This window comes from Cajanus cajan, chromosome 5 (assembly GCF_000230855.2).
Source record: "Cajanus cajan strain Asha chromosome 5, NIPB_CcT2T_4, whole genome shotgun sequence".
Classification (NCBI taxonomy): Eukaryota; Viridiplantae; Streptophyta; class Magnoliopsida; order Fabales; family Fabaceae; genus Cajanus; species Cajanus cajan.
The window spans coordinates 69,706,159-69,778,247 of NC_138521.1; the positions used below are offsets into that span (position 1 = coordinate 69,706,159).

Below are 72,089 nucleotides of genomic sequence, written 5' to 3' on the forward strand. Positions count from 1 at the left end.
TGAACATTAATTTGCTGAATTTCTAGGCAGTGTGGGCTTTGGGAAATGTTGCTGGCGATTCTCCTAGGTGTAGAGATCTAGTGCTCAGCAATGGTGCTCTCATCCCACTATTAGCCCAGTTGAATGAGCATGCAAAACTCTCAATGCTGAGAAATGCCACGTGGACATTATCTAACTTCTGTAGGGGTAAGCCACAACCTCCATTTGAGCAGGTAATATTTTTTCGGTATTTATCGGTTAATTGTTAAAATTTTGAGATAGTGTCTTTTGGCATATTTCTATTGCTAATGTTTTAATTGACAGGTGAGACCAGCACTTCCGGCTCTTGAGCGTTTGGTTTTTTCCAACGATGAAGAAGTTTTGACAGATGCTTGTTGGGCACTATCATATCTCTCTGATGGTACAAATGACAAAATCCAAGCAGTTATTGAGGCAGGCGTATGCGGCAGATTGGTGCAGCTCCTCATGTGAGTATTAGTTCTACTATACCTGTTAAAAATAGATTCTGTTGTAATTGTTGGTTGCCTTAACTTTGTGTGAATTCTTTTCAGGCACCCATCTCCCTCAGTGCTGATTCCGGCTCTTCGTACAGTGGGAAATATTGTGACTGGAGATGACATGCAGACTCAGGTAAAGACATGTCAATGGTTGGTAATAGTGTCTTGATACTATTGAAAGGAACACAAGCAATTTTCAGCCTTCGTTTTTTGTCCCAATTGTTCCAAATATTTTCTTATTCAACTCAAGTTTGTTGAAAAGTTAATATGGTAGTTCTTGACTCTACAAAAGGTGTTCAGATTGTCTGTTTCGTTGTGTTTTTTCTATCCTTCTATTTTGTGCATGTCTACCAGTACTTTAAGAATTTCCTAATTCTGGTGGATTTTTTTACCATCAGAGTATTATCAACCATGGTGCACTCCCTTGCCTTTTGAACCTGTTGACGCATAATCACAAAAAAAGCATCAAGAAAGAAGCTTGCTGGACTATATCAAACATTACTGCTGGAAATAAGGAACAAATACAGGTAAGCCAGTAAATCCCAAATATTTGTCACTCTGCTTTTATAATTTCTATTTTTGGTAATGTTGGTGTCTTGAACCTGCATACATGTTAAATTGAATTGATCTGTTGAGAACATTTGCTTATGACTTGTTTTATATTTGGTTATGCTTCTGTGATTTTGGACTATAAATAGTGAGGGTGAACTTATACCCAACTTTGATTTAGTTAATCCATGTCAAAGCAGACAATGATGATTGATTTAGACTCGATTTCACCTGCATCCCCCTTCCCTTTTCTAAGGGAAAAAGTGGATTTTATTAATTTCTGCATCACACGGCTCAGTTTGCAATTGGGTCAGAATGTGACCTGGTTCTGCAAGCCCCTTAAGTTGTGGGTTTTCTGGAAAAAAAAATTTGGAAGGGAAATAATTGATCTAAACCTGATAATGTGACCCACATGAAATAGTTTAGAAAGAAACTGTAATTCTCATTTCCCCATTGTCTGCCTCACCCTACACTGTACAGTGCTCGCCTATTTTGTTGCTGGTATTTTTATACTTGTCTCTACTCGTTGTTGCTGGTATTTTGTGCTATTTGGATTGTGGGTGAAAAATGAGTCTCAAAAGCAAAGAGACTGATATTACTTTTTAATCTGTTGATGTTTTTGTGTTTCTTAATGTTAAAATGCTCTCCGATTTATGTTTTAGTTATTGATCACGAATTTGTTCTGTTATATGACTGTGTTATCTATATGTTTAGTCTCAAATTGGAAGACTAATATTTGTGTTTCTAATGAAAGATGTTTTAGTCTATATATTATTGCGTAGTGCTAGATTCTCTTTTTCCTGTTGAAAAATCTTATGCACTCTATGTATGTAGGCTGTTATTGAAGCAGCTCTGATTGCCCCCCTTGTCAATCTTCTTCAAAATGCCGAGTTTGACATTAAAAAAGAAGCTGCTTGGGCAATCTCAAATGCTACATCGGGTGGAACACATGATCAGATCAAGTATGTGATTTTATGTGATTGGTTATTCTTTATAATTTTTAAATCTATGGTATTCACTTATCTTATGGGTTTTCAAGGTACTTGGTGAGCCAGGGTTGCATAAAGCCTCTCTGTGATCTGCTTGTTTGCCCGGACCCAAGGATTGTCACTGTCTGTTTAGAAGGTCTAGAGAATATTCTCAAGGTTGGAGAAGCTGAGAAGAGCCTAGGTAATACTGGAGATGCCAACTTGTATGCACAGATGATAGATGATGCCGAGGGATTGGAGAAGATTGAAAACCTGCAGAGTCATGACAACAACGAAATATACGAAAAGGCTGTTAAAATTCTTGAAACATACTGGTTGGAAGATGAGGATGAGACATTACCTTCAGGAGATGGTGCTCAAGCTGGTTTCAATTTTGGAAGCAATGAGCTTCCAGTCCCATCTGGTGGATTCAACTTTAGTTGAAGACCTTTTCCTGAGAAGGTAAATGTTTTACATGTCTCAGGTCATAAATCATACTTTTGGATCATTTTGTATAATAATAACCTCAGCATTATGATTGTAGGGAGTTGTTGGATGAAGTAGGAGTTTATGCCGGATGGCTGTTGGGATAGTCTGGAGGGTCAATCATTGCACCTTGTGTCTGCTTATAGTCTGGTCTGGTATGGTCTGGTGTAGTGTCGTCCTTCGTGGTTAATGAGTTGCTGGGGTTAGTTTACGCTACCAAGTCCAAGTAATAAAGGACTGGTGGATTCAACAGCAGCATAATGACCTTTTTTTCAGCTGTTTTGTTGTATAAAATATATATATAATATATATTGCTGGTGAGTGGTGAGAAATATCTGGAAGGTCGTATGTTGCAGTGACACAGACACGGGCTATATGGCGAGGGGTTTTTCTACAATGCGGCTTTCAGTGCTGTTTTTATCGAGTCCTAGTTGTACTGACAATTTATTTGGTCAGTCTTTATTTGATTTGGGTAAATATATTATTCCGAAACAATTTTTAAGATCTATTTCAAATTCCAATTGAAGAATTAGTGCTATTTTTTCGCGTGGTTGTGAATATTTTGCAACATGATTATTTCACTCGCAAGACATGAGCTGAAGAGCCCCTTGCATTCAACTGCTGCACGTGATTTAAATTTCGAAATTAAATTTGATTGGTATTTATTCTGCCTTTTGCATTTGATATGTCATGCAGAATTATTTTTTCCTTTATAACTTCCCTTTCTTTTCGGTTTTTTTAGTAGTTTTGTTTACATTTTTTTGACACCGTTTATATTTATTTGTTATTTTAAAGATTCAAGACAACGTTAATTATATTGACAATTATATCCTTGTGTTTTTAATGAATGAATTGTATCATTGAGTAAAATAATAAAGGTATAATAGGAGATATCAAAATATTACATTTCTTGATGTGTATAAAATTAAATGATCGTTAAAATTTCAAGCCAGTAAAATCAATTTACTCAACTGTTTTTTTTTTTTCCTATTAAAATTGCACGTTTAGTTTTTAACTAAACAATTTACTTCTCTCGTTATGTGTATGTATTTCTTTGGTCTTTTATATTCCTTGGCAAACAGAGTGTGGAAGGTGGTCAAGTACAACCACGGAAGATATAAGAAGGAACGACCATTACCAGCGACAAAGGTGTTGTAGTGAAGCTTGAATAGGAGCATCGTATCACATGACTCTTCTCTTTTGATTGTTGAATGCTTCGGAGAGCATGTGGACGAATCTGGTCCCTCGCCGGAGTCTTTGGTCTATAGACATTCATCAAGTACAAGGGGTAATTATGTCAAAGGCAAATGTTATATCAAACAATTTTTATTTTTAATTATTAGTTTAGAAAATTATAAAAAAAGCATCTGAAAAGTGTGATATCGTCGGTTTCTATAACTATTAATAATATATAAATGTGATACAATATTTTGGTGTAAACATTTTTAAGACATTTCTATTCTTTATTTATTTTGGTAATCATATACCCTTTTTTTTAAGTATAGAACAATTCTGTAATTTTATTTTATTAATTTTAAAAATTATTATTTATTTAAAATAATTTTTTTTCAATAAACTATAATTCCACTATAGATTTTAACTTAAACACATACAATATTCACGAGACAATTTTCATTTGGTATCCATTTTTTCTTTTTTTATTTTATCTTTAATAACTATACATAATCTCTAATAATTCTACAAATTATCAGGATAAATTTATTTTTTTATAATTCCTAATTTATGCATGCAATGTCTTTTTTTGACTGATAAATAATAAATTAATGATTATATTTTACTTCTCCACTATGCATCATATACAAGTCTAACTTTTACTCAGAAAATTTAGTCTATATATTAAATATGAATAGTTATTTTTTTAGAATTTTTTATTTAATTAAATTTTTTTTTAAATTCTAACTTCTTACCAAATTTATTTTTTATTTTTAATATTTATTTAATAAGTATTTTTAATATTTATAAAATAAAATTTAATATTTTATTTATTATTATTATTTACATATGATAAATATTTAATCCGAACATTACACGAATTAAAATAATAATGACGATATATAAATAGAAACAACTTTTTTTTTTACACCAATAGGAACAACCTGTTAAAAATCGAATAATTAAATATGAATGAAGAAGTAATTGCTAATGATTACCAATTACCACTATGAAGTTAGCCTACTGAGTGAAGGCCCCCAAATGACCATAAGTTAATTTATAAAATAAAAATTTCTTAGGGCGATTAGTAAAGGTGGTTAGAATCACATGATAAAAATTAGGATAAATTTTTAAATGATTTTTGAGATTATATCGTTTGATTATTTTATTATGTTTTGAACATTTAAAATTGTGAGATTTCAAAGTTTTCTTTAAAGGTTTCCAAGTTTATGTAAAAACAAAATTATTTTTTTATAATCTTATTTTTAACAACGATATATGACTAAAAAGTGTAAAATTAATGTTTTACCGAATAATGTGTCTATTTATTTTCTAATGTACCTATTTATTCTCCAATTATCTAAAAAGTATAACAGGTAAATATGTAATAAATACTTTGAAAAACTAAAATATTAATCATTATCTTAATTCTTATGCATAATCTTAAAGACAATAAAAAAAATGGAAAGAGTATATTAGTTTATAAACAACCCTACTGTTGATGTTCTTTTATCAAAATATTCAGTTTACAATAATTATTACTTTTACTGTAGTTAATGTTAATAATGATTACTGAAATGAAATGTCGATCTTAATTAGAAAAAAAAAAACATTAATATTCATGCTAATCTGCCATCTTATCATGATCTAAGTTTTGTCCATAGCATGGCAAAACGGGTCTGGGTCTGGCTCCACAGCCCGGATTGGACATTCTTGTTCGCCGGATTGGTGGGTCGGCATTGGTTGACTGTTGACATGTCTTATGTTTTTATTATTATTTTATTTTTAATCATAAACTTAAATAAATTATAAAATTTATTATGAGAGTAATTTATAATTTATAATATAATAAATATATTATAAGTTTGATTTATTTTATTTTATTATAAGTTGTGAGATTATTATTATTATTATATATTTATTTTATTATATATCAAATTTGATATTCGTTATATAATAAATCAAATTAAATTTTTTATAATTTAATATTTATTTTATTATTTACATACACTGATATAAGTAGATATTTTATATATTAATAAAAAAATATGTTCAAAGAGATATTTAAAATAAATGAAAAAGAAATTTCTTTTTTATTTTTTTGGTAGAATAGCAGGTTCATTAGCTTGCCAACCTATCCTTAGATGACGTAAATTATGATGTCTATCTCATTTTTACTTTGCGAGTTAACAATAAGAGAGTCTAAACAAATTTGATTAATTTATTTTATCACTCCTAACATCGTACATTAGTTCATTTAGTAGTTTTTTTTTACAAGCTTATTTAGTAGTTTAGGTATTTTTGGACTTATTGACCATCTTAAATTAAAAGAAATACAAAAATTAATTTTAAATCTATTTACCTTAATAAATTGTTTTTGCCATGTTAGCATTACTGCTAAGAAAATGTTATATATTTCGGGCACCATCAATTTAAAACAAAAAATAACATAAAACACTCGAAGCTTTTAATGTTCTTCTTTTAGTTGTGTTAAAGTGACAAAAACAATTCATTCAAGTAAGTAGTTTTTAAAATAATTTATTTTCACGGTTTTTTAAAATTTAAGATAGTCCAAAAACCGTATTTTTGCGTGTGGTGTTAAAATATTAGTGACGGGAAGAAGACCCTTATTTGAAGTTTGAATTTCCCATCCCCATTTTCATTGGAGTCTTGGACATAAAATTGTGAAACTCTGTTTTTTTCCCATCCCCGTCTCCTTCTCTTTTATTTTGTTTTAATTTGTCTTTTTCTCAGAAAAAAAAATTGAACCAATACTTTCTATATATATATATATATATATATATATATATATATATATATATATATATATATATATATATATATATTGTTCTTACCGGAAATCTGCCGTAGAGCTAATCCGTCAGGTAAGATCGGTGAGCCTCTTTCACTGGTACGCTTGTGCTCCAAGATAAGGGTGGTATCTGCAAAAAAGACTCTTATGCTAAAGTTAGTTTTTGTATGAGTATAAATCTCGTATATGTAATGCACGTAACTTGATGTGATTTAGGGTTGCTTTGGGCCTTGAGCCTGAGATAAGATATGATAAGATTAGATAGTGGATCTCGTCCGAAGCGAGATCCCTCGAGATCAGTTATGATCTGCTTAAATGCCGAGTTGACGTCGCGTAGCGCGTGCCCGACCTCATCTTGTGCTGTGATGCCGAGCTCGGAACTCGGCTTCGCAGTACGGACAGTACATATATATATATATATATATATATATATATATATATATATATATATATATATATATATATATATATATATATATATATATATATATATATATTACTTTAATCTAATCAGGTTAGACTAATTAAAATTTCTTATGTATCAAATCTAAACCGACCAAATTCAATCATATTCAATTTAATTTACATAAAAATAAAATTTATTATTTAAATGATAGAAATTAAAGAATAATAAATTGTTAGATAACTTGTGAAACTCATTGCCATGCCAGATAGTCCAATGAGTAAAGAATTCAATATTATAAATTAAAAATTGCTTGTTAGTAAAAATTCGTGTCGTACGAATACTAAAAGATTATCAATTACATGTGATTTCATTTGTTATTTTTTATATATACATCTTTAATGTGCACATGAGCCAATTGTTTTAAAACATCTATTTCGTAAAAAGTTCCATATCAAAGATTCTTGTGCCATTTGGCATTGCTCTTGCAAACTTGCTCGTAAATATTATAAACTAACCTAATTAAAACACATTTGAATGGGTCTATCTTATACTAAAAGTCCAAGTTCCACTTCCCAAAACAAACTTAATAATAAAAATAAATAGAATTTTTTTATTTAAATATATTGATAGGGTTTAGTTGAACTCTAATAAATAAATTTTCGATATTCTAACTAATAAATTGATTGGATTGTAAATTTATAATCCAAATAAAATTGATAACTCAAATTAATTGAGATTTTTTTTATTTTGGTTCAAACTCATTATATTGGTTTAAATTATAATCATCATAATCAAAATGATATTTAATAATTGCTCATAATTATATTATTAAAATAGGGAATCGTTATTTAAAAAATGGATATAATATAAGTATGTGAATCTTGTAAACAGAAGTATAAGTTAGTTGGCTAATTAATGTCATATCGGGATTGAAAGACTTAAAAATGACTTAAAGAGAGTATCACAAAAAGACATAAGTATTGGTCCCTATTATATGGGAAGTATGGGAAGTTGACCTTGCAAGTTGACATAAAAAGGTCGGTCAAAGGAAATCAACTTAGAAAGATTGACATAAAATCTTTTAAAATGTACACTCTTTTGACCTAAAGCCTTATAGATAAAGTAACTCTGACATTGATTATTGTTATATAACTTCAGGTCAATCAATGACGTAGGATGATGTAAAAAAGATAAATAAATATAAACATCTATTATGTGAATAATAACATTTTTATTAACAAAAAATGTACATGACAAATATGCAAGCAAGGAATGGAAATACATAAATATATAAAAAGCTTAAACATGTTTTCAATTTTCCAAATTTGGAGCACACATATATTATGGTCTTTAAAAATGAAGGATTTAGGGTTTAAGATTTATGATTTAGACTTTAATAATAAAAATAAATAGAATTTTTTTATTTAAATATATTGATAGGGTTTAGTTGAACTCTAATAAATAAATTTTCGATATTCTAACTAATAAATTGATTGGATTGTAAATTTATAATCCAAATAAAATTGATAACTCAAATTAATTGGGAATTTTTTTTTATTTTGGTTCAAATTTATTATATTGGTTTAAATTATGATCGTCATAATCAAAATGATATTTAATAATTGCTCATAATTGTATTATTAAATTAGGGAACCGTTATTTAAAAAATAGATATAATATAAGTATGTGAATCTTGTAGATAGAAGTACAAGTTAGTTGGCTAATTAATGTCACATAGGGATTGAACAACGACTTCAAAATGACTTAAAGAGGGTATCACAAAAAGACATAAGCATTGGTCCCTATTATATGGGAAATTGACCTTGTAAGTTGACTTAAAAAGGTCCGTCAAAAGAAATCAACTTATAAAGATTGACATAAATTTTTTGAAAATGTACTTCTCTTTTGACCTAAAGCCTTATAGATAAAGTAACTCTGACATTGATTATTGTTATATAACTTCAGGTCAATCAATGACGTAAAATGATGTAAAAAAGATAAATAAATATAAACATCTATTATGTGAATAATAACATTTTTATTAACAAAAAATGTACATGACAAATATGCAAGCAAGGAATGGAAATACATAAATACATAAAAAGCTTAAACATGTTTTCAATTTTCCAAATTTGGAGCACACATATATTACGGTCTTTAAAAATTATGGATTTAGGGTTTAAACTTTAGTTATAAAAATAAAAATAAAATATTTTTAGTTTTTCTACTCAAATGTAATTAATAAATATGTCAAATAAAACTCACATGTTAGTGAATATGTTGAATAAAAGTAAATAATTCTCCTACTAGTATCATGTTAGTCAAAATATCCCATTAAAATAACTAATACCACATAATTATCTCAAATTGTCACTATTAATTATGTTATTAGTAGTTTTAGGAACTAAAATATTATTTAAAATTATAAGAATTAAAAAGATAAATTTTAATATTGCGAGACCAAATTTTTTTCCCCTGAATTTGAAAGTTAACTACATTCCACTTGCTGTAATCTTGGATATCACTAAAGTGTTTTTTTTTCTTCTACTTTAATATGATTTTAAAAAACGAGTACTGAAATATTACGTATATTTAGTTTCATTAACTTGAGAGAATTTAGTATTTTAATAAATGTAAGTATGGGAGAATTAATGCAAAGGTTTTAAGAGATTACCTATCCTATATTCAAAGCACCCCCGGTAAAAAAAGAATTGTTTTTATTGACGAACAAACTCTGAAGGATATGAAGAAATAAATAGGAAAGCAAAGATAGAAGGTGTGGGTGAAGAAGACGGAGGTCAACGAGTGATGGAGCAGGGATTCACATGTTTTAGGGACAGACTAGAAAGTACCATTTTTGTCTTAATGGCTTAAAGTTGGTTTTATTTATACAAAATAATGGGACAACAAAGCTTTCACACATCATTATCGCCGTCATTATTGTGAAAACCATCCACGTAATATTTGTTTTGTTGTTTTGATTCAGATAGAAAATGCGGAAGATGCTAATTGGTTAAATGAAATATTGTTGATAGGTAAACATTTTTTTGTTGAATCAGAACTAAGGCACACAAATAAATGAGAGGCCACAACTCCAACTAGTGGTCACACCTTTGTATTTCCCACTATCCTGTCCCCCATCACTATACTTTCACACAATTCACTACCCAATATCCATTAAATTATTACCTTTCATGTCCAAAACTGATTAGAATAAATAATGTTATATATATATAGATTTAGACAAGAGAATATATAAGAGTGGTTAAGAGGGAAAAGCATGGCGCGCGTGTTTGATGATTTCATTGGGTTTTGGGTTTTGGCGGGTGAATGGAAATGGAGGGGTATTAAGGTAATTTAAGAATGGTTGAGTTAGGGTTTTGGTGTCCCATTTATAAAGGTCTGGTGTTTTAAGATTAGATCTGCTGCGGCTGTTGCGCGTGCGAGTGTGAGTGTGAGTGTCTGCGAGCGTCGTCGTTTCGATTCCCTCCTCTTTCCTTTTCTCTTTCTCTCTCTCTCTCTCTCCTTCGCCACTCTCACTCTGCATGCTCTCTCATTCCTCCACATCCAATCGAATCGAATCTCAGATCTCGGAGATCAGAATGGTGGATCCAACTGGAAAAGTGAGTGCCGCACTTGTCTATTCTCTTAAACCCTTTCCGATTAGGGTTTCCTTCTGCTAACGCTAACGCTAACGGAGGTTGTGTTGTGTTGCAGGGATCGGAAGGCGAGGAATCAAACCCTAACGCGGGGAACAGCAACAATGAGCACAAGAAAACATGCGCCGATTGCGGCACCACCAAGACCCCTCTCTGGAGAGGTGGTCCAGCGGGTCCTAAGGTAAGTTTCCCTCCCCTCCCTCAGATCGCGCCACGTGGCCTTCAATTCACTCGCTTATCCTTTTCTTTCCCAGTCTCTTTGCAACGCCTGCGGGATCAGAAGCCGCAAGAAGAAGAGAGCCATCTTGGGGATCAGCAAGGGGACCACCGAGGATCTCAGAAAGGGAAAGAGGAACAACGCCGCCGCCTTCAAGAGGGACGTTTTCTTGCACCGATCGCATTGGAAGAAGCTCGGCGAGGAAGAGAGAGCGGCCGTCTTGTTGATGTCGCTCTCCTATGGATCCGTTTATGCCTGAAGCAAATTTCATTACATTATTGTTAAGGAGGATTCTAGATTTTGTTTTAGGATGTTACCCTAACCTTTCCGAAGTGTATATGTTTTGTTTTTCTCTATTGAATCAGTGTGTCTGTCTCAACAGTTGTAAGAAATCAAAATCATTCAAGTCCAATTTTGCTAATATACCTACCTATTTTCAACTCCTCTTTCCCTTCCTTATCTTGTGCTTTTTTTCTACCTATGTCGCCGCTCATCCATCATATCCATTTTTACTAATATTTGAAGCGGGGTGTCTTCTTCTACTAAAAAATCTAGTTAATTTAGGGTTTAATGAATGTACGACTCAAATCGAATTATTTCCTTTTATGAGAAGTGGATTAAAATTGGGTAAGTCGAGTACATATATATATATATATATATATATATATTTTTAAAAAAAAGTTGAAAAGATGGCAATTGGGGGAAAAGGGATAGAAATTTTGAAAGAGGAGGGAACGTGAAATTCATAGTTCCCGCTACGAGTTTGACTCTTGAAAACATGCCATTTAGGAATCAATCACTAATGAGGACTGTGTTTTCACACTTGCGGTCCTGCTTGCTTGGTCGGATTTGAAGACAATAGTCCAAAGTCCAAACCCCAGATATCTTTTTCGGACAAAGGACTACCTTTTAATCAAGTTGCCAATTAAGTATTAAAAACACAGGATAATTACCTCATTACAGGATACTCATTTTTCCATGTGTTTTCGTGTAAAGCACTATTACCCTTTTTCAATATCGATTTGTTTTGTACAATGCCACCCGAGACATGTTACCACGAGAATGTGATTTTCACTTGTATTTGGCTTTATGTTATGTAGTGATCATGGAATCCTAATGGAGCACAAACAATATTTTGTTGCTTTTGCTTCGCTAGAAAAGCACATATAAATATTCAGCATTCGGAACCTAGACAGTAAATTAAATATAAGAAAGAATTTGAATTTACTATTTTTAATTAGGATTGACCATCTATTTTAATGTGAACTACTAAAGTTGTTCCAAAGAATTCAGAAACCACCCAACACGGTGAATATTTCTAACAAAAATAACAACCTACAAAACTCGCAAATAATTACACTTTAAGGCGTGTAGTGTCTTATATATTAATAAATGACAAGATAAATAATAAGCAATTATTGTGAATATTCAACATAAACTTACCTAAAATAACTCCAAATGTAACTTTCAATATTCAACATCTAGAATCTGGACAACAAATTGAATAATGGTAAAAAAAAAACTAATATTGACTTGTTTTTATTTATTAATGAATGATAATTTATTTCGTTTTTTATTAGCTATCAGTTTCTCTGACTTAATTTTGTGGCTCTTATAATACAATCTGATTTCTGATGCTCTTGTCTTTCGTTTTCCTTTTGTTACTCTTTCACGTGGTTAAAAATTTCGCACAATGATTTGAACATTGTGAGTGTTTGAAAAATAATTGATTGTAAACTAAGTAAATTTTTATTTTGATAAATTTAATAAAAAATAATTTTGAAAATTTTAATTTGGTTTAGATACAACAAAAAAATAAAATTTGATGTAATAAATAAGTTGTAAGAGAAGAATACCCATAAAAGAAAACATAAGTTTCAAAATTTTCAGATTTGTAAAAACAATTCATTTACTTTTCTTTTTTTTTAATAAAAAAAGTTATTTGTAAATTCAGTTGTTGCCTCAAACAACAAGTTTACTTTTTTTTTTTTAGGCAAAGAAAAAATATATTAAAAAATTAACTTCAAAATCTTAGACATAAATATATGAAACTAGCAAAAATACTAACTACTCAATGAATATAATCAAGTGCTTGGACAGCTGTTGCTAGACATTAGTAACTCTCAAAACCAAGTAGTGAACTCAATGATAATAGCATCTCAAACGATAGATTATGACAGTATCGACAAGAAATAAAATACTATCAACAGATTGATCTTCAAACTGTAATTATAAGAAACAACAAAAATAATTCCTAACAAAAATGGCTGAATCTAGGAAATAGAAAACTTTGAAAAACGTAGTGTATGTAAACCGAGAAAGACCGAAAGCACCACGAAGTGAGAATTCATTGTTGAATAATTAAAATAAATAATTAAGATAATAGAAAATAAAAACCAAGTACTACTGCCAAATCAACTCTGAAATTTCTTGATAACCAATAACACTGATATGCTCAATGCTTACAAAACTAAACATTCTCTTTTATGATGTCGTTACTATTGAAATTTAAGCATTTTACTCATTCAATTTGGTTTCCTAGGTTGACTACAATAAGTTAGTTTTGAATGACAAAAGGTTCGACCGTACTTAATTAAATAGGCAATTATATGAGTTAAATATGAAAAAATATTTAATTAATTTGACAATTTATACTTAAACAGTGACATCCAAACTGAGAATCAGAGTGCTGCTTAAAGTGTTCCCCTTTTTTAATTAGATGAAAAGGGCAATTTTTATCATATAACATTACTTTTCTAGTTGTGCTTTTCACATAAATAATGTAGTGACTACGAGTGAAGCCACACCAAATAAACCAAAGTAGTAATAATATAAATAAATACAGGGAATTAAAAAAAAAAATGTTTTACACAAAGCCGTGTAAGCATCCTGTGTAAATGTATTAATGTACTGAAGAATTTATAGAATCATGGATAGGATAAAGTGGGCAATCAATAAGAACGAACCCTTTTTTCCCATCCTTTTGAGGGTACAGTAAGCAATAATTGATTTTGGTTTTGGTCTACTTGCTGTCTGTCTAGTGTCTTCCCAATATATACAAAGATATTACAATAATTTTTATACATTGATTTTAATGAAAAATTGATTGTGAGTGACACTTATTCTTTAATTAAGGTATCTAAAATTTAAATCCTAATATAAAATATGTTATGTTAAAAAAAAAAATTCACTCTATATATACTGAATCAAAAATTAGTTACCGTTTATATCGATAACTACTTCATACCATGGGTATCTAAAAATATACATCCAGTTTTCTTTTCTCCATTTCTCTATTAGATTACTCGTTTTATCCCTGAATTATTTTCTTCTCTTCGTGAATCTTTCTTACGTGCAAAAGTTGTTGTATAAAAAATAAGTACAAAACTAAAAATACAACTACTTGTGCAAGTAGCAGTAATTTAACTATTGCTAAGATGTAAATGAACCAGAAACATCGTACCTAACGCGGTTCAGCCGGTTCTGTAACAGTTCATTATTGTTGGAAAATTTATGAGGTGCTCTTCAAATTTGCTCAAGGCAACTTATGTACTACTCCTACGTAACATGTTCGCATTCCATTAATCACATTCATAATAATTTCATTAAAACAAACACAACATTGGCACATTGCTCTGCTTAACTAATTAAAGTCATCAAGTTAGTCGCGATATATTATATGATATGTTAACTAGTTGAAATTTATTAAAAAATACTAAATTTAGTGAATCTTGCATCTTATTTAATTATTCTTTCTTTTGATTTTATAAACATAAGAGTCTATTTAAATATATTTTAAAGAATTAATTAAACCAAAAGTTATAGAAACTCTCTTATTTTACCATGCCAAAGGTCTACAATATTGGACTCTGAGACAAGCACTTCGTTTGAGAATTATTCCCAATAATGATTGTGCGCAACTAAATGGAATTCCCAGTGGAATATAATAGAAGAACTCAAAGGTAAACATGATTGGTCTTTTTTCACCTTTATATTCCAAGTTATTATTGTAGCCATGGACCTGTAGTACCGTAACAGGTCAATTACATATAATTTGTTAAGCACAAGGTTATATATGTACTACTGCCTTTTCTATATAGCGACTGCAAATGTTGAATATTAAGCTTGAATTCAAAAAGATGAATATAATGAAATTAATAAAGATCGCCGCCATTATTATCCACTCGTGATTACGTCAGCACCAGAATCTATTTGTGGTGAAAACTTTCAGGGTGTGATTGTTGACTATCTGTACAAGAGGGATCTACTGCATTCATTTTCTCCTTCTTCATGCATTGACGCATTTCATAATTCTGAATTTTCTGATGACATAAACCTCTTCATAATTTTTCATAATTTCAAAATAACTTAAGAATGAGATAAAAAAAAATATTATTTTTAAGAAGTTAACATATAAGAAATAACTTTCTTAAATAAACTTATACATAAATTAAACAATTTATTAAATAAGTTTATTTTATTTCTTCTTGTGTTTTTTTCTTCTATAATTATTTTTAAAAAAGTTTACTCAACCATGTCTTTACTCAAAGGAGCAAAAAGTGTACTTTTGGAGATATCGACACATAAACAAACACAGTAAAAATAAAACATACTGAAAGGAAACCAAAAATAAGTAAAAAGGCATGAAATTAAAGAGAGAAAAAAAACTACTACAAAGAAATTATAAGAAATTTAAAGATGAAGGCAATACTAAAATGGAACCTTAGTCTCTAGTTTACTCCTCAATGGTCTATTGTTTATATACACGAAACTATTCCTAAAATATCTCTTAGATTCTAACAGAAAAATAAATAATCAATCTTTTCTAATTTTCATAACAAACTTTGTTAACAATCTGTTAACAAGAAGTTGTTACGGTATTACCCCCCTCAAGTGGGAGCATGGAGATTGATAATGCCCAACTTGCCTAAGAAGGATTCAAACTGCGATTTTCTCAAAGCTTTTGTGAAGATATCTGCTAGTTGATCGGTAGTAGAGACATAGGTTGGAAGAATATTGTGGCGAAATACTTCATCACGAACAAAATGACAATCTACTTCTATGTGTTTGGTACGTTCATGAAACACCGGATTTTTAGCAATGTGCAAGGCCGCTTGACTATCACAATGAATGATCATAGGTTTGGTATGAGTGATGCCAAGGTTGGAAATAATCCCTTTTAACCATTTGAGTTCGCAGGTAGTAGTTGCCATGGACCGATACTCAGCTTCAGCTGACGATCGAGAAACAATTTGTTGTTTCTTTGTTTTCCAAGAGATAGGGGATTGACCAAGCTGGACCAGCCAACCAGTAACGGAGCGACGTGTAAGAGGGCAGCTAGCCCAGTCAGAGTCGCACCAGCCATGAAGTTGTAGATCACAGTTGCGAGAGAGCAATATGCCTTGACCGGGATTGCCTTTGAGAAATCGAACCACTCGGAGAGCAGTTTCCCAATGCTCAATTCGTGGCTCTTGCATGAACTGAGATAGCGTGTGAACACTGAACGAAAGCACCGGGCGTGTAAAACACAAATAAATCAATCGCCCAACCAACCTGCGATAGCATTCTGGATTTGCAAGAAGAGCTCCGGTAGCAAGAGACAAACGATGATTTTGCTCTAATGGGGTGCCTACAGGTTTAGCTCCAAGGAGGCCAGCTTCAGAAATAATTTTGAGCGTGTACTTACGTTGACAAAGAAAAATGCCCGTAGGATTGCGAGCAACCTCAATACCTAGAAAATACTTCAATTTTCCAAGATCTTTCATGTGGAAGCATTCATTGAGGTAAGCTTTAAATCGTTTGATGGCTGAGGAGACATTGCAAGCAATAATTAGATCATCGACATAAATAAGAACAACAAGTTGAACCCCTTCTTGATGCAAAGTGAACAGAGAATGATCAAGACATGATTGTTGAAATCCATAAGATATAAGTGCATGAGACAATTTAGTGAACCAGCAACGCGTAGCTTGTTTTAAGCCGTATAACGATTTTCGAAGTTTGCACACCATGTTTGGTGTTGAAACAGAAAAACCAGGAGGCATGCGAATGAACACTTCGTCATGGAGATCACCGTGTAGAAACGCATTGTGTACGTCCATTTGATGAAGTTCCCAGGATTTGGCAGCTGCCACAGCAAGAACAGTTCGCACTGTTACCATTTTTACAACGGGAGCAAACGTTTCAGTGTAGTTGATGTCTTTTTCTTGATGATTTCCGAGCACAACTAAACGGGCTTTAAATCGCTCGATGGTGCCATCAGAATTATACTTAATGCGATACACCCACTTGCATCCGAGAGCTTTCTTCCCTGAAGGCAATGGTTGCATGCTCCATGTATTGTTACGTTCCAGTGCATCTATCTCAGCTTGCATGGCTTGTCTCCATCTTACATCTTTCACTGCCTCATGAAAGTATAGGGGCTCTTTTTCAACGGTGATTGCTGCAAGGAAGTGTCTGTGTGGCAAAGAAAATTTAGCACAGTTTACATAGTGAGCAATAGGATAAGGAGTACCTGAAGGATGTGATGGAGCTGATGAGCTAGGGGAAGGACTCAACTTCTGCGCAGTGTGTGTTACATACCCTTGAAGTCTTGTTGATGGCTGTTTTACATGATACCCACGTCCAAGTAACAAATTTTCATCAGGATTACTGGGCATTGCGGTGTTTGTGGTGTGCTCTACTGGGGTTTGCGGTTGAGTGTCTGGAACGAAGTTTTCAAGAATGCCTCTAGTAATGTCCGGAGTCTCCATTACGGAACCTGTGGCTGTTATAGTGCTTGTGTGTGTACCCCCCTTTTCGAGAGCAAGGTCTGTTGATGATTCCATGTCATCAAGAACAGTGTCTACCATATTATCAGTAGGCAAGGAGTGAGAGGATTCTTTTTCATTTTTAGAACACTGATATGGAAATTGGTTTTCAAAGAATTGCACATCTCATGAAATAAAAAATTCATGAGTTTCAAGATCATAAACTCTCCAACCCTTTTGCCCATAAGGGTATCCCATGAAGGCACATCTACGACTTCGACTTGCAAATTTGTCACCATTGGTGTGTTGGTTGCGAGCAAAACATAACGAACCAAACACACGTAGGTGATTGTAGGAGGGTTTTTGTCCATGTAACACTTCATATGGTGTTTTGCCTTTTAGAATTGTGCTAGGAGTGCGATTGATCAAATATCCTGCTGTCAATACACACTCTCCCCAAAAATCAGTAGGCAAATTACCTTGAAATCGCAAAGCTCGGGCAATATTGAGAATATGTCGATGTTTGCGTTCAACCCTCCCATTTTGTTGAGGTGTGTTCGTACATGAAGTTTGAAAAATTATCCCATGATCTAGAAAATAATTTCTCATGCAAATGAATTCTGTTCCATTATCACTTCTCACAGTTTTAACCTTTTTGTTATATTGCCTTTCTACCATAGAAAAGAAATTTTTTAGCATTTTCATGACTTCTTTCTTATCAACTAGCAAATAGATCCATACCGCACGTGAGCAATCGTCAACAATTGTAAGGAAATACGAAGCACCACAAGATGAACGAGTTCTATATGGACCCCATAAATCGCAGTGTATCAAATCAAATATATTAGAAGCTTGATTATTACTCAAAGGAAATGTTTCTCTAGTTTGCTTTGCTCTTTGACATGTATCACAAACTTTATTTTTGACAGTACTAATTCTACTTCCATTGACATTGAAAATTAATTGAGTAGTTTTCCAACATGGATATCCCAACCTTTTGTGTCATACTTCTAGCTCATTCGTTCCTTCAACGTTGCATGCCTTCTTCATGAGGGCCTCTCGAAAGAAATAGAGTCCATCCCTTCGTTCACCCGCTCCAATCAGCATCTTCGAGGTTCGGTCCTGTATAGCACACATATTACCAACAAACTGGACATTACAATTTAATTCATCTGACAATTGCGATATAGAAATCAAGTTGCATTTCAATTGAGGTACATAAAGTACTTGTTCAAGGTTTAAATTATCAGTAAGTTTTACTGTTCCTTCCTTATTAGAAATAACAGTGTGTCCATTTGGAAGCCCAACAGGACATCCAGAAACGTCCCTCACATTGCACAAGTGTTGCAAATTTCCTGTCATGTGATTTGATGCTCCACTGTCAAGTATCCATGCATTATTTTTAAACATACCAGTCATGCTTTCATTTGGAGTGACTTTGGATGAATTAAGCATTTCTACCAGAGTTTTCCATTGCTCATTACTCAGTCCTCCGTATTCTGCATCACCACCAGGATTAGAATCAGATTTTTGTACTGCATTAGCGCGTACAAGTCCTTTTGGTGCACGAGAGGTAGCTGATCATGTTCCTCCACTTCGGTTTTGATTTCGTCCTCGTGCAGCTATTTTTCCATCGTTTCTTGGACGGTCTCCCCACCATTCTGGATATCCTATGAGCAGAAAACAACCGGCTTCATCGTGTCCTGCCCTATTACAGTGTGTGCAAACAATTTTACTTTTGTTTTCACGTCCCTTGACCTTCGCGCTTGCTTGAACTGCTAAGGCCATGGCTTCCGGACGCTCTTCTCTTTCTTGGGTGATATTCCGCACTCGTTCTTCTTGTACAAGAATTGAGTACATTTTGTTCAGGGATGGCATAGGGTCTGTAGCGAGCAGGTTGGAACGAATTGTTCCATACAATGCGTCGTCTAGCCCCATCAAGAAGGTGTGGCATCTTTCTTCTTCCTTGCGTTTTTCAAGCTTTCCCGCAAGGCCACATGTGCACCCTTTACAAGTGCAGGTCAAAGCTGGTTCATGGACAGCTAAATCATCCGACAGTGCCTTTAACTTCCCGTAATAGGCTACCATGGACAGCCCTCTTTGTTTGCATTGTGCCAGTTCTGATTTCAGCTGATGAATTCGTGGGCCATTCACAACTGAGAATCTTTCTTTTATGTCATCCCACATCTCCTTGGCAGTTTCCAAGTATGACATGGTTGTTCGCAAAGTTGGCTCAATTGTATTCAAAATCCATGACACCAACATTGCTTGAACAGTCCACCAATCTTCCAAGTCAGAAGATCCTTCTTCGGGTTCTACTATGGTTCCGTCAATGAAGCACCATTTTCTTCTTGCTCGCAAAGACCTTTTCATAGCTCTAGCCCATTCATCATAGTTGTCGCCTTTCAGCTGTACTTGGGCAATCACGTTTCCAGGATTGTCACTGGAATTCAAGTCGTAAGGCGAAGGCTTTTTCTTCTGAGCACCTTTATCCATTGTGTCTGCCATGTTTGATACCATGTGAATAATGATTCCAGATGAATTTACTCCTCAATGTTCTATTGTTAATTCTAACAGAAAAATAAATAATCAATCTTTTCTAATTTTCATATCAAACTTTGTTAACAATTTGTTAACAAGAAGTTGTTATGGTATTAAGTCTCTACTGTTTCGGGTGTGAATAATTTCAAGTATTTATATTTTTCTCAGCTGCCAACTTCTGTTCACCAATACATATCAAGTATTTATAACATTATATATAAATTCCAATTAATCTGTCATGTTCTCAGTAACTACTGAGACGTGTGCTGCTAGTTTTGAAGTTCAGAACTCGTGCGCCTTTTCCTGCAAAAATGGTTTATCAATATCGTAATTATCAATATAACGAGATAACTTAAATTTATTTTCTCTATTATAACTTAAACGGTTTGATTTGGCGATTTTAAATTTTTTCTCAATTGTTTTTATATAACTTAAATTTATTTTCGATTTGGCTAATAACGAGATAAAATATAATATAATAATGAATTGAACTACGTAAATACAATATAATATAAATAGTTAAAACAGTTATATATTTAAAGTTTGAATTCAAGATTATTTGTTAAACTAAAATTATTTTATATCTAAAATTATTTTTAATTTGACTAATATCAATAAAAAAAATCTAATAACTAATTGAATTTCAATTTATTCTTGAGTTATAATACGACAAATTCACTTAAATATAATGCCAAAGTAATAAAAAATAATTTTTTCATATTTTAAATTAAGTTAACTGATTTAGAGAGTGTGCGTTTGATTTGGTGGTAAAGCTTATGACTATGCGTTTCGAACGTACTAATAAATTTGAATTGAATTACACTCCCAATTGAGAAGGATGAATTTAAGGTTGACAATATATATTTCCTCGGTGGCTCTTTTAAAATCTGTCAGCTAACTAAGATTCCTTAACAAATTTCCTAACTTTTGCATTTTTTGCTGACAACATATGAAGAAACCATTATAAAGAAAATGATTCTTCAGTCCTTGTCGACTATCAATAAAATATTCAGTAATTTAATGCCATGACTATGTCTACGTGTGTGAATTCTGCCGTTTCCGCTTTGGAGAAAATGCGACTTTGAACTCACTCAAATGTAAATTTATGTTTGCCCACTATTTTTACACTTTATATCTTATTTTAAAGTTAAGCTCAAAATAAAGACTTTCTAGTCGAAGTTATTTATCAGGTATAGTTTAAAAATTCTTTTAAATTAAAATAATATTTATCCCACATTAATTAGTTCAAGATGAGGAGATGAGAAAGGTTAAGGCGTCTAACTTATTTTAAAAAATTAGTTGAGACAGCTTTTATTTTCAGAAAAAACATTTTTTTCTCCATTTTCTTTTATTAAAAACATATTTAAAATGTTTGTCATTTTTATAAGATGAGTGAATTATCAACTAGTTGACATAAGTAATGTGTCTCTTAATCAATTTATTTATTGTTCTTGAATATGAAATAATGTTTATATATTAAAAGAATAATACTTATTTTGTGTGAGTTTGCGATTTTCAACAAAAATTAATCGCCGTTTTTTTTTAATACTTTATATCAACATCATAATTATAAAAAAAAAATATGAGTGAATTTTTTATATTTGTTCTAATCAATTTTTTTCTTTAATTTTCATTTTTTGAAACTTTGAAATTATTATTTTTAAACTTCATAAAATAAACGAATTTTGATTAGTCCTTCTAATTTATTATAATCTTTCTAAAATTTTGAAACTATCATTTTTAGTATATACATTTATTTTATGGTAGTTAAATAATTTTAAATTTAGTGATCTATTAAAAAAAACAAATTTAAAAGTGTCAATGTAGTCATGATATCATAAATCCTAGCGGATGTGACTTTGAGCTGTAAAAATGATCTAGCTCACTCTACACCCCTTGCAAAAAAAGAAATTATAATAACAAAAGTTTTATTCTCAACATTTATTTTGAAGTAGATAAATAATATTTAATTTATATATACTTTTAAATATTAACATTATTATGATACCAAATCTTTGTTAATATCATCTAGAGTTATCAAAACGATCCAACTCATTCTCATTTTGCCTTAGTTCCCATGAGTTAGGGCTTAAAAAATACTAACGGGTTCTGAAAATTAAAGTTGTGAGAACAATACTTATATATATAAATTAATATTTTAATTATATTATAATGATACAATTTAATTTTCATATAACTAATTTTTAAAATTTAATAATTTTAAATCTTAAACTTAAACCTCAAAATTTAATTAAAAAGGAGATAAAATATAATAAATTGAAGAATTAGATAAAGATAGAATAAAGTAAATTATATATATATATACCTATTATAAATGAGATATATTTTGGTAATTATCCTTTTTATTTTCACTTTTTAGTGCACCATTATATTTCTTGGATGTAAAAAATATCTTATAGTCTTTCGGAATAACTATTTATAACTTCTAATATTTATCCGTATATAGTTATTATAGGTACGAAGTGCTTCAATCCCTCTAATATATAGTAAAGAGGATTGTCCCATTTGGTCTACACATTTTTTAAACGATTTTATCCTTAAATTTTTAAATAATAAAAATAATATTAAAAATTAATCATTCTTGCAAAGATAAAACTCAAACTCAAGATCTTTAAGTTTGAAGACCAAATGTAACATCAACTAATCTATCAAATATTGATAATCTTCAAACACTTTTAATTAATAAAATATAGAGGCTCAAAGTGCCTTAACCTCATTAGTATATATAAAAATGATTCCTTATTTTTGTGTACATAAATTTTGAATTGTTTTATCTTAATTTTTTAAATAATTAAAATATTATTAAAATTAACTATTTTTATAAACCTAAAACTCAAACCCAAGCTTTTGAGATTTAAGGGCAAGACAACATCAATTGACTCAACAAATATTAATAATTATTAAAGACTTTTAAACAAATAAAAAACTACATGATAATAAATAATAAGGGTCACAAAAATGTTTTGATGTACAAGTTTTATTCTTGATTTTTTTTTAATAACAAAAACTAACTACTTACTATCAAACTAAATATGTATCCAAGTAGAGATATGAGGAATTTTTTTTCCACTAATATTAAGAATATTCATTGAAAAAATAAAAATAATAAAACTAAAATAAATTAGTAGAGACACTATTTATTATAAACTTTTTATGACATTTTAAATTATAAAAAATTTATATTTATAAATACATACATACATATATATATATATATATATATATATATATATATATATAATATTTGCAAATGCTAAATTTTTTTTTTACCAAGGGCAAGTACCCCCACTCTCCGATACATGCATCCCGTCCGTGCTAAAAAGAATACACAATTGGAAAAGTCCACTCAGAAATGTTCGTGAACTAATTAAGACCGGTTCATGGAATAATTTGATAAATAAATTTATATATAAGTACTTACATAAAAAAAATTGAAAAAAGACTATACATAAATAATGTAAAACAATTTTATAAATATCTAATTATAAATCATTGTTTTAGTAATTGTTTTTTTACTTTTACAATAATTATCGTAAAGTCAAATCAATCATAATTTTTAATTAATTTAGTGTAAAAGATTTTACATTGACCATATATAACCATTAAACCCATAAAAGAATCTGAAAATATGTCACAAAAATAGTCGTGTGAATAACATCACCCATATACATTTGTTTGTTTGCAATGTGGGTCAAGGGCCTAGTATCTATTTAGTGCCCCGGCCCCAAGTTCTTTATTTGGACCTTAGCTCACGTCTGTTTTAGCATGCCCTAATGTGTTGATTCATCCCTAAAAAAGAACTGTTTTTTTTTAATATATAAAAAAGAGAGCTGAATAATGAGTAGTATAGAATGACGAGAAAATAAAAATAAAGTCATTGAATTTCAAAACAAAAGACGACATGGCAAAATGCAACAAATTTGTGAACACAATCATAGAAGAGTGACCTGAGTTCACGAATTTAAGTAATGAAAAAGATTGTCTGCTTCTCCTCGGTTAAGTTCGTATATATAAATCTTGAAATATCAAAAGAGCCATAAATTCAATAGATTTAAAGTTTAAAATTCCTATGTTGCTATTATTACAATATATATTTGAATGTCACGTAATTACATTTAGGGTTTATTTTCGTGTCATGTTCATATAAGTCAAGCTTTATTACAAGAGATGTTGTTTGATTGAAAGTTGCTGTGTGCACTGTCGTTTCATACACCATCCCAGAAAGAAAAAGAGGAAATGAAAAACTGAAGCGAAAATATGAATGTAAAAAGTAAAAGGAGCGTTTGAGTGGAAGCGGGAAGAGAGATGCAATGCAATTGCAGCTAGCATGAGCAGTGAGGAGGGACCCATTCACCACTATTGTGACTTCCAGCTAATTCCTGCCAACACATTTTTGTCCCTAACATTGTTTTATTATAAATTCAAAATATGATTTTTTGTGAACATGACACACTATAACGTTACCCTAAAATTAAGACACGAAACGGCAATGTTGCATGCACCTTGTCTTGTTCAAACTCAAAAGCAGAAAAAAATAAAATCATAGAGCACAACCGTGACTACACAGTGAATTAAGGGCGAGGAACAACAATAGCCATTTTTCCATGGCCACGTAGTCACGCTCATAACTTTAAATTACATTGCTCAACACTCTCTTTTAATTTCCTTCAATGATTTAGTAAAGATAGAACAACCATACTTTCCTTCTTTGAACATAAAAGAAATTTTGATACATTCAAAAAATTGATACGTTTGTTAAGAGGTAGATGAATGGGTCGGACGGGATGACAATAGAGAAATTTAAATGCTGACTTAAAATGTTGGTCAACCAATCCAAAATGCTTGATTGACCCCAAGAATGAACTTTGAACGGTGATGTGATAAAATGGGAGGTTCCAGATCCTTCTGACACCCACTGGACGATCCTCATTGGTTGGACACATTTGTTACCCTAGTCCTTAGACCATCTGATTTCATTTAGTTCTAAACATCCCTTCTTGCGACTCGCGACTCACAACGGGGAAGGGGCCGTTGCCATTATAGAACTCAATTTTTTTTTTACTTAATACATTAGATATCATTTTAGCGGTTTCGTTTATCATACAAGTATACAACTATGTATCATTAAAAAAAAAGAAAAAAAACTGTTCTGGAGTAGATCAAGTTGGTCTTTATATTTTGTTTGCTAAAGTTTAGACACGTGTATTAGCTAATTTGGTAAGCATGTTAGAAAGGTGAAAGATAAATTTTGATAATTGGAACGTTAAGCTAAGGAAGTGAAAGAGAGCGTAGTGGTCCTTACCTGTGGGCGTGGCACACCCTGCAGTCAGCATATATAGGTAAAAACGAAGAAGGAGGTGGTGCAAATTAATTAATTAATTAATTAAACGAGGCAAATTGAATTGAATTTTGAATTTGTTCATTTCATGATTAATAATTATGTTGATCAAATTCCCGTTGGACTAGGTGATAAGTATCCTGAATTCATGTCTAGATAGGGAAAGCATACATAAGAGTGGTGAAGAAAGAGCAGATGAATCTACATTGGCACTACAAAACATATATATATCATAATAAAAAGAGTTCTAGAGGGTTTCATTTGGCTTAGATCTGCGCCGTTATTCTCACCCTTTTCCTTCTCAAACCCACAACACCACAAGGGATGATAATCCAAGTGCAGAGACAAGCCAGAAGGCGGCGGAGGCCGGAGGAGCGCCGCCGCCCACGTCGGGATGCGGAGGGCCGTAGAAGTAGAAAGGAAAATACGGCACAATCGGGTTGGGCGGCGGCGGCCGAGGGTAGCTTCCGCCGCTGGGAGGAGGGTAGTAGTAGATTCCTCCACCTCCAGAGGATGCGGGAGGTGGTGGTGAGGAGTATGTATACTGAGAGGGTGGAGGCGGGGAATAGTAGGAGGCTCCTCCGGCGGAGTTGGGAGGAGGAGGAAGTGGGTTGCAAGGGTTTTCACAAGAGGAACACATTGTGCACTGGATCTGCGCGTGTGACGTGGCTTTTATGGGATTTCCATCTTCTGCCATTGCCACACTAGCAACTACTACCAGCAACACCGTCCAACACCACCACCTCATCTTTAACTTCAACTATGGACTCTGGGAACAAAAGATAATCTTGGCTACTCTCACTCACTACCTCTTATCTTTTAAGCTACATCCCTCATATATTTTCTTATTAAATTAAATTTACGCACCTACTTTATGTATATCACCATTTCAACGTATGGTTGGTTAACGGACACCAGATAAAAAGTTATAAAAAATAATAGAACCACTTATTGTACAAGATGACTATTGACGCCGACACGTTTGAATTCAACACTCATGCTAGCCAGGACTAAGGTAAATTAAGCTACAAAATATGTACCTCGGAGGACTATGCTTCTACGGATTTACCACTTCCGCTGTAAATTTCTCCTTCTTTTGCACCTATATATTTGTTTCTTTTATTTCTATTCACCATTTTTTTGTTCATTTGTGGAGTTAATGTCATGCATGAGTTCGACACATTAGGTGATACTGATGATGATGCTTTCCACTTTCAACTTATAATGTGCCAATACAACAAGCAAGAGACGTAAAGCCCACGGAAGCTCCACACCCACCTTTTCCCGTTAGGAACAGTTTTACATAAGGTACACAAATGTTCAAATGCATCTGTCCAAATAAATAAATAACACTCTATCCTTATTCAATCCGTCAAAAAAAAAAAAACACACTAAAGGATCAGGTTGAAATGAATTTGAAGCCAACCCAATCTATTGCATGTTGGGCTGGAGAGGTCCATGTCTATCAAAATTAAAAAACAAATGTAAAAGAAAAACTTGTGTTATAAATAACTGAAAAGTTAATTGATCAAATAAAAATATATATATGAATCATTTAAACTAAAATAACAACACAAATATAATAATGTTATCCTACTAATTTTTTTTTGCTCAATTATTATTATTTTTTAAATAATCATCATAGGTAAAATAAAAGTAGTGCAAATCAATAAACTAATATGAAATTCATAATGTTTCATAAATATTCGTAAGTTAAAATATTCTTAAGTCTAGGTATAAACTAATTTTAACTTTTAAATGGACTTTTTTTAATTTTTAATTTTATATTTTTTTCTCTTAAAAATACTCATGAATAAATTTATCTAAATAAATATTTTTTTTATGATGGTATACATTTTTGTAAATTTTTAGTGTAGAAATAATATAGCTTTCATTTTTACTTCTGCAACTGTATATGCAATTTATAATGCGTACCCAATGTTATACTTATCCTAAATCCTAATTTGCCACAGTTGAACCAGCTACTCAGGATACAGGTCGGCAACCATCTTCCCGAGATAACTATTTTATTACACCAATATGCACACTATTTAATTATTTATAATAACTAGCTTTAACTAAACTTTAACTAAACTATGACTTTGTTTTAATTACAAACCTGAAGATTTCAATTGCTTCGAGTTTCTTAATTGAATAACATTTCTAACATAACATATGTTATTCAAGAAAATAATAAATGAAACTTATCTTTCTTTGACAAACTCATCAGATGGCTACATTTCTAAGAGAACGGCATTTATTTGTCTCTTCATGATCTCACTGAAATTTAGGTGTTTACTGACCAAATAAACAGCTACAATTAAAGTCAAACCAACGGGAACTATTTTCATATAACAACACTTTAATGGTTAGTGCTAAGAATAATTATGCTATTCAACTGATACAATTTCATTGATCCCAAATTCATTTTGTGGTAAATTATTGAGTAACTATTTATCTTGTGAATGGAAGTTTATGCAATTTTTCTTTCCTGCTTTATCCTAATTAAAATAACCTATAAAATCTTACTCACCAATCAAACACTGAAGAGGGTGATTGAAATACAGGTTTGCCCCCCTTTCAGCCTTTCTCTTCCTTCTGTTCTCACATTCTCTCTTTTTAGATAAATAGGAAGAAACATGGCACTGGATAATCCAATACTAACATGGCAAAAGAATGCAACTAGTGCAAATTAAATCAATTAACTAAAACACTTTTAAGTCCAATTTTTTTATTTTGTAAATTGGAAGAGCATAAACTAATGATAGTGGTGAAGGCCTTAATCTTCAAAAGCAAAAAAAAAAATGCATGCATTTGTCAACCAATATCACCGCCAAGTCTACGCCAACATCAAATATATATGTGAGAAAAGGTGCATTAAGGACACACAGGAATTACATTCTAAAGGAGTGAAAAGGTGCATTGAGTGAAAGCTAACATCTTTTTCAGCACATTATACAAATATTTTGCTGAGACTAAGTTGGTAAGTGTTTTATAATATGAGTAAATTTATTTTTGTTACTTGTAAAAGGTTATTCGGCCTATTCTTCTTGTATAATTTTTTTGTGTTTGAAATGATTATTTATCGAGAAAAAAAAGTACAGAACTTTTTGTAGACAGTAAAATTTTACAATTTACATAAAAAAAAAAAAAAAAAAAATTCAGCTGAGCACAGCTTTGCTTGCTGAATTTTTCGGTACACTTTTCCCGTCTTACCTGCCATTTGCAAAGGCCTAAACTTCTTAGTCTTGTAGTGCTTGCTGGAGTTAACCCAAGAGAAAAAGTTGATGCTCTTTCTTCATATAAATAACATGGATCATGAAGCTTCCGTATAAAGAGAAAAAAGTAGTTACCATCTTGCATTTGTTTTTTTGTTATGAAAGTAAGTAAATTTTAAATTCAGAGTAGAATAGGATCGTGATTGGATTCAATGGGGTGAAGTGGGTCAGACAGAAATCTTTCATATGCGTACCTCTGAAAATCCCTAAGAAAGAATTAATGTCGTTTGAGAGTAAATTGAGTCTTATATAAAAAATAAATGGAGGTACTTGTATATAATAGTACTATTTATATACCCGTTGTGCACTGATTTCTTTTCCTTTTTGTTGTCCCAGTTTCCATAAGTTGAATGTGCTTGAGAAATGAGAACCAAGGTGGAAGAAAGGAGATACAGGGAAACATGGTACATCTAGGGTCAATTTAGATAATAAAAGTACTTTTAAAAAAGAAAAACTGAAATAAATTTTTACACAGGTTAAAACTAATTTACGTAAGAGTTCAAAATAATATTTTAAAGAAGTTAATAATAATTTTTTTTTACAAATTAGCTCATGTATAAATTAATTTTGATTTATAAAAAAAACATTTCATTTTATTTTTCTCATTGAAAAGTATTTATGGAGAAATTTAGTGAAACATACTCGTGTTCTTGATCGTCTGAATGGAGTGCGTTGGACGTGATCATGAGGAATGTCACTAAAGAAAGGGACAACGTGCGCCATTACATGTTCACCACCCCTTCAGGGTTGCATCGTGGGACAAAACTATATATAGCATCCCCAAACACGTTTTTCACACTTTTTCCAACTAATCTTATTATTTAATATTCTATTTTCCGCACGAACTGCCTTTAGATATTAAGATCCCAGATAAAATTTTTTTCTCATAGTCCTATTCTTCAATTGAATAACAAAATCTCAACTCAAAAGGATTAGCATTTAAATTTAGATTGTTCTTTAAAAATATGTGAAGTTTTCTATTTCTATTTGAGGTTGAATGATCCAATAGGCCCGATTCCATGTAGTAACAAGAGAAAGGTTCAAAGGCCCAGATTGGTAAGATCCCGCTCGTGGACTATCTTACAAGATGGGCTGGGTTATTTGTGTCATTTTGGGCTGTCTCAGTGGCCTCTTGTACGGGCTCCTATTGTCATCTGTGTGGGACGTCAACCCAATATCCAAGGATGGTTCCTCTCTACTCATGGAAAGGAAATACTCGAGATTATTCATTTATTTCCAATGTTCCAATAATAGCTTGACATTTTTGAAATTAAAGTAAAACACAGTATCGATTAAAAAGATCTATTATACACATAACAGCCCATTTGCACATTTTTCACAACTTGATAGTAGAAGAATTTACCAAAATTCACACTCTACCATTTGTATAATAGTGAACGTGTTTGGATATAAATGAAAAATATTTTTTTAGAGTTCTTTGAGTAAAGATAAAAAAAATATTGTTTAATAAAAAAATTCTAAATAACACTTTGAAACCTGAATCGAAGTATGTTAGATTGAGAGAGACGTGGCCGCAACTCAAGCCGCGGATATTTAGCTTTTGATAGAGAACAGAATATTTCACTGTTGTCATAGGTTTGACCCAATTAGGCTGTATCATTTGTATTATTATGTCCACAATACAAATCAAGTGATTCATAACACTTGAAATTGCACTCTCTTCATAACTTCATTAACCCAAGCCAATCACAGAACCAGCATCCAAAAGCTGCCTTTTCATTGAGGATCTACCAATTCAATTCAAATTAAAGCACTGTTAAATGGAACGTTTGAACTACACGGTCAAATACTGAAACAAATTTGAATAGCTTATGAAAATGGAAGGCCACGCAACGCAGTTGCAAGTGGGAACCCCATCATCATGCTCTGTCCTTTGAAACAAGAAACCAAACACGGCATAAAAAAAAAACAAAATAAAAATCGAAACACGTTCGAACACTAGACACTGATTAGTGATTACAGCTGTAGGCCCCTTTTCTTTGCATATTTCTGAAGCGCGTTTCTTTCACATTCTCTCTCATAAAAAAGGAAAGAACGTTACTCTTTTTCTATGCCTCGCGTTTCTCTCTCTTTGTTCAAATTTCGAATTCGAAACACACCGAAACCCATACCAAGATGCTCCTCCGAACCCACAGCTGCCACGTCAGCAGCATCTTCGCCGCGTTAGCCATCTTCCTCGCAACGGCGACGTTCGCCGCCGCGCAATCTTGCAACGGCATCCAGCTCTCCTACGCTTACACCGGCGGCGAGCGCCTCCCTCCCAACGTCTCCGACGCGGCGAAGCAGCCCTACCGGTTCCAGTCGACGGTGACGGTGCTCAACAACGGCCTCGACGAGCTCAAGTCCTGGAAGGTCTTCGTGGGGTTCGATCACGACGAGTTTTTGGTCTCCGCCTCCAATGCGGTGCTCGCCGATGGCACCACCCTCCCCGCCGCCGTCGGAAACGGCACCGTCTTCGCTGGCTACCCCATGACCGATCTCAAGACCGCCGTCGAAACCGCCGGCGACTTGACCCAGATGCAGGCTCAGATCAACCTCGTCGGCACCGTCTTCGGGGTGGCGCCGCCCAATGTTCCCATGCCGGCGTCCATCAACCTCGCTAACGATGGATTCATCTGTCGGAAATCCTCCACTCAAGGTAGCTTTTTTCTCCTTGATCTGTGATTGTAGGTTAGGTGTTTCTGAAAATGATGATATGAAAAAGTTGAATTTTTGAGTGCAATGAAGCGTTTGTTTTGTTTGATCTGTGAATTGGTTAACTGGGTTTAGTGAGATGGTGTGATTAATGACATGGGGTGGGTGGGTTTTTGGTTTTTCAGGGAAGAATGCGAGTAGTGTGTGTTGCACGAGAGATCCCAAGTTCAAAACTAACATAACCACGGATGAAAAGTTTCTGCCACGTCAGAGTGGTGATCTGACAATCATGTATGATGTGATCAGAACTTATGATTCCAATTACTGGGCTGAGGTTACTATCGCAAACCATAACTCCCTTGGGAGGCTTGACAACTGGAGGTTGAGCTGGGACTGGATGAATGATGAGTTCATTTATTCTATGAAAGGTGCTTATCCTTCTGTTGTGGATGCTTCTGATTGTCTTTTTGGGAAGCAAGGTACATTCTACAAGGAACTTGACTTTGCCAATGTGTTGAATTGTGAGAGAAGGCCCACCATAATTGATCTCCCTCCCACCAAGTTCAATGATTCTGAGCTTGGGAAGATTCCCTTTTGCTGCCGGAATGGTACTATTTTGCCTCCATCCATGGATCCTAGCATGTCAGCTTCCAGATTCCAAATGCAGGTCTTCAAGATGCCGCCGGCGCTTAACCGCTCCCAGCTTTCTCCGCCGCAGAACTGGAAGATAAGTGGTTCACTCAACCCTGACTACAAATGTGGCCCTCCTGTGCGAGTGAGTCCTACTGAAAATCCTGATACATCCGGCTTACCATTGAACAAAACCGTGATCGCCAGTTGGCAGGTTGTATGCAACATAACAGTGGCCAAGGGAACATCAAGCAAATGCTGTGTCTCGTTTTCAGCTTACTACAATGATTCAGTTATTCCATGCAAGACATGTGCTTGTGGATGCTCCAAGAACACACAGAGGACATGTAGCACTACTGCTCCAGCTATGTGGCTTCCACCGGAGGCACTTCTTGTTCCTTTTGAGAACCGAACTGCCAAGGCGGTTGCTTGGGCGAGTCTGAAACACCTCCGGGTGCCAAACCCTATGCCTTGTAGCGATAACTGTGGTGTGAGCATCAACTGGCATTTGTTCACTGACTACAACAAAGGATGGAGTGCAAGGGTCACACTTTTCAACTGGGGTGAGACTAATTTTGCAGACTGGTTTGCTGCGGTTCAAATGGACAAAGCAGCTGCAGGTTTTGAGAAAATGTATTCATTCAATGCAACTGCTCTAGATGGTGTCAACAACACAATAATCATGCAAGGTTTGCCAGGATTGAACTACCTTGTAGCAGAAACAGATGGAGCTGACCCTCTGAAAGATCCTAGGGTGCCTGGTAAACAACAATCAGTGATCTCATTCACCAAGAAAACCACTCCTGGAATCAATGTGGCTCGTGGAGATGGGTTTCCCACTAAAGTCTATTTCAATGGGGAGGAATGTTCTCTTCCTTCAATCTATCCAACAAGCAGTGGTTTCAGGAATGGTTTTTCCTTGGCCACTTCCTTGCTTCTACCACTGTTGCTGATCCTCTTGACGCTGTAATAGTGGCTATGTTTGATTTCCCGAGACAGGATTTGATTCATATATTGACCTCACCACAGAAACTCAGTGGACTTAGTCGTGCTGTTGTAACATTCATGCGTGTGTCTGGTTTGGATGCTGTGGCAGTCATTGTTCAATTCATGTGATTCTTTCCAGCATGTTACAGTACAGAAGATTGTAGATTTGTGTTAGATGATACTTGATAGAAATATATATTATTCCTTTTTATATCGAAAGTTTATTGTTTTTTCTTTCTTTGTTTGCGTTTTATCTGAGTAGTTCTTTCGTAGAGGGTGGTTATCACAGGAAATCAAATCATTATTTGACTAATGCAAGAGATTGAGATTATGGGCTAAATGTACTGTCCATTAAAAATGTATTACAAATCCAAGGAAAGCAAAAACAATGCCTAATAAACATGGTTGGTGTATATAATTAAAGAATTTACCTTTGTCTTGGTAGGTGATGAACACATCGATTCCATTGATGACTTAGACTCTCTTTGGATAATTTTTTTAAAAGTATTTTTCGAAGAGAAAAATAGACACAAAATTGAATTGACCTTTATCAGAACTTAAATTAGTTTATGTATGAATTAAAAACAAGATTTAAGGAAACTAATAAAAAAAATTACAAATTAATTTATTAAGTTAATTTGGGTTTATAGAGAATTTTGTTTTATTTTTTTTTTCTCTCTTGAAAGGAGTTTTGGAGAAGTTTATTTAAAAAAACTTTTAAATAAAAAAAATGAGCTTGTATCAGTTAATTTATAATTGATTTTAAAATCAACGAAAGTCACTGTACATAATCAAAATGTTTTAAAATTAATCTCAATTATAAACGGTGGAAATAATTGGTTCTGAGCATAAAACATGAATGCCTTAAATTGGAAAAGAAACGGGGTTTGCTTGCAAGAAAATATTTTCCCTTTGAAAAAAATGTATTTGATTGTACTTTTATTTTAACTTTTTTTTGTGATTGATTATATTTTTTTTAACATTATTTAGAATATTTTTTTTATTAAAATGATTAATAAATAAAGGTTTAACGATGGAATCTAAAACCAACTTTATTAAGTTATAAATATCTTAAATTGAATAAAGTAAAAGTTCAATAATATGATAGCAAATTGTATACACATATTAATTCAATAATTAATATATTTGTGGAGTAATAAATAAAGAATAACGGTATTCATACCACAATTTGAAAAATATCATTTTTTATTTCTCACTTCATCATTAATAAATGTTATAAATAATATTAAAGAAATCAATACAAAAAAATAAATTACGAGAATGTTAAGTTGACTCCATGTTTAAGAATAAATTTTATAACTATCAAACCAAAAAACTTTATATATATATATATATATATATATATATATATATATATATATATATATATATATGAGATTGTTAACATATTTTTACTTAATTTTAATTGAAGTATGTTTACACCTTACACTAAATATTTTGGATAAAAAATTCAACTCTTCCTTTATTCTAAGAATATTATGACAATTTGATATGTTATTTAAAACACAATTTCTCTCTTATTACATTTATTAATCTCTTCTCTTATATCATTAATTTTTTCTCTTTTTTTTATTTTTATTTTTTACATTGACTTGTTATTATTGTCTGAGGATTACAAAAATATTTTCTTCGTAATTGTTTTTCTTTTTGCATAACGCAATATTAAAAGAAAATTTTATTACTAGATTGAGAGAATACTTTTCTCATTTTCTTATCAACAAATTTATATTAAAGTTTGAGTTATATAAATAAAATGCATACAAAATACATAATTCCAACAAATATTTTATACTAATTATTTTAATTGAATATTCTATTACTATTCTGTCTATAACTTTTAATGCTATTCTATAAATTTTTTTGAGTGCTGCAGATTTATATAATACTGAATAAATGAAAGATAATGAGTATAATAGGAGAGAAAAATTGTACTTTAAATAACATATTAAATTATCATAATATTCTTAAAATAAATTTGTTAAAATAAAGGAAATTTTTTTTTTCTCCAAAATATTTGATGTAAGATGCTAACATACTTTAACTAAAATTAAGGTGACAGTATATACATAAGAAGGGAGCTACTTACTCTTATGATAAATCTTAACATTTGATAAATAATCCACGTTTTAGATCAAATTTTAATGATTTAATTGTTGAATTAAAAGTTGTTAATATATATATCAAATTTATAAATTTTAAAAAAATAAAAAATATATATCATATTTTGTTATATAGATCCAAATTAACGTATAATAAGATTTTATGATTATTCATCAATTTGAATCAATAAAATGAAATATAAAAAAAAATTAAACTTTTAAAAATATTTGCTAATTTGATCTATATATTAAAAAAATTAATTTAAAAATTAGATCAATGAAATTTAATATAAAATAATTATTTAACAAAACTTACTTTTTAAATAATTATTCTCTCACGCATTCATATATATATATATATATATATATATATATATATATATATATATACACACGCGTGTGAAAGAGAGAATACATGTTAATCCACAGAAAATTAACCAAAAGTATCTCACCTTTCAATTAAAGTGAACCATCCCAGTAATCAAAAACTAAAACATATATTTAAAGCTAAAAAATATATTTTGCTCCTTTATCTTTTTACTAATATTTGTTTTGATTTTTTTAACTCTTAAATTTGAGTTAATGTTATCTTTTTAAAATAATGATCATTTTTTATTTGAACACAATTTTGAATCATTTCTAGATTAACTTAATGGATGAAAATTTTCATATTAAATTCATATATATGAAAAATATGTCAAACTAAAAAAAGTCATTAAAAGGTGAAAAGTGCTTGAAATGTGAAATCCATATGCAATTTAAAAAAATTGGAACTTCATACAATTTTTATCAAGTTATTTTTTCATTATCTATAAAATTCACTTTTCATACAAATTTTTTTTCTTCATATTTGTGTCGTTTTTAGATGTTAATTAAAATTTATAGTTTTTATGTAAGTGAAACTTGTATAATAATTTTACGTCTTGAATAAGTTTAAAAATAGTTTAAAATTGTATCTTAAAATTGAAAACAATAATTATTTCATAAGAATATTAACTCATTTAAAAGTGAAAGAACCAAAATAAATATTTAAAAATTAAAAAGATAAAATCAAATTTTAGTAAAAATACAAGGGACAAAAATAAAACATATTTAGCCTTAATTAATGATCAATACCACTTTTAAAAAATAGTTATCTTTTTGAGATTGAAATTTATCACTAGTCATCTCTTAATGAGTAAGAGTGTGTTTGATTAAGGAAATAAAATGAAACGAAAGAAGAGGGGAAAAAAAGAAAAAAGAAAAGGGATAGTCCAATGATTTTTTATATTGTTTGATAGAAAAGAAAATGAGAAAAAATATTTAATAAAATGATTTCTTATTTGGTTATGTAGTAAGGGGAAAAAAAGTGTAGGAAATTGCGTAAATAGTTGAAATAAGAACTACAAAAGTTCTAATCCTTGAGTTTCCATCCGATATGAGATGATTAGATGAAATACTTTCTCACGAGACATCCATAAATGTCCCCTTCCATAGTTTAACATAAACCAATCAAGAGAAGAATTCTAAAATTAGACGTTTTCTTTCCTTTGATAATGGTTTCTCTCTTTTTCAATTATTTTAAATAAAGGTTAAATGTCTGTGTGGGAATTGATTTTAATAGACTCCTAAAATTTTAAGTTTAGTTTTAATAATTGAAATTTATAATCTTTGTAATTAATTTCTATATATTAAACATGAATCTCTATTTTATATTAAAATATTTTTTTATGGATTTTTCTTTGATGAGAGATTTTTTAGAAAAATTTTTAACTTCTTATTTAATTTAATTTTTAATTTATCATGATTATTTATTAATTAAATTTTAATATTTTTAAAATAACTTGGTAAATTTTACGATTTGTTGCTATTTGACGACATCTATTTTTTTTAATAAATATAATATCTATTAATGAGATGTATATATACAATAAATAAACTCTTCACTATGCTAAAATACATATAGAAAGGATAATTTTTATAATAATATGTTAGAATATAAATTTGTTATCATAACTCTAAAATATAATTTATATGTTTAAAAATATATTCATATATATTTAAAATATAATTTATATATTTAAATATAATATTTATTTGTATATATAATTTATTATAAATTTTATTTATATATAATAAATATTTAACTTATGTATTGCATAAATTAAAATATTAATTATAGTTTAAAGGGGCTCAAATCAAATGATTAAAAAGAAAAACCCTAACTACAGTTGTTGAAGGCTCCTTGTAGCATTCTTTACAACATTAGTGACTCAAGTCTGAAAAAAAACACCCGAAAACGGCAACGTTAGTAGGAATAGACGAGAGAAAAGCAGTTTATGATACTCTTGTTAAAATTTATGTAGACTTGATTTTGCTTATTTGTTATGAATATGAACGTCTAATCATTAAAAATACATGTTTTTTTCTCAACAATTAAGTTAGATAGGAAAATGAGCAACCAAATCCCAGACATTATGTTTACAACTAAATCGTTCATGTTGCATCAAACAATTAAAAATGTTTTTTTATACAAATTAAAACGTTTTTAAAACTTTTCTACTAATAAAAAATTAAAAATATTTCTAAACTTATATCCAAACACGATCTAATATAATATTACATTTAAAAACTTTAGACTGAACTTATCCTTATACAAATAAATTCAAAATTATAAAATAGCATAATAACTTAAACTATCAAATAGCAAAGTTACCAAATGAGTGAAAATTCAGTAAAAAAAAAACAGTTTATAAAAACGATTGATTCAAGACTTCTATCGAATTATTTAAGATTATTGTTTTGTAATATAAATTTTAATTTATAATATGGAAACTTGTACTTAACAATTTGACGTGGTTTACAATGCTAAAGTTAATTAAACTACAACAAATTTTGTAATCCTTGTTCTTCTCTTCACTGTGCCAGGGATAACACAAATGTCATTGACAGATTCTCCAACCTCACCAAGATTCCTGTATAGAAGGAATGTATTTGTAGTTTATGCCTCAAGCATGCTTTTAAGTTGGCCTGAACCACTTCATCTTGCAATATTGTATAGATTGATAGCTATAAAATCTCAAACGAGTACCTAATCATGTTCATTTACAAAGAATGCATAACTTGATGAACATAAAAAACATAGGAGTATGGAAGTACAGAAGCAACCAGAAAAGAATGGCCAGACCAAATGTCTAAAGCAGCCAAATGCAATATTTACAAGCTTACGGAAGTCATTACTTACTTTGAATGACATAAATTACAAAAGGAACAGAAGAAGAAAAAAATTCATAATTTGTTATTGAAGTTAGAAATGCTCCTACGACAACTTTGCAGATGTATCAAAACCTTGCTTCTGCAATTCTGCCCTATGCCAACATACCTTCAAGAACACCCTAAAATTAGAAGCTTGCTAGCAATTTTGCTATCAATAGCAGTCAAAAATTGCACATGCTCTGTGCTTGTGCATATATGCAGTAGAGGTTTGTAGCTGATTCATCTTGAGCATTCAGACCAAACCATTACAAAACACTACTCCCAGAATTCTGAACATTTGACATCAACCAAATTCTGTTTGTTGAACAATTTAGACTCGGTTCCAAAATAGCTAACTGCAGGATGATAATGTGCTTGTGTAACAGAAACTATTTACACCGGCTACTGCAATCAGAAACAAATGGCCAGGGTTTGTTCTAGACAGGAATGTTGTCCAGTGAATATCCATCAAATTCAAACTCATTCTCGGCTGGTCCCATGCCTTCCTGCTGCCAGCATTAGAAACGCGTGAGAAAATTGATTTGTTTATAATGGAAAATTATACGCAAGCATGTATAAATATTCCGTGTAGGAAGAAAGGGATGAAGAACAAACCTGTTTTAGAAGTGCACTCATCAGATCCTCTTGTCCGTAATGCTCAGGGAAGAGGTTAGTCTGGGAGCTTGCATCAGGAATTCTTTCAGCCTTGACCCTTATTGAATTGTCGACAAGAAGCGGATTGAGGTGTTGACCAGCATTTTGGAGGTTATCTTGTTGCAAGCCTTCTCCCATGGAGAACATAGCTTTTCCGATCAAAGCGGAGTCTCTGCTTTGGCCAGTCTGTTGTGTAGAAGAAAAGCCTTGATGCACTAAAACTGATGGTGAGACATCAATGTTACCTTGTAAAGGATTTGCATGCTGGGAGGCATTGTATGTCAGGCCTGGGTTTGTTATATCCCAATCATGATGAGACTTGTGATGGTGCAGTTCATTAAAAATATCATAACTTGGAAATCCACCAGATCCTTTAATTCCTGATGTAACTTCGTCTTGAAATGAGCCTTTTGTTGTGATGCTGGATATACCTGGAGTGCTTCCAAGAGGGAAACTATTATTCACAGACATTTCAGAGGCTTGATTCATTGGAAAATTCAACAACGAAGTGCTCGGCAGAACAGGATTATAAGCAGGTCCTCTGTTATTACCAGCAATCCCATTTCTGCCCAGAAGACCATTAGAAATTCCATTTGATACAGTGGGCTGCCCCAAAGATGATGGAAGTCTGGGAACACGAGGACCAGTATTTTCACTTAGCATCTGACCTCTAGGTTGGGATTGTGCCATTTGCATCAATAAGTGGTTGCCTTGTGTAGCAGAAGCATTGACTCGCATATTCAAGCCGCCAAGGGATTGGGAAGACTGGTGCAAATTGGCAAGCTGCTTTGGCTCCATGTTGGTAGGGATTCCATGCAATAAGTTCACTGGTTTACTACTGCTTAAATGTTGCTGTTGGCCTTCTCCGAATCTTAACCTTGGGTTTTCAAAACTGAAAAGGTTTCTTTGGTCCATGATAGGCATAGGAACACCAGCTTTTGCAGTTGACCTACCTAGTCCGGCTGCTTGAAGTGTTGCAAGACTTTGTGCTGGGAGCTGGCCAGCAACTGCAAGAGTTTGAAGATCAATCCCATTAATTGAAGAAATAGTCCCAAATGTTCCCTCTTGGGGGCCAAGAAAGGAGTTGTTCATGTTATTCTGGTGCTGAGAAACTCCATTCAACCTTCGAAGATACAGACGGTATTTCTGTAACAAAAACAGGATGAAAAAAAAAGTTACTTCCTTCAAGTAATCATTGCATAAATGAACACAACAGGAAAAGTAGGGGTAAAAATTTACTATTGGATAACAGTATGGTACCTGCAGGTGGCTGGCAACGTTTTCTCTAGTGAGCCCAGGAACATTCATCAATTCCAGAATTTTCTTAGGAACAGCCTCTGAATAGAAATATCAAATTTGAATTAGGCAATTCACCAAAAAAAAAAGAATTGAAGGCAAAAACACAAGAAAAACATTATTCTTCAAAGATAAATATTGAAACAAACTACTAAATAAGTCAAAAAGATGAGATAAGATGGATAAGTGAACATACAAGAAAAAATCAGATGAAGAACAAATGCACATAGGATTAAATACGTGTGAAAAACTCAAAAAAGATGGTTTTATGATATTGGAAAACCACTAGAGGTTCCAATAAGAAAAGTGGAAAAATAGTTGAGTAAAAGGGTAGAAAAGAGGAGCTCCGAAAAATGTAAGAATGTGCTATAATGGTTCTAGAGAAATTTTGATTTTTAATGGAGCTCAAAGGCTATGACCCCAACCAGTGGAATAAGACTTGACTGTTGATGTAATTTTAAAGCCACAATTAATAATTATCTATTAAAGTTACTTGAATAATTTGAAAATAGACAGTACGCAAAACCTAGATGCAATGATCCGGATTATGTTAACTAAAAAACTGAAGACCCAAGTAGTAAAAGTGTTGTTTATGACAACTGAACCACATGCATGTAGAATCCCATCGATTATGCATCAAACGTTCTGTTAACAGGTCTTGAGTGGAAATGCAACAAGGATAAATAAAAACTTCAACAAGGCAGGAAAGGACACATACTGTCAATTCCCAGTTGATCCACAGCAGCCACAAACTGTTGATGGAGCTCCACAGACCATACCACTCGCGGCTTCTTCAACGTGGATGTGTCATCCCTCTCTTCTGCCTCATCCTCCTCGTCCCTTCTCTTCTTCGAGTTTCTCCAACTCCCTTCATTCGCGGAGGAAGAGTAATCCGCTTCATCAGAAGCCTTGGGTTGCCGATCTCCTTCTTCAGCACTGCCGGATTGCTCAGTGTCTTTCCATTCATTCTTCCTCTTCCTCACCACATGCTGCCATATGTTCTTCAAAGCCTCAATGCGAACTGGCTTAATCAGGTAATCACAAGCACCATGAGTCACACCCTTCATAACAACACTTTTGCCATCATCCGCAGACATCACTGCAATCATCACACAGAACAAGTCAATCTCACAATCAATGCAGTCCACAAAAAGAAACAGATCTAAACAGGTCAAACAAGGCACTTACTAATAACAGGAAGGTCCATCTCCAACCCAATAAGCTCCAAAAGCTTGAATCCATCCATGTCCGGCATATGCACATCGCTTATAACAATGTCAAACCCATTTTTGCTCTCCCTCAGAAGTGAGAGTGCAGTTTCTGCTCGATTGCATTTCGTAACTGAAATAAACCCAACAAAATCATTCCTCAAAATTCACAAATATGAACAATTCAACAACAGAAACATAAACAAAAACAAATCTAACAGCCAGCAGTTTGATTCAAAGGAATAACCAACCAACAAAAACAAAATCTGATCAACAAGTAGTAGTTATCTATATACAAGCGAGTAACAGCTGAAAATAATATAAATTAAATTTTTATTCAATTTTATTTTTCTGTTACTTTCTTGTGACTTGTGGAGGGTCAATCGTAACAAAATTGGATAGAGGAAGAGTGAAAGCGGAATTGAAGCGAAACAGAAAGTGTTGGAGTAGCAGTGTGGTACCTTCGTAGAGGCACGTGCGGAGCATCTTCTCGAGGATCATGAGGCACGTGGGATCATCGTCGACCACCAGAACCCGGAGACCGGCCGGAAACTGGTCGGAGACGGCGTCGGAGGATTTCATAACGGCGGCGGAAGTAACCGTTGACGTGGATCCCTTTCCGTTGGTGAGAGTGAGATTCATGCTTGGAAGATCCGAACAGAACAGTAGCAAACAGCGCAACAAACAGAGACAACGCAACGCGACACGACACGACACGACAGTGGCGTTCACATACTTGGTTGGAATCGAATTTGAGGCCAAAGTGAAGTGAAACAATTCAAGACTTCCCAATTCGACGCAGGAATCGGAGGAGAAAGAAAGAGAACACGAATTTTGGGTCAGAATTTCTTTTTTTATATATATATATAAATAAAATAAACATTAACTATTGTTCTGCGCCTCAAGCTTATGTCCTCGCCTTGTCACTGTTACACGCTGAATTTCTCCGCTATTTAATTATTCTTTAATTAATTAAGCTTTACTAATCAACCCGAATTAAGGAGCCTTTGTTGTTTCTTTATTCACTATTATTTTCAATGGTTAAAAAACAAAGCATTAATGTTATAAATATCTTTATTATGCTTATTAATAATTTTTCAATAATATTTGTGGTTTTATTTTTGTGACGTTTGAGTTATATATATAAAATTCAAAGTTGGGTCTCACTGGCTCCTGAAAGAGTGGATCCAGCTCATTCATAAGAGGAAGTAACCCCTCATCTTAAATCTACATGTCCGACACAGCTCACCCACAAACATTTTGGATTTCACTGTGCCTGTGTTTACTGCAACAAAAATATGAAGAAAAAAAAAAACAGGTTTGTTCTCAATTAACTTTAGTTGTTACCTAATACATTGTTTTTTAAATCATGTATGATTATTTAATAATCATAAAAAATAGTTTATTTGTGTTATTAATTTGAAAGATTATATTCTCAAGTTAAGAATATACGGTGTATAAATTAATTGTTAAACAACAATGATCGGGGGAAATAAGGGTATAACTATTTTTGCTTTTTTCCTTGAATTATTTTTATTTCTAGTGACACCATGTGAAGCTTTGGTTTATTTAGTGACACAGATAAATGTATAATAATTGCGGCATATTTTCTATTTTTATATCTTGCGGAAATCATTTAAAATGTTATGTAGATGTGTATGTGTGTAGCCAATAATTTCAAGTATGCAAATATAAAAGCCTTTAATTACAGAGTTAATCACTATATATTATCATTGTAAATTTTTTTTATACTGACAATCATATATTTTTTAATTGTACCATGTCACTGTAAACACATTTATTTTTAACAGTGATATAGCATAATCAAAAGATATAATTGGTTGTCAGTGTAAAATTTTTTTACACTGACAGTGTATAAATGATTAACTCTTAATTACAAAACAAAACAACTCATTTCCATTAAAAGAAAGCGAGCACGTTGGGGAAATTATGTCAAAAATTAATTGTGTATAGAGCATGACAACTAATTATGGTTTTTAAATTCATGAAAGAGAAATATAAATCGATATGAATGATTAAATGTTTTTTATTTGAATAATGATTAAATGATGAAATGCTTTAATACACATTTATGCAGTCTTAAAATGGATTTTTGTAAAGTATGTTCATTGCTCATAAAATAGGCGAAATTTCGGTTTAAAAATGTTTAAATACAGAATATTTGAATTTTATGGAAAAAGGGGAAAGCGGCAACAGTAAACTCACATCAAATGGTTATTTGTATTTTGTAGGGTATGTAGTAAGAAATACATAATTCATTGCGTCCGAATATTTAATATTACCAAATGAGGAATATTTGTTTGAAATTAATTTGATTTTATTTTCCTGGTGTACTTATCAAAATCTTACTCTCCTTCTCCTCACTTGCACCATTTTATTTTATTTTATTTCACGTTTTGGCAGGGCACGCCGCGTGTACGTGGAATTAATCAATTTATAGCATTTATTAAACGAAGCATTATCCATGGTGATGGTGGGTCTCATTTTACAAATAAATAAATTGGTAAAAAGTTGGATGTTGGTAGTTTGGGTCAATGTCCACATACATGTAAACCAATGCCAAAGTTATGCAAGCCAGTTCATTGATTTGACCCCTAAATAACTTAATTGGATGGAATGCACACCATGGAAACGTAACCACAAGCATTAGAAAATTGGCAACTTTTGTTCCTTGTAAATAAATTCAACAACTATTAGTAAAAAGTAGTGTTGATGTGCCCAAATTCACTATATACTTACATATATATGGTGATAAAGTATTATTGTTTTGGTTCCACGCCTAAGCAACCACCACTTGCATTGTGGTTTGGGTATCCACTTTCATGAATTTGCAAGTAATATATAGTATAGTACTTGAAATGAAAAGGTTTTGATTAGTGGTTGATGTAAGAAACGGAGTGCAAAGTGGGTATTCCGTTCAATAACTTTTTGGCTGTGAAGAAGTGAAGCTCTGCTTTTGAAGCCCTCAACCTCAAACCACAACAACTTGAATCCCTATCCTTTCCTCACAATTATCTCTGTCTCTTTCTCTCTGTGTGCACTCTGACTCACTCTTTGCCTTTTTTATGTAAACAATTTCTATTATTGGTTCTTCCTCCACCAATTTCCCCCTCTCGACACGTGTCTCCTCATCTTCCTCTTTTATTTTCCCATCATTTTTTAAATTAAATCATTCAACTTTTCATGTATTAATATTTAGGATAACCTTCCAACTGTGAAAGTTAGTTCTGTTGTGTTGCCTCCTAAGCTTCATCTGAAATTAAAATTATAGAAAATAATACCAATATTAATAGTACATGAAGACGAAGAAAAAACATGAGTTAGAGTAAGTCGTAATTCCTAGATAAGCAGTGAACCACTGTGGAATATTTTTAATTAATAATATTGATATATGGCGAAAAATAAACTTATTATAGTGCAAGAAAAGCAGTGAAGCATAGCCATAAAGCAGCAATCTGAAAAACGCATATTCGGTTGGGAAGCTTTTCTTTGTTACGATGAATAATAAATAAAAGCACACACCAAACACCAAACACCAAACGCTTTTCACTGCTTGGATTAGTTAGAATAATTTACAAAGCATTAATTAAATTAAAGCAAACTATATGTAATGTGGCCACTACTATCCTCGTCTCTTCTCTTAACTCTTAGCTTCTTTAATAAATAATATTTATTGTTTTAGTTATTTAATGTATTGTTTTGTACATTTAAGCTTTTTATGAGAGAAAACATATGATATATGCTTTTAAGGAAAATGGAATATTTGCGTGTTAGAGAATAGAGAGAGAGAAACATGCGCGGAATTAAAATATGTATTATTTATATAATTGTGTAAGTGTGGTAAGCTAAGTTAAGGCACATGGCAATTCATGGAAGTTGGAGAAAAGTGTAAGCAACTTTTCCCTCTCTTTCTTCGCATAATAATTCACTCTCTACTCTCTGCCCATTTAAATCATCACTCCCATAGCCCATAACCACTCTTTCTTATTCAAACCTATATACTATAATTAATTATTTCTTTTCATCTTCAAATTTCAACTGCTGCATGCTATCACTCTTTCACCTAAATAAACACCTGCCCCTCGATTCATTTCACCTTCTTCTGCATTTGCTTCTCATTTATTACTCTATCCTAAACAATAATATCACTTCCATATGAATATAAGTTGGATCTAGTATTTTAAATATCAACTTTCTAAGACATGAAAACAAACACAGTGGGCGGGGTACGTTGTGTTGCAATACATGAAGCACATTCGTAATAGAATTCACCTATGAGTCTTTTGACATTGGATTCAAAAGTGACATTGATATCTTACATTCAATCTTCTACGTTGTACCGTAATTTTTTTACCCTTCACATGTCTACCTACCTCATTCATTTAAGTGTTTTCACATTTTTCTACTGCAAATTTAATTGACATTAATTAAAAAAATATATTAACAAGCTCACATCGGCAGCATGATTTGAATTATATAAAATCTATTTAGAAAGATATTTGTAAATTACCTATTGATCATAGAATTTAACAAATGAGTTGCTGTACTTAAATTCTATGATTAATATGAATATGAATAGTTATTTAACATCAAAGGATTTTTAAGAGTGTTTTCTAAGTATTTTTTTAATGATAGGATTTTTATAAAAAAAAAATTGAAAACCCATTTTGGTAACCCATTTGGTTCCAATAATTGGATGATCTTTTGGTAATGGCACTAAATCCCACACTTCATTTCTTTCAAACTGATTTAGTTCCTCTTGCATAGCCATTAACCAATGTTCATCTTTAAGTGCTTCATCAATGTTCTTAGGTTCAACTTGTGACACAAATGTCATAGTGTTGCAAATATTTTTAATTGCACTCCTAGTTGAAACACCCTTACCAATGCTTCCAATTATGTTGTCCATTGATAAGTCTCTTGTGGTTTTCCATTCCTTAGGCAATTGTTCACATGTTTCCTTTGTTTTCTCAAGTGGTTCACTCTCCTTAGGCACTTCATTAGGTCCATTCTCCAATAGGGATTGATCAAGCAACTCATTCAAATCTTCAATTTCAGTTTGCCTAGTCTCTTGCTTGTTTGACTCATCAAATACCACATGGACAGATTCTTCTACAACTAGAGTTCTCTTATTATAAATTCTATAAGCCTTACTATTTGTAGAGTATCCTAGAAATATTGCTTCATCAGCCTTTGCATCAAACTTCCCAAGTTGCTCTTTTCCATTGTTCAGCACATAGCACTTACATCCAAACACTCTAAAATAGGAAATATTAGGCTTCTTTCCTTTATAGATTTCATAGGGCATTTTCTTTAATATGGGCCGAATCAGAACTTTGTTTAACACATGACAAGCAGTGTTAACAGCATCAGCCCAAAAATATTTTGGCAAGTTTGTTTCATTCAACATTGTTCTAGCAAGTTCTTCTAAGGACCTATTCTTTCTCTCAACAACCCCATTTTGTTGAGGTGTCCTAGGTGCTGAGAAATTATGGTTTATACCATGTTCCTCACAGAATTTTTGAAACAACATGTTTTGAAACTCACCTCCATGGTCATTTCTTATAGAGGTGATGTTTGAGCACTTCTCATTTTGAACAAGTTTGGCAAATTTTCTAAAGGCATTAAAAGCATCATTTTTATTTGCAAGAAACATAACCCATGTGTATCTAGAATAGTCATCAACAATTACTAATCCATAGTAGTTTCTGCCTAAGCTCATTGTTCTTGAAGGACCAAACAAATCCATGTGAATTAATTGCAAAGGTCTAGATGTAGAAATCTGATTTTTGCTTTTAAAGCTAGCCTTCACTTGCTTGCCCTTTTGACAAGCATCACATAGTTTGTCTTTTCCAAACTTGAGTTTAGATAGACCAACCACTAATTCTTTCCTACTCAATTTATTCAAATGGTCCATGTGAATATGTGCAGCTCTCCTATGCCAAAGCCATATGTTTTCTTCTTGAGTTATTAGACACTTAGTGTTGACATTGTTATAGAGTGTTCTAAGTCAAGCATGTATATATTGTCAATACTTTTGCCAATGAATCTGATTTCTTTACTCTTTTTATCACATATCAAGCAACATGTTTCATCAAATTCAATTTTAAAACCTTTATCACTCAATTGACTAATACTCAGCAGATTATGTTTCAAGCCATCAACAAGCAAAACATTTTCAATCAATGTTTGAGAGGAGGGATTACCAACATTGCCATGGCCAAGAATTTTTCCCTTATTGTTGTCACCATAGGTAACATACCCTTCATTCTTCAGTTTCAGATTTGTGAATTTTGAAGGATCCCCAGTCATATGCCTTGAGCAGCCACTATCAAGATACCAAAGTAGATTTTTGGCCCTCAAGCATTCCTACAACAAAATTCAGAGGAAAAATTTAGGTACCCATGTGGAGGGTCCTTGTAGGTTAGTTCTCAGCCTTTGACTCTTCTCAACCCAAATCATTTCTCCATTTGGAACTCCATATTTCTTAGAATAGCAGTTCCTAATTGCATGTCCTCTTTTGCAGCAATAAAAACTAGTTGTTTGTCTAGAAAAGTTGCTTTTGAATTTTCTAAAGTTTTGACTTTTCACAAAAGCTACTTTCTTTGACTTAAATGGCATGCTCATACTTTGGTTAAAACCAAGTCCACTCCTATCAAAAGTGTTTCTTTGTTTTCCCAAAAGAATGTTCAAGTTTTCATTTCCATTAGTGAACCTTGCAAGTGTAGATTTTAAATCAGCATTTTCTTTTTCAAAAATTTTGCAATGTTCACAACCATCTTTTGATGAGTGAGCTTCACTAAAGTTAAACATAGTTTGAAGATTTTCATGCTCATGCTTCAAATCTTCAAGCTCTTGTTCAGCTTTAATTAAAGCATTTTCATACCACTTCAGCTTGTTTTTCAGCTTTAAATTTGAGGCACCTAATTTGACAGCCTCTTCATGAATTTGTACAAAAGCTTCTTGGAGCTGATCATAATCTGGATTTGATTCAAGGTCAGAGTCACTTACAATTGTGTCATGGTCAGTTCCAGCCATCAAACACAGGTTGTTCTCCTCACTTTCAGATTCTTCACTTGTTGTGCTTGAGTCATTGTCTTCCCAAGCAATATAGGCTCTTTTTCCTTTTCCTTTTTTCTTAAACTTCTTCTCCTCTTGTTGCTTCTTCAAGATATTTGGACACTCAGCTTTCATGTGTCCCGATTTTCCACATTCAAAGCAATTAAAGGAGGATGTGCTTGCTTCCTCTTTCTTGTTTGTCTTTTTGTTGAATTTGAAGGGAGAATTCTTCTTTCTTCTCATGAACTTTCTGAACTTCTTTACCAGCAGATTGAAGTTCTCGGTTTCGGAATCATCGGAGCTTGTTTCTTCACACACCTCTTTTCCTTTGGCAGATTTTAAGGCTTTCAATGACACTCCTTTACCTTTCTTATCTTGCTGCTCATGTTCATCAAATATGTGCAGCTTTTGCTCATGCTCCCTCAACTTCCCAAAGAGAGTAGCTAATGTCAAGGAGGTCAAATCCTTTGATTCTTCAATGGCTGTCACCTTTGCTTGCCATGATCTGTCCAAGCATTGCAGCACTTTTAAATTCAGTTCTTCCTTCTCAAATTTCCTGCCAAGGTCAACAAGGTGATTTATCAAGTGTGTAAATCTCTTTTGAAAATCAGAAATAGATTCACCATTTTGCATTCTAAACAGCTCATATTCTCTTATGAGAGTATGCTTTCTTGATCTCTTTACATCACTTGTTCCTTCATGAGTGACTTGCAAAGTGTCCCACATTTCTTTAGCAGACAAGCATTGTGAAATTCTAAAAAATTCATCAATTGACAATGCAGATGTAATGATATTTTTAGCTCTCTTATCATGTTGGGCTCTTTTCTTTTCCTCATCACTCCACTCACTCCAATGTTTTTCCTTAAGCTCACCATCATCATCTTTTTTCATAGGGATATAGGGTCCATTTTCAATAGCATCCCATACAGCGACATCAATAGCTTCAACGAAAATTCTCATCCTAATTTTCCAATAGACATAGTTTTCACCATTGAAAACAGGAGGTCTATGAATGGACACACCCTCACCATAGGGTAGATTGTTGTTGGCCATTTTTGAAATCTTGAATAACTCTCAAGAACCTTGCTCTAGATACCAATTGATAGAAAAGAATGGCACAATCCAAGAGGGGGGTGAATTGGATTCAATGACCCTTTAAAAATTTATCAGAGTATTTTGGATCTTAATTTCAATCAAAACTTTTCTATGACAGAATTTCCAAACGAAGCCCTCCTAAAGACTTGTTATGAGAATATGAATGCAATGTGCTCACTTGATTACAACATAATGAGGTTCAACAATAACCACTCCACATGTGACCTACATCCAGTCCTTAATCAACACCTGATTAAGATTTGTTCCACTATCTTTAATCAAGAAGGTTTACAAGCAAACACACATGCATATACTTCTATACTAAAGATAACCACTTTCTTGACCCCAAGAAAGCACCCCTTGTAGAACCCACTACAAGAAACCTTATTACTTGAGAAACCCTTCTCAAGATTTTCCACAAAGATTCACAAAGAATAAAAGGAACGAATTCACCTGGAATTCTTGAACAAATCTTTATCTTCCCCTTTCAAGAATATGATGATGATGATCTTCTACCAAAGCTTTTCACAAACGTTTTCACTCTTGGATTTCACAAAGAAAACTCTCCAAGATGTCACAAAGACTCACAAAAACGTTTTTCACAAATTGATTATCAGTTCCAACTCATGTCTGAAGTTTCTCAAAGTTCAAACTATTTATAAAAGTTTCAGACACAGATAATCGATTATTTTAAAGAATAATCGATTATTTTGTTCTTCAGGTTTTCTGGAAATCAACCAAGAACAATATAATCGATTATTTTGCTGGATAATCGATTATTCCAGAGAGTTGTTCCTGGGATAATCGATTATTTTGGCAAATAATCGATTATTACAGCAAGGCATTCCACTTAGCCTATCTGCTGAAATAATCGATTATATTTAACAATAATCGATTATTTTGAGTCAGTTCTTAAAACTTCATTTTAAGACTCAAAATAACTTTTCAATATTTTTAACTCATCATCATATACTCTCTACTTGTTTTAGATATAGATTTTCTTATGCACAAAGCATACTAAGCACACAAAACTATAGAAACATATTCACAACAATTTATATCCTAAGTTCTATTACATAGCTCCAACTCATAGCATTTTCTTGACACTTCTTTGACTTTGTTTTTGTGCTCCAAGTTGTTGTTCTCATGTTGTGATCATCAAAACTCTTTTAAGCTCTCCCAAGCTCAACAGGGTGGTCTGATGTTATCTTAGAATAATAAGTTATAAGTCCAACTCAATCTTATAAAACCAGCTTACAAGGTAAAGATTGTTTTTCACTTATATACTATTTAATTATCTTATCTTAAGTTGATGTAAAACTTAAGTTTTTTTTTCAATGAAATGAATTAAAAGTTATTCTTATTTTTTTTATTTACCATTTTCAATAATTATTCTTATAAATATATTTTTAATAATTATTATTTATTAACTATTAATATTTTTATTAAATAATAAAATAGAAATAATTAGTTTATTATCATTGAATAGTTGTTGCTAATAATAAATTTTGGTATATATTTTAATGACTATTATTTATTCATTATTAATATTTTTATTAGATAATAAAATAGAAATAATTATTTTATTATTATTAAATAATTATCGTTAATAGTACACTTGTGATAAATTCAAAAATTCTTGTAAAAAAATAAATAAAGATTAAATCACTCCAAACTACCTTGAGAACGTGTGTCTATATATATATATATGTGTGTGTGTGTGCGCGCGCATGTGTGCGTGTGTGAGAGAGAGAAAGAATTAAATTATTTAATAATTTGATATATTAGTATTTTGTACAGTATATTATATATGAAATTTTTTATTTTATATAATTAAATTTATAATAAATAAAAATAATTAATACCTTTGGGGTTTAAACTCCTGATTAGATTTTGCTGCTGTATTATCTATGCATATGGATCACAGTCGGCAAGCATATAAGCCCATAATTGAAGCTCACTGTCTGATCCTTATCAAAGTTAATTGGCCTCATTATATTATTTGGTGTTAATAAAAAAAAATGAAACAATAGTATCATTTTTCTTATTAATTTATTTTAACATTTTTTAACCTCTTATCTCCTTTAATATATTATTTTCATATTTATTTTAATATTTTTAAAAATTATGATTAATAAAAAAAATTGCATCACAATATATATAAATTATTTATCATAAAATAAAATATAATTTAGAAGTTTAAAATTATTTATTTTTAATTATAAAATAACATATAATTAAAATATATTATAAATTTTAGTTATATAAAATAAATAGTTATCTTGTTCATTGTATAGCAAAGAATACTTTTCGCTGTAGTTTCAATATTTTAATTTTTTTATAAAAATAATGATGTTGTTAATTTTTAATGTAATATATATATATATATATATATATATATATATATATATTACCCAATCTTAATGTATTTGTGTCACATAAAAGTAATGCATTTAGATAAACAAAGATTATTTTTATAAGATTTATAATATATATATATATATATATATATATATATATATATATATATATTCTAATCAATGTATAAAAATTTTAAACGGTAGTTATTTTAAAATAGAAAGAATAGTTTAAAATATAATAATTAATATTATATTAGAAACTAAAATAATATTTTAATTTTTAATTTTTCTTTTGATACAATGCGAGATATAAAATAGTGTACCAGGTACTAAGCACATATACCTAACACTACTTTGGTGAAACATTAAATATTTGGAAATAAAGCAACACGACATGCAAAACAGGAAATGACGAACTTAATTAATTAACACTGATTTAGTTGTAATCAGGATTAGCCAGAAGGAAATCTTCAATAGCCTTGAAGAAGAAAAGTGTTTTGTCCTTGTTAAACTTCAAGTATTCTTCATCAAATATTTCATTGTCTTTGGTATAGTGTTTCATTGTCTTCTTCACAAGGCATCCTCCATCTTTCCTTTCCACCACTTTGAATTCATTACAAATCTTCTCCAATTGCTTCCCCAATGTACTTCCTTCAATCACACTATACTTCAACTCAAACTTTTCTTTGTCAATCGCGTCTATTTGGCTCGTCGAATACCCTGTAATACTCGAGTTAAAATAGTAACCTGTTAACAATTAAAAGATCTGAACTGTTTTTATTTATATAGTATATATAGATTTTTTATATATAAAAAATTATCTCACAATTATATATATATATATTGTATCTGTTTTATCATGGACTTAGAACAATCACACCTCTGAACAACACTTAAGATCTGTCATGATCTATGTTAAAAAATCAAACTTTAGTTTCTAGTTAAAAAAAAAAAAAAAAAACTACCGAAATACTTGAAATCACGAGTCCGGTATTTTGATCATATAGATGCTTATAAACAAATTTATTAGCATAAGCTCATGGTAGAGATAGATTAACATGAATGCAGATTGCAGAATGACACCAGCACCTAAGCTAGCTAGTGCTTAGAGAGAGTCTTATCTATCTTAATTAATTAGCATTTACCTTCAGCAATAGTAAGCTTCCTAATGCTTCCTGGCCCTCCATCTCCTTCAATGATTTCAAAGCTCTTAATCATTTTTGGTAATGCTTTTGGCCACACAGTGCCACCATCTTCAACAATGGCTTTGTAAAATTTTGCAGCGGAGATGGGGGAAACGTGCTCGACTTCACAAGTGAAAACACCCATTCTTTTCTCACCTTAACTATATATTTTTCCACTCTTTGGCTCACTTCGTGGATTTTCTTGTGAGCCTTGTCGTTAATTTATAGGCACTCTAGGTTACTACATGCTTGCTGTGAAGTTGCCCCCACAACACCACACTTCCATTAATGGTGAAATAATATATTTGTAAGAAACAAAATATAATTTAAAAACACAAAGGTGTTGTTGTTTACGGTGGAATTTGTTTATGGATCTTTTTTATTCGAACTAGCACACGGAGTGTTTCAATTTAGGTATGTTAGACTGAGGACAAACAATGGAGTGGATAATTTTAATAATTACTTGTTTCCAAATATTCGTCAATAATTATCAATAAGTAACGTTCATGCATGCAAATAATGATATGAACAGAATGAACAATACGGATATTTCCAATACAAATCATGGTTCAACTTCAACTTGCATGATGTTCCAGAATTACAATATCAAAGTGATATAACTACGTGATTAAAAGAAATAACTAAGAGAACTATATTAATTCTACTCCTAAAAAGCAAAAGAAAAGTGGTCAAGAAATTGGTACCCAGCAGATGCGTGCACGGAAGCCATATGCGCAGGCAGAGAGTGCTTACAGAAATGTGAGTATGAAATTTCCAACCTTTGTGACAATGCAGGCTTCTTGAATTTATAGAGTAAATCAATGACGGTTAACTCACTCAGACGCTCGTGCACGTAGGCCACTATGAGATAACCGCTACCCACTATGCTCATTATGTGGCTTCTAAAGTGTAACTTCTTATAACCGTTCTTCGCGTATACTAACTTCTCGACTTGGACGCTTACTGTCTTTGTATGATCATAAGTACCCACACAACTTCACCAAATCTCTAACATTGTTCAACTCGAAATGATTGTCTTCGATCTCGAATCAGCTATTATTGGCAGGAGTTGATCTCAATATTTTTCGAGGAGTTTTATGTATGCTTCAAACTTTTCGACTATATTTCTAGCACGAATACATACAACTCCTAATACGTTCCAGATAGGTGTTCATCCTTCTCCATCTTTCGATTAGCTTCATAAGTACATCTTTCGATTTCCCTGGTTTTCGAGTAGTCTCAACAGTTGTATAATATATAAGGTACCATAAGGCCTAAAAATTTAAATAAATAGAATTAAATACATTTTTAGTCTTTTAGATTTGGAGTAAATTTTGTTGGTTCCTTAAATTTAAAAATATTATTTTTAATTCTATAATTTTTAAAAGTCTTATTTTAGTTCTTTAATTAAGCCACTAATAATATATATGAAAGTGATAGATTAAGATAATTATGCAATATCAGTTAGATTTAATATGATATTTTCAATAACAGAGATATTAATAAGTAAATTTTATGCAACAATATTTTATAAATTTTTTAATAAAATTTAAATATAAAGACAAATAATTTTTTTTAAAAAAATATATGACTGAAAAGACGAGAAAAAATTATAGAAATTAAAATTATCCTAGTACATGAAGACGAAGAAAAAACATGAGTTGGAGTAAGTCGTAATTTCCTAGATAAGCAGTGCACCAGTGTGGAATATTTTTAATTAATAATATTAATATATGGCGAAAAATAAACTTATTATAGTGCAAGAAAAGCAGTGAAGCATAGCCATAAAGCAGCAATCTGAAAAACGCATATTCGGTTGGGAAGCTTTTCTTTGTTACGATGAATAATAAATAAAAGCACACACCAAACACCAAACACCAAACACCAAACGCTTTTCACTGCTTGGATTAGTTAGAATAATTTACAAAGCATTAATTAAATTAAAGCAAACTATATGTAATGTGGCCACTACTATCCTCGTCTCTTCTCTTAACTCTTAGCTTCTTTAATAAATAATATTTATTGTTTTAGTTATTTAATGTATTGTTTTGTACATTTAAGCTTTTTATGAGAGAAAACATATGATATATGCTTTTAAGGAAAATGGAATATTTGCGTGTTAGAGAATAGAGAGAGAGAAACATGCGCGGAATTAAAATATGTATTATTTATATAATTGTGTAAGTGTGGTAAGCTAAGTTAAGGCACATGGCAATTCATGGAAGTTGGAGAAAAGTGTAAGCAACTTTTCCCTCTCTTTCTTCGCATAATAATTCACTCTCTACTCTCTGCCCATTTAAATCATCACTCCCATAGCCCATAACCACTCTTTCTTATTCAAACCTATATACTATAATTAATTATTTCTTTTCATCTTCAAATTTCAACTGCTGCATGCTATCACTCTTTCACCTAAATAAACACCTGCCCCTCGATTCATTTCACCTTCTTCTGCATTTGCTTCTCATTTATTACTCTATCCTAAACAATAATATCACTTCCATATGAATATAAGTTGGATCTAGTATTTTAAATATCAACTTTCTAAGACATGAAAACAAACACAGTGGGCGGGGTAACGTTGTCTTGCAATACATGAAGCACATTCGTTCCACACAAAAGTTCTCTAAATAATTAAACAAGTATTATAAATATTTCTAAAGTGTCAAACAATTTAATATATATATAAATTTACATAATTGAGATTTCTGGACGAGTTGATTAAAGGAGAATATAGTCGATAACTTGATATTGAAAATATCTTCATGGTGACAAACTGTTATCACAACTCTTCCCATAATTGTTTCTGCATTGGTATACAGTCACTACAATAGAATAAATTTTTAATGGTATTTAATATAATTTTTAGTGACAATAAAAATTGTTACAAAATTTTTTACCGGTATTTTATACATTAGTCATTATATGCAGTGTCGCTAAAATATTTACCGGCAATTATTCTATATGTTAGTAAAGACCCTCATAATGGTCGAGAAAAGTGTATAACTTTTTGTGTCATTTGTTACTGGCATTTTAAATTACCGCTAAAAGTTTAAGAAAAAATTTATAATACTCTTTAATTATTTTATTTCTAGTCGATGTAAGACTTGTAAGATGAGTACAAATACTCTTTAGTTATCTTATTTCTAATTGATGTGGGATTTAGAAGATGAAGGTTATCTTCTAAGTATATATTTTTTTATTTTTTTAATTATCTTATCTCTTAAATACTAACTTAGAATAGTAAGTTATAGGCTTAACTCAACCTTATAAAACATACTTGTAAGGTGAGAGTTATCATTCATTTCTATACTCTTTAATTATTTTATTTCTAGTCGATGTGAGATTTAAGTTTTTTCTAACAAATAATTGTCGCTAATAGTAAATTTTGATGTGATGTAAATACATTTTTAGTGGCCATTATATAATAGTCATTAATATTTTTATTAAATAATAAAATAAGAACAATTAATTTATTATCATTAAATAATTGTCGATAATACTAAATTTTACTGTAGTGAATGCATCAAAGAATTGTCAAATGTTAGCACTGTGTCCAACTAATCAGACACAACCTAGGTGCTTCTATTTTTCAATAAAGTCTTTATTATCATACATGAAAGTAATTAATAATTATCATTTTGTATGGAAAAGACAAATGATAATAATAATTAAAATACTTATAATTCTCTCGACGACAAAATAATAGGTTCAGTTATGTACTCCCCAAAAGTTTTTTTTTTGTGCAAACAAGGAATTTTACACATAAGAATTCTTCTACTCTAAATTTTGAAACTAATTAAGAGTTTGTTATTATTAAAACATATGTTTATATAAGATTCAACTAGAACAACAACACTTTCATCTTTAAATTCAACAATTCGTGAACTATAACTTTGGTTTGTGAGTCTTATTTTTCTCTCAAACTTATCTTGTAGAGTGATTCTTCTCCCTTAATCTCATGTAAGTTGTGTTATTTATAATTATAGATTAGTAGAACCTTGAATTTGAATACTAATATGTTCGAAGTAAGTTTGGAGTAGTTCGGTGTTCTTCTTCTCTTCGGTTATGAGGTAACTAAAGATGCATAAAAAAAACTATCTCACTCATGACTTGGAGTTGGTGGCAATGATATTTGCTTTGAAAATGTGGAAGCATTATTTATATGGGGTGATATACGGTGTCTTCAATTATCACAAAAATTTAAAATATTTGTTTAATTAGAAAGAACTAAACATGAAATAGAGGAGATGGATGAAGTTTTTGAAGGTAGTTCTATTTTTTTCTGCTAATAGTTGAACCGTTTAGTGTAGGAATTATGATTTATCACAGATTATTACACAAACTCTATCAACGTGGGCCCACAATTATATTAACATTTCTCTTTGCATAAGTATTAACTAGTTTTATAAAATATTTTCCAATATTTTAAACTTGACTATATTTTAGTATATGTGTTTTACAAGTTAAATATTTAATATATATATATATATATAATTAAAATTTAAAATAAATTATATATGAAAATATGATATTTAAATATATAATTTATATTTGAATTTTATATGAATAGATATTCTCAAATACAAATTATATTTTAGACATGAAAAATGATTTATATTGCGGCACAAGATTATTTTTGAATATGATAATTTATTTTAAAAATATTAATATTTAATTCATAAATAAATATAATAAATATAATAAATAAGAAATTTAAAATTAAAAAAAAAATATATATATATATATATATATATATATATATATATATCAAAAAGTAACTCTTAAAAATACTCCCATACAAAAAAGTATTCAATTTTAATATATAAGAATTGATTAAAGTTCTTACAATTGATTTAGTGAAAAGAGTTGAAATAATAAGTGTAAAATTTTTATTGTCATCATTGAAATTTCAATCTATAACTAAAATAAAAATTTATTCTCTTTTATTTTTATGTCTATAATAAAATTAAATTATTTTAAAAATTTATTATTGTATTTGGGGGAAAAAAATTCCGCTCAAACAGATTTTCTTTCTTTTTTTTCTTAATTTTTTATAAAAGATGTTATCTTAAAGCAATAACTTTTCTTTTCTTTTCTTTTTAATTTTTAATAAAACATATTTTGGATTATCACATATCAATCTCTTGTATCTTTAATTTCTGTACAATGTATACGATCTTCTTAATTTTTGTTGTTGTAATAATACTTTTATTATATTAAATTATTATAATAAATTTTTTAGAAAATAATCTTATTACTACATTAGCATACAATACATTTTATGTGTTTATGAATTTTTTATAAATAATAAATAATAAAAATTATAAAATAGTGAATGATTATAAAAAATATAGGTGATTAAAACAGAATTAAAAAAGTTTGTAATTTGTGAAAAGATAATTATAAGCAAGGTTGTCAAACTTGAGAGTCTACGCAAACTCGTGGAGCTCTCATAAACTCGACTCGTAGACTCGTAAGAGTCTACTTAATATTAAAAGATATTAAAAAAATGAACACACACAATATGATATCACTAATTCAACATTCTAAGTCTAAAATTAAACACTAACAAACCAAATAAACACCACAAAACAGCACAGCAGACCTGAAATTAAACAAACAGGACTTCAAGATTAAACAAAAAAAACCAGCAAAGTGTGCTGGTTTAGGCAATCAAAACAACACCTATAAATCGAAAAACGTGGTAGAGGTGAATAAATAGTGTTGGACGAGCAGGAAAATGTGAGCATGAACAACTTGTCGGAAAATGCATGGACGATGCCAGAAGTTGCAAGGACGGTGCCGGGCGGATAGAACGAAGTCGGACGGTGTCGTGGGAGCTCGAAGCCTCGAACAGAGGAAGATCGAAAAACGCGGCAGAGGGAGAGTGCTATTTGCGGAAAGTGAGAGATTGAAGAAAATAGAGAGAAGACTAGAAACCCTCTCTAAAACGACGTTGTTTTGGGCATTTAGGATTAGGAGGCAAAAAATTAACCTGAAGCTGACTCGTGGACTCGCTCATAGACTCGCGATTCTGAGCGATTCTGCCCGAGTCCAGCCGAGTATACCAAAAAACAATTTCATCAATGAGTTAACCAGTTTTCCCACCCTAGACTCGTAAACTCGTACGATTTTACGAGTTAACTCGCGAGTTTGACAACCATAATTATAAAAATAAAATTATAAAATAAAATATAAATAGGACAATCCTCTTTATTGTTACTACAGAACTAATATAAATAATATTACTATAAAATTAATATAATAATATTATAAATTCTATTAAAGTAATTTATAAGATAAAAAAGTTTAAAAGATTTAAAAGAAAAAAGATGTATGTATACTCATATATTCTAATGTTAAGATAATTTTTTTCTATTTCAAATAATTTGATATTAATTATTATTTTAATGTATTACTGTGTTTACGATTTTAATAATTTTGTTATATAAAATTATTCTAATATTATTATTTTAAATAATCTTACTATTATATAATAATTTCAATAGCAGTTATTATAAAAGTCAAATGAGTTTTATATTTTATAGATAAAAATAATGATGATAAATTTTATGTGATCTAAATTTTTCATATGTCGTTAAAGTTTTACGTTTTTAGAAAATATTAAATTTATTAAAAAAAAACTCAAAAATAAGTTATTTTTTTAAGTTAAAAATTAAAATTTATAACTATTTCTCATTAAATCTTTTTCTTTTAAATTGGATAATTTTAAAAATATTATTTGTTAAAGTAACAACCTAAAAAAAAGTTATTTTTATAATGTTTAAATTTTTGTATTCTATTTATAGTGTTTGAACTAATTATTACTAAAGATAAGTTTATTTATTTAATTTTAATATATATATATATATATATATATATATATATATTATTTTTAATTGTTAAACAAAGTGAGTTAACTCACATAACTAAGTGGAAAGAGTGGTAGGGACATGAAACATTTTGTCACTTCAACTTCCAACATCATAAATATCAAACATTTATATATATTTAAACAAATATAAAATAAATAAAAATAGCATTACATCTCCGTTAAAAAAAATATCATTACAACAAAACAATATAACAATATTCTAGATTCCAATAAAATAATTCGTAAGATAAAAAAGTTTAAAAAAATTTAGAATAAAAATATATTTATACCCATATATTCTAATATGAAGATAATTATTTTTCTATTTTGGAATAATTTGATACTCATCATTATTCTAATGTGAATTAATTTATTTTCATGTATTATTATGTTTAGAATCTTAATATTTTTCATTATTGTACTAATAACTTTATTATATAAAATTATTATAATACTATTTTAAATAGTTTTACTGTTATATAATGTTTTCAACCGTAATTATTTTAAATTGTTTATATAACTTTAAATTTATTTTTAAGATGAATACCAAATCAATACTCTTTAATCTATGAGAAAAATAACTAATAATCATTAGATAAATTAAAATGTTATTTCAAAAATTAATTGAACTTATTAATTAACAATGGATTAATTATATAGATATATAAATGTCACGTGCAACTGAGTTATAATAATAATAATAATAATAATAATCTTTCCTTATGTGATAATGATGTGTTGAAAATTTATGAATTTGTAATAATTAGATTATACGGTGAACAGAACATATTTTGAAATGTGGCGTTGTAATTAATGAAAGTGAAGGGTATGGGCTTGGGCCTTGGGCAATGAAAGAGTGGGGCCTGCGAAGATGTTACAGAGGGAGTGGACCAACGCGGAAGAGTGGGACCCACGGGAAGTGATGTGTCATGATCGGTGGAAACACAAACGGAAGGGGCCCCACTGCTAGTACGTTCGTGCGCGTCTCGTACACACACTGCCACTCCCAACCAGACACACACAACCCTTGCCTTTTCTCTTTCTCACCATTTATTTACCTCCCTTCTCTATTTAATACTATTTCCCATTTTCTATATTATATATATTTTTTATTTTCTAATATTTAATTCTTTCACTGCTCTTATTTAGTCATATTAGCCATAATATATGAGTTCATAAATAGGTTTACGGTCTCTCTTATTAATACATTTTATAATAAATTCATTGAAGTCAGTGAAGTGGTGGAATTAAAGTAATATGTAGAAAATTTTATATTCAATTTTTGGTATAGTTATTATAATTTCAATAAATATAAAAAAATCGATTTATAAAAATTTAGTAATTAATAATTTTATATGAGGAGAAATAAAATGACTGTAAGAGTAACTTTTGCTTATGTTACTATATTCAATAATTCATTATCTATATTGAATTTCAACAATCCAATCGTTAAATTAAAAATTCTTAATGTATAAATTAAGTTTATAATTTAAAAAAAAAATTGAAAATCATATGATACTTCGTTATATATATTTAAATCAATGCATAAAATACTTTTATGATTATCCGTTAATTTGAATTAATAAAATAGAGTATCAAATAGTTTAAAAAAAATTGTAAAGTTGATCTATGTATTAATAACCTTTAATTTAATGGTTAGATAGTGAAAAATCAACATAAATCATGAGTTATTGAGTAAAGTAATTTAAACAAGAGTTACTTTTAGGGCGCTGTATTGGATTAAGATTTTAAATAATTTTTTTAGTTAAAAAAAATCCTGCAGATTTTAAAAAACTTTGTAGGATTTTCATAACTTTTAAGACTTTGAAGGATTTTGCAAGACTTTAAATCATGATTTTAATGGATTTTACAAGACTTTCAAATCAGGATTTTAATGGATTTTACGGGACTTAGTGGATTTTGTAAAATTTTCGTGGATTTTTGACATATGATAAGATTTCAAATTTATTTTCATACATTCAAATTTAAAAAGAGTCAAAGACAAAAATATAAATTATTCTAACAAATATTTTAACAATTTTTCCTTTTTTTAAATAAGTTAATGGATGCATAAATCCTAAACCCTAAAAAATTAGATACTGCAATGTCTTATGTTAATTTTTTTAATATAAAAAATCCTAATTTCATAATGTAAAAATTTTAAAAAATTTAATAGTAAATAAAATAAAATAATTGTTAAGTCATAAAAGGAGGAGGGATAAGAGTAACAAACTCAAGGGAATGAGAGTGATTGTAGTTTTTATGCTGAGAGAATTTTTCTCCAAACTAAAATCCATTTTCATCTCAATCTATTCACAGAAACCCTAACTAAAATTCATCTTATATATATATAGGAGGGTTCAAACGACACCGGTGTAACTTTTACTAAGTGTTACACCACTCAATAACTTTATATTAACTATGAATTTTGTAAATTCAATAGTTAGATTGAAAATTCATATCACTCTATATGTGTATATCAAATTTTGTTAAAATTGAACAACAACTCGAAAGTAATCAAAGTGTTCATATTTTAGTATAGTTTGAAATAAATATATTACGTTAATTTTGTTTTATAAAAATGAAGTATCAAATCATCTTGAATTAATATCAAATTTTATATATATGATCTGAGAGTAAAGAACTTTCAATCTAACGGTTGGATTTACATATATGAGGGATCCGTTTACTCCGGGAGTAAGTCTACCTAGACTTACTCTGTTCAATAACTTATGTTCTACATTAACTTTCAATGATTCAACCGTTGAATTTAAAATTCTTAATACATAGATCAAATCTGCAATTTTTTTTAAAATTTGAAAACCATTTGATACTAAATTTATTGACGAATAATCATAAAATCATTTTATACATGGATTTGAATTAATGAAATAAAGTATCAAATGGTTTTCAAATTTTTTAAAAATTTACAGATTTGATCTATGCATTAAAAACTTTAAATTCAACAGCTGGATTGTTAAAATTTAATGTAAAATATGAGTTATTAAACAGATAAACAAATCCCCTCACACATATATATATATATATATATATATATATATATATATATATATATATTATAATATTGTATAATTTTGGTCTAAAATAAAAGAGATACATGCATAAAGAGTATTTAATTTTATTTTGTACCACTAAGCTTTACATTGTTGCAAATTTTGCTTTCCAAAACTTTTTTCTTGAATTTTGCTATGAAGTTATAAGAAAATTGCAAATTAAAGTATCATGTTTAACATATTTTTGTATCCCCAAACTTTTGCTTTTTCACGAGTTTTGTGCCCTTAAATAATTTTTTTTGTGGATTTTTCCTTCCAATTTTTAGAATGTTAGAAATTGTGACCTTCCATCATATTCTACTTGATATGATCATAATCTACAATTGTGATTTTGAATTGATATTCATATATAATAAATAATTCAATATATTAATATAAATATTACATGTATTTATATGTACTACATACATTTGTATGTACTATATAGATGATTTTAATTTTTGGGAAATGTATTGATGTAGTGACTTTTTGTTTTATATTATTAACAAGTTAAATATTTATATTAATTAGAAATAAAAATAGGCTTGATTTTCGGAGAGGAACATATCACCTAACTTACATTAATTGGTAAGGATTTTATTAAAACATATTTAGTTAGAAAAGTCATAGTCCAGGACATTTAAAAATTCTTCTAGATTTAACAAACTAGTATATTTAAATTTTTTTTTTGAGGGGAACTAGTATATTTAAATAAAAACAAGTATTTATTATTATTATTAAATTTGTTAATATAACCAATTAACCACCTAAAAATGGTAGGGATGGAAAACATTATTAAAGGTAGACAACTAAAAAAATTTATGAAAAAAATTAGTTATTAGTAAAATTAATAAATATTCCATATAAATAATACCTCAAAATGCAATTAAGTTTGGTGCTTGCATCATATTCGATTTATATTTTAACAAAATATTAAGGGAGAAACATAATTTATAACCTTCTCAAAATTTAAAAATAAAATTTAAAAGAAAAAATTAGAGAGCAAAATTTGCAGCTATATAAAAGTTTGAGAGTACATAATGAAATTAATTAAAAAAAAATAGAGTATATGCTCAATATAATCTATAGATGTTAATTTTTTATTTTATTTTTTTCTTACATAATATAGATGATAATTAAAGATGTGACACATGGAAATCATATAGGACAGTGACGTAAAAAGTTAAAATTGCCTGTCGACTGTCGAGAAATATAACGTTGGACCAATAACCAAAGTTACGTGTTATACATAATTCTATCTTAGCACGTCACCGGTTCATCTTAATTTAATTTTAATATTCAGATTAAAACCGAAGATAATTGTTTTAAAATAAGTAATTTTTTATGTAAAAAATATAATATTTTTTTCCGACAGAATAAATATATATATTTTTTTCTCATCAGTAGTTTAGTACGTAATGCATAAGATATTTTAAATAAATAAATATTTTAACATTGAAAAATATATTTTAAATTTATGATAAATAATATATATTATGATATAAAATTATTTTTAATTATTTTGATTTTTTTTTTAAAATATTCAATGCAATTTAAAAATAAAGATAAAAATAATAAATAAAAAAAAGAATCGAATATATAAGATCAATAACACTCCTAAAATTTTTCTCAGTTAAAAATAATGTTTTAAAAATTTGTTTAAAAAATAATCTTTAATTTATTTTTGTACAATATAAATACTGTAATGTATAAAATTTATTTTAATTAAATAAACATTCTCGTGAAGAAAAAAAAACAAGCAAAGAATTTTAAAAACATAATCCTAAGCTTTTTTTTATTCTTGAAAAGGTAATTATGTCATAATAAGACATTTCGATTTCTATGATTAAAAGTTGAAAATTTATATTCTTATGAAAATATGAGGAGTTAGTACTTATATTATAACTTTGATTTTTTATTTTATTTATTTAAATTTTATTTTTATAAATATTTAAATATAATTGAATAAGGAATGTTCCACACAATAAATAGTGATTAAATCACATAAATAAGTTTGATACCACAACATAATCTAAAACTTTAACTTATTATGTAAGTAAATCTTTCTCATTAATATATTACTCAATATGTTCAACTCTAATCGATGTGAAAGTAAGTGTAAAAGTCTTGTATAAGGAATGATCCTACCATTGATTAGTACAAGAGATGATTTAATTCTTGAATCTCTTGTCAATTTCATTATTCAGGATCACACATTTAGATTTGATCTTACTTGCACATCCACTACAATCTTCTGCATAATGGATATATAGTGAGCAAATTACATATATAATAAATGAGTTTGACACAACAACATGACCTAAAACTTTAAAATATTATGTTATATTTTTTAGTTATATATTATTTAATATGTCCAATTCTAACTGATGTGAGATTTATTTCACACAAAAACTATAATAGTGTGTTTGGATGAGGAATTTTACAAATTCAAGGAATTTTAAATTCTTGGTATTTGAATTACTTTGATTTTAATTTCTATCATTCTTAAAATATTTTGTTTGGATGAGTCAATTCAAATTTCTTAAATTTTAAATTGTTAAGTTGAATATGATAATTCGATTCCACCATAGTAAAATTAATTTTAAAAATATATTTATATGTTGAGATTTTTAAATAAAATTTTATAAAAATAAATATTAATCCATTTTTAAATATTTAATAATTTTAAAAATTAATATTAGATAATATTTAATAATTTTAAAAAATAATATTAGGTAATATTTAATAATTTTGAAAATATTTTTGAATATTCAATAATTAAAAAGAATGAAGAGATAAGATAAAATATATAGATGAAATAAGAAAAATAAATATGAGGAATTTCAAATTCTCATATTTTTGGGAGAATTTGAAATTCTACTATTTTAAGAAATTTTACAAATATTTAGATTTCAAATTCTTTGTAAATTCCTCATCCAAACAAAGCATTTCACCTCAAGAAATTTAAAATTTTTCAAATAAATGAATTACTTTAGATAAATTCCTTATCCAAACACACTATAAGAGTTATTTTGAAATTCTCTCATGAGTAACTATCATGGTTATATTATTTTTGAATATATAATATCCTTCCGGTAAACAAACGTTGTGATATTTCTAGATCGATCAAGTAATAATTTCTAACATACAAGTATTTCAAAAGCTTTCAAGTCCCATATTGTTTGAAATTAGTTGCACCTTAATATTTATATATTAACTTGTGTGAAAAACATCTGAAAAGACAAAGAAAGAGCAAGGATTTGTGCACGTGAGGACAAGCATTGTGGACATGTTGTAATTCTTCGTAAGTTTGCTTTACTATATATGTCTTTTATACGTATTTTCAATGAATAACATTAATTTTTGGACACCTAACTATTTTATACATTTATCAACACTTGTTATATTTTTCTATTTGTTTCTTTCATCAAAACTCGTTATATTTTTTTCTTTCTATCACATCATATGATTTATTGTACTTATATTTTTAATTTTCTTTTGTCTTTTTTCTCTTCATCTCATAATTTTGATGAATGTCCAAAAAATTATTGTTGTTCTCATAGATAAAATAAAAAGTAGAAAAACACCGACATATACCGTAGTGAAGGCAGTTAAACCTTTGCTATATTCACGATGAAATTATTATTACAAGTAGGCACATGTCTCTGATAATTCATGAGCGAGTATTATTCTTCAAGTTGGCAACTTGTAGCACATAGAAGTACGTATTATGGAGTTGCTTCGCCTCTTTTTCATGTGCACACCCTTCACCTATGTGGCTTACACTTTAGTTTTATTCTTCCCACATAGTCACATGTGACATTATCTCCAAGTACATATGATTCTGTTGGCATGCATGTTCCTTTTCCCTTCTTTTTCCCCCTTGTTTGAAGCAATAAATGGGTATGCTCTCAACTAGCTAGCCTACAACTACATTGAGGTGCCAATAAAGGAGGAAATGTTTCATTGACAAGAGAGTTATGATAAGGTCATGATTTCCCATCGCTGTGTACAACTATGATACTAACTTAACTTTTCACTTGTACCATTCAAACATTATGATTCAATGGTTGTGGTCCTTTGACCCTTCTCTTCTTATAGGTCACAAATACCTTATATATATAGAGAGAGAGGAGAGATTTGTTTATTTTAAGAATAAGTCTACTTAGATTTACTCCATTTAATAATTCATGTTCTACATCAAATTTCAACGATCAAACTATTCAATTTAAAATTTTTAATGCATAAATCAAATATGCAAATTTTTGAAATTTTGAAAATCATTTAATACTTTGTTTCATTAATTCAAATTGACGGATAATCATAAAATTATTTTATACATTGATTCGAATTAATGAAACGAAGTATCAAATGATTTTCAAATTTTTTAAAAATTTGCAGATTTGATATATGCATTAAGAACTTTAAATTGAACAGTTGGATCATTGAAATTTGATATAGAACATGAGTTATTGAATTGACTAAATCTAGGTAGACTTACTCCTGGAATAAACAGATCCCTCTTTATATATATATATATATATATATTCATTTATTTCCTGAAAAAAAAAATTATTGTTATATATTGAGGAGTAAAAGTTTGTTCCCCATCAAAAAAATGTCTCACATATAACTTGGCTGAGGCATAGAGTCCACCCACATACTTGTATGTTGATGGAAAGGTGTGGTTACTTTTCAAGGTTTCCCCGTAAACATCATCTTCAAGCTATATAAAGTAAATTCTTATTCATCACCAATTGTTCGGGCAAGTTGGGGGCATTTTGCTGTTCATTGGATCTAATTTGAAGCAAAAACATATGAGGGTTATCTCTTTTTTGTCCTTAAGAATACGAAGGGTATGTATCAAGCCATGAATTGGCAAAATTATCAACTTGGGCAACATAAAGCTGACCAAGGTTGAGTCAGCGTAGCATCTTAAAGTGAAGAAGCAGCATTTTGTTTGCGCCTTTCTTACAAACATGTTGAATGTACATGGCGCAAACCCAGTCAATTCCCAACATATCTTGTAGTTATATTATATTTTTGGACAACCATATTATTGATATGTAATATTCATGATTTTATTAATGACAAATCTTTATTAAAAAGAATCTAGTTTAGTTATTTTTAATGAAGTCACATTTTTCAATCATATTTTCTATATACACAAGACTTATACCTAAAATTATAAAATCGAGTCTAATTTTACTTAAACTAATAATTTATTGATTGTAATTATATTACTTAAGTATCATGCATATATAATTTAGAGTTACCACCAAGATCTTTCTATTTTTGTTAACGACTAATATAATCATACCAATTATTAGTAGTAGTGTCTTTTTATAATATTTTTATATATATATATATATTATTTATAAAACTTAAATTTAAGGTTAAGTTTAAGAGATTTGAATTTAAATGCTATATATAGTTTGCTAATATACCATCTATATTTGTATAAAAAATGTTAAAAATTATGCTTTCTAAGAATATTTTAACAAGTATCATTATACAGTTCCTAAAAAATGAGAGAAAGTATAAGATGTGTATAGCAAGAGTCTTTTTCTCCATGTCATTCCAGTTGGAGCAATCATACGTTTCTTTCTATCCCCTCATCATGTCATGGAACAATATGATTGCTAAAAGTCAAAAACTGGGTTACAATTAAAGCCAAAAAAGAAAAGCAAACCAAAATAATTGGACAATGTCGTGCAGGGAAAATGTACTATGATTAGTCATGAGCTACACATTTGTTTTTGTTACACTTACACATAAACACGTACTCTTTTTTACTTGGAGGAACTTTACAAATTCATCTAACAATTTTTGTGAGCATTGGGCTGGGTCCCTTTAGAAAGATCACTCCACCTCCATCACTCTACTACCTGGGCTGCAATATTTACTTGATAGCGACCCACCACCAGAACCAATGCAGACAAAACAAATACTATATTTAGCCAAAAAAAAGAAGAAAATAGTGTAGAGAAATTTAAAATTAACCTTTTTTTTTAAATGGGCCAAAGGCCAAAGCCCAACCAGTCAGATAAAATTGTAAAATCAAACTGGTGCTTCTGCTCTCGTTGAGAGTCGAACTCAAGACCTCCCGCTTACTAAACGGGTGCTCTAACCAACTGAGCTACGAGAGCTTGTTAGTACTATTTGTGGCGTTTTATTAAAACTAGTCTATTGAGAATATTTGGTTTAGAGAAGATGAAAGTACTATTTATGTCAAACTTCCTTGTTTTAACAATGACAGTCTGTCTTACTTGTTTACATTTTTAAGCAACTTTACAAAAATAGATAATCTATCAAAGAAAGAACCCATCACCTTGAGACAGATGTAGGAGATAGAGTATATGCTTCAAGAGTAAATGTAGGAATCAATGTCCTTTTTTAACGTACAATTTTTAATTTATTTTATTGTGAATATCCATCAATTTTAATTTATTTAACAAAATAAATAAATATCTTTTTATATTATTTTATATTTAAAGTTTGTTTGGACAAATAATTTATTTAAAATCTTATCTAACAAGCTTTTATGTAATAAGAACTTATGTTATAAGTCTTTAAAACTTAATAAGTTGTTATAATTGAATATACATGTTAATAAATACTTTTACAATTTTAAAATGTTTAGATGTATTGTTATTTAACACTTTTTAATGAGTATTATTTATTTATTTAAGAACTATTAAGATATTATTTCATTTTAAAAGTTAAAATTGCAAATTCAATTTTGACCAAAAATAAAAATAAAAAAGATTAAAAATATTTTTAGTTGTTGCAAAATTAGTTGATTTTGATTAGTCCTTGTAAATTTAATTTTTGTTTATCATTCCTCTAAAATTGCAACTATTGGTTTTAGTCCCTATTTTTTTAGCAATCAATTTTAACTACTTTTTGTTCATTGAAAGATTAAATGAACATCTTACATACTATATACAATTGTTATTGATATCATGTTAGTGTTTGACATTTCTAAAAATTCATTTAGATCCTTAAAATAATTGTTATTCATCTATCTTAAAATAATTATTTCGGACAAAAAAATAGTGACCTTAAATTTTAGAGGGATGAAAATCAAAGAAAAATATTTTACAGGATCAAACAAAAATTTATTAATTTTATGAAGATCAAAAATAATGTTTACAAATTTTAGAAGGATAAAAAATAAAGAAAAAATTCACATGAACCAAAATCAAAACTCCTAATTTTACGAGGATTAAAAATATATTTAAGTAAAAAAAAAATAAAAAGTTACAAAATTTTTAAAAATGAAATTATATATCCCAAAAAATTAAAAATTAAAACTATTAGTCACTATTCAACTAATTTTAATTTATAAAAAATAAAATTATTAATAAAAGTATGAGAAATAAATTATATATACATATATAATCATGATTAAAAATTAAGAATCATAAATTTAAAAAATTAAAAGTCAATTCTATATATTTTATAAAATTATGATAAATTTTTTTTGAATAAATATTAACAAAAAAATTATTCCAGACGTGTTATTTTAGAGGAAAGAAGTTACAAGATTTTCTTATGATAGGAGAAAGTGAATTTTGGAGTCAGAGATAAAAAAATAAAAATAAAAATAAAAAAACTGGAGGAGAAGAGAAAAAAAATGTAGAGGAACAAAAACTCTTGGAGGGAGTAAGTAATAAAAAACATAAAGCTGGTTTTTAATGAAAGAATGAAAAATAAAAAATAACAGATAGACTTAAATATGTTTTTAGTCCCTCACATTTAGATTAAATTTATTTTTGATCTCATAAATTTAAAATTGTTGTTTCTAGTCCCTGTAATTTTAAAAGATCTTATTTTAATCCTTATATTCAAGTTTTGTTAAAAATTTATCAAACATTATTGCATAAAATCTACCTATTGGTATTTATGTTAGTGAAAACATCACATTAAATCCGGTTGATATTGCATAATCATCTTAATTTGTCACTTTCAAATATGTTATTGGTGACCTAAGTGACTAAAACAAGACTTTTGAAAATTACAGTGACTAAAATTAATAGTTTTAAGTTTGAGGAGGCAAAAATAAATTTATCTTAAATTTAAGAAACTAAAAACATATTTAAACCTGAAGAATATTTATGTCAGTAACAAGATTGAAACTTAAATATTTCTCATTAAATTCCGACATAAGTTAAACAATATGCTATATTGAAAAACTTGTTAGAATAAGCTCAAAACATCTTATGAATTAATATATAAAATATTTTATAAGTTTGTCCAAATACTCCATAAATATTTATAAAATAAGTTAATTATAAATAATTATTTATAAATTCTTCTAAACAAAGTCTTATTAGTTAATCTTGCTAAATATTTTCAAACCAATTAGTTAGCTTACAAAATTCCAATTTTTTAGCTCTTAACTTGTAATTTATAAGCTTTCAACTAACTCTAATCTAATTTTATCAAACAATCCTAAAATTAACAAGCAATTTTTCTCTCTAATCCAACAACTTTAAAATTTACTAAATAATTATCACAAATAACCTACATCATAAAATTTTATCAACTTAACAATTATTATTATTATTATTATTATTATTATTAATTTATTAATTAATTTATTTATTAAAAGTACACACTAGTCCACAAATAATTTTAGCATTTAAATAAGCACATAGGGCTTAATAGGAACAGACCTCCGACAGTGGGTTCTTGTTAAGGAACGATTCTTAATAAGAAAATCTAGGTTTAGGCGTTTAGCATCAAAAGTATCTTTATACAGTATTTGGTTGGCGAAAAAAAAAACGGAGGAACTTTTATAAAATTTTGTTAGGTTTAATTTTTAAGAGTGGAAAGATAAGTGAGAGGAGTAACATCAATTTTCATCCAATTTTTTCTCCTATCGAATATTGGAAAGATTTGGATAGAAAGAGAGAGAATTTAAAACATTTCAAATGCATTGACTAAAATATTCTTA

General features: G+C 30.0%; 7 protein-coding genes and 1 non-coding gene across 10 annotated transcripts in view; 3 read left to right on the top strand and 5 right to left on the bottom strand.

Moving 5' to 3' along the window:
- The window catches only part of LOC109808209 (importin subunit alpha-2), a 4,109-nt gene extending 1,101 nt beyond the window's left edge, over positions 1-3,008 (top strand). The window contains exons 5-11 of the mRNA XM_020371102.3: positions 27-212; positions 304-467; positions 552-630; positions 896-1,024; positions 1,881-2,008; positions 2,086-2,476; positions 2,559-3,008. Coding sequence (XP_020226691.1) covers positions 27-212; positions 304-467; positions 552-630; positions 896-1,024; positions 1,881-2,008; positions 2,086-2,458 — 1,059 coding nt within the window. The 3' untranslated portion in view covers positions 2,459-2,476; positions 2,559-3,008. The remainder of the gene's footprint in view (positions 1-26; positions 213-303; positions 468-551; positions 631-895; positions 1,025-1,880; positions 2,009-2,085; positions 2,477-2,558) is intronic.
- A 7,195-nt stretch (positions 3,009-10,203) lies between these two features.
- Positions 10,204-11,207, top strand: LOC109809393 (GATA transcription factor 15). The gene is made up of 3 exons (XM_020372691.3): positions 10,204-10,514; positions 10,609-10,731; positions 10,805-11,207. The coding sequence occupies exons 1-3, from the start codon at positions 10,437-10,439 to the stop codon at positions 11,024-11,026; spliced, it is 423 nt and encodes a 140-aa protein (XP_020228280.1). The 5' UTR covers positions 10,204-10,436; the 3' UTR covers positions 11,027-11,207.
- Positions 11,208-15,656: 4,449 nt separating this feature from the next.
- LOC145958160 (uncharacterized) lies at positions 15,657-20,024 on the bottom strand. Its single transcript, XM_083074646.1, has 4 exons — positions 19,112-20,024; positions 18,744-19,015; positions 18,525-18,638; positions 15,657-17,666 (listed from the first exon to the last, which is right to left on the bottom strand). Exons 1-4 carry the CDS (start codon positions 20,022-20,024, stop codon positions 15,657-15,659), a joined length of 3,309 nt encoding a protein of 1,102 aa, XP_082930772.1.
- Positions 20,025-25,475: 5,451 nt separating this feature from the next.
- On the bottom strand, positions 25,476-26,541 carry LOC109809065 (uncharacterized). The gene has a single exon (XM_020372288.3). It carries the CDS (start codon positions 26,162-26,164, stop codon positions 25,718-25,720), a length of 447 nt encoding a protein of 148 aa, XP_020227877.1. The 5' UTR covers positions 26,165-26,541; the 3' UTR covers positions 25,476-25,717.
- Positions 26,542-30,729: 4,188 nt separating this feature from the next.
- LOC109808181 (COBRA-like protein 7) lies at positions 30,730-33,185 on the top strand. The gene is made up of 2 exons (XM_020371067.3): positions 30,730-31,353; positions 31,535-33,185. The coding sequence occupies exons 1-2, from the start codon at positions 30,831-30,833 to the stop codon at positions 32,947-32,949; spliced, it is 1,938 nt and encodes a 645-aa protein (XP_020226656.1). The 5' UTR covers positions 30,730-30,830; the 3' UTR covers positions 32,950-33,185.
- A 4,957-nt stretch (positions 33,186-38,142) lies between these two features.
- Positions 38,143-42,339, bottom strand: LOC109808115 (two-component response regulator ARR2). Of its 2 annotated transcripts, none has more exons than XM_020370968.3 (6): positions 41,940-42,339; positions 41,459-41,611; positions 40,989-41,369; positions 40,235-40,311; positions 38,936-40,120; positions 38,143-38,826 (listed from the first exon to the last, which is right to left on the bottom strand). In XM_020370968.3, exons 1-6 carry the CDS (start codon positions 42,118-42,120, stop codon positions 38,758-38,760), a joined length of 2,046 nt encoding a protein of 681 aa, XP_020226557.1. In that variant the 5' UTR covers positions 42,121-42,339; the 3' UTR covers positions 38,143-38,757. The 2 variants fall into 2 exon arrangements, with proteins under 2 accessions (XP_020226557.1, XP_020226556.1); XM_020370967.2 differs by having other exon boundaries at positions 38,143-38,829; positions 41,940-42,332.
- A 9,878-nt stretch (positions 42,340-52,217) lies between these two features.
- LOC145958443 (nodulin-13-like) lies at positions 52,218-53,411 on the bottom strand. Of its 2 annotated transcripts, none has more exons than XM_083075845.1 (2): positions 53,159-53,411; positions 52,218-52,760 (listed from the first exon to the last, which is right to left on the bottom strand). In XM_083075845.1, the coding sequence occupies exons 1-2, from the start codon at positions 53,340-53,342 to the stop codon at positions 52,450-52,452; spliced, it is 495 nt and encodes a 164-aa protein (XP_082931971.1). In that variant the 5' UTR covers positions 53,343-53,411; the 3' UTR covers positions 52,218-52,449. The 2 variants fall into 2 exon arrangements, with proteins under 2 accessions (XP_082931971.1, XP_082931972.1); XM_083075846.1 differs by having other exon boundaries at positions 52,218-52,733; positions 53,159-53,404.
- Positions 53,412-69,202: 15,791 nt separating this feature from the next.
- Positions 69,203-69,276, bottom strand: TRNAT-AGU (transfer RNA threonine (anticodon AGU)). Its single transcript has one exon. It is a non-coding gene; the product is annotated as a tRNA-Thr (tRNA).
- Between the last annotated feature and the right edge of the window lie 2,813 nt (positions 69,277-72,089).

Excerpts from the sequence above, each read along its gene's own strand:
- LOC109809393 (XM_020372691.3), top strand. The coding sequence starts at position 10,437 with ATGCTCTCTCATTCCTCCACATCCAATCGAATCGAATCTCAGATCTCG. Across the intron at positions 10,515-10,608 it reads TGGTGGATCCAACTGGAAAA|GGATCGGAAGGCGAGGAATC; the intron begins GTGAGTGCCGCA and ends GTTGTGTTGCAG. Across the intron at positions 10,732-10,804 it reads GTGGTCCAGCGGGTCCTAAG|TCTCTTTGCAACGCCTGCGG; the intron begins GTAAGTTTCCCT and ends TTTCTTTCCCAG.
- LOC109808181 (XM_020371067.3), top strand. The coding sequence starts at position 30,831 with ATGCTCCTCCGAACCCACAGCTGCCACGTCAGCAGCATCTTCGCCGCG. Across the intron at positions 31,354-31,534 it reads TCGGAAATCCTCCACTCAAG|GGAAGAATGCGAGTAGTGTG; the intron begins GTAGCTTTTTTC and ends TTGGTTTTTCAG.
- LOC109808115 (XM_020370967.2), bottom strand. The coding sequence starts at position 42,120 with ATGAATCTCACTCTCACCAACGGAAAGGGATCCACGTCAACGGTTACT. Across the intron at positions 40,121-40,234 it reads ACGTTGCCAGCCACCTGCAG|AAATACCGTCTGTATCTTCG; the intron begins GTACCATACTGT and ends TTTTTGTTACAG. Across the intron at positions 38,830-38,935 it reads TGAGTGCACTTCTAAAACAG|CAGGAAGGCATGGGACCAGC; the intron begins GTTTGTTCTTCA and ends TAATGCTGGCAG.
- LOC145958443 (XM_083075845.1), bottom strand. The coding sequence starts at position 53,342 with ATGGGTGTTTTCACTTGTGAAGTCGAGCACGTTTCCCCCATCTCCGCT. Across the intron at positions 52,761-53,158 it reads GAAGCTTACTATTGCTGAAG|GTTACTATTTTAACTCGAGT; the intron begins GTAAATGCTAAT and ends AATTGTTAACAG.
- LOC109809065 (XM_020372288.3), bottom strand. The coding sequence starts at position 26,164 with ATGAGGTGGTGGTGTTGGACGGTGTTGCTGGTAGTAGTTGCTAGTGTG.
- LOC145958160 (XM_083074646.1), bottom strand. The coding sequence starts at position 20,024 with ATGGCAGACACAATGGATAAAGGTGCTCAGAAGAAAAAGCCTTCGCCT. Across the intron at positions 19,016-19,111 it reads AGGACGAAATCAAAACCGAA|AATACGGAGGACTGAGTAAT; the intron begins GTGGAGGAACAT and ends GTGGTGATGCAG. Across the intron at positions 17,667-18,524 it reads AAGGAACGAATGAGCTAGAA|TGTTCTAAAAATGAAAAAGA; the intron begins GTATGACACAAA and ends TTTCCATATCAG.